This window comes from Balaenoptera physalus (genome assembly GCF_965194825.1).
Source record: "Balaenoptera physalus genome assembly, chromosome: 21".
Lineage (NCBI taxonomy): Eukaryota > Metazoa > Chordata > Mammalia > Artiodactyla > Balaenopteridae > Balaenoptera > Balaenoptera physalus.
In genome coordinates this window covers 502,287-574,375 of record NC_138902.1, presented here as the reverse complement: position 1 = coordinate 574,375, position 72,089 = coordinate 502,287, and the positions used below count along the sequence as shown (strand labels likewise).

Sequence of the window (72,089 nt, the reverse complement as noted above, 5' to 3'; positions counted from 1 at the left end):
AAGAATCATGTCTTCCTTGGCCAAGCCTAATTTCTCCAATTGTATTCTTTTCTCTCCTGCATCCCTGGGAACTTCATGTAATTGATTAGAATTTAAGTATTATTTACCTTGCTATTAAAATACAAATGCTTTAAAACACTAAAAATATCTTCCTTGAATGTTTGATATCATCAAAAAACACCAGTCTTTATGTAAAGTCACACAAATCCCACAGCCTGATGGACTGTTTGTAGGTTAAACCCATTTATATAAAGACTGATCCTCTTGCTGCAAATTCTCTTCCCAGAACTGGCCACAATTCACAAAATAGTGAGATATCTGTCCCAAGGCATCAAGATTGCTTTTGGAGGCTTTTAGAATATTAGCAAATTAAAGGAATCACTTATACTTTCCTTACATGTATCGAAGGGGTTAACCTGTTGAGAAGGAAAAGCTTGTGTTAGGGAAGTTATTCCTGGATTAGATTTATCCTGATTGGCATCCAGATTAAAGGAGTTCTTTCCTCATGATTATAAAATATATGAGGTTATCAGATCTATTAACAGGAGCCCACAGACAATTCTATGCCTGATTCTATAGAAAGAGACTAAAACTTTGAACTCGGGAGTGTGGTAGCTGCATACTTAAGTACAGACACAAACACAGTTTTCCCACACATTTTGTTTCTGGTGATTACTAAAGAAAAATTTCAGCAGGAGGAATCAAAGTCATTTGTTAATCAAGGAATTTTTAATCTAAAGCTGGTTGTTTAATTTGATTAAAGACCTTTGGTCACAGGCCATCTGAGACTAGATTAGGTTACTGTGTACATGGAATTTCTGTGGATTTACAATTCATATGTAATAGTCAAGAGAGACTTGCTTTATGTCTCTACAGTTGACTTTTCTGCAATTAGTCCAGAGAGGAAAACAGGAAAAAAAAAAAAAAAAGATGAGTAGAGATATCGTGAAATATTAGATGTGTAGCCTGTAGGTTCTATTCAAGACAACAGGGAGAGGAGAGTTACTTAGCTAGTAATTTAAAGAAGGAATCTCCGAGGCACTGACATTTAACCTGAAAGTGAAGCAGTGTAAGTGTAGCTGGAACTATGTATGTGGATATCAGGGAGGAGATGAACAGAGACGAGAGCGCTCATTGTAGAGCTAAAATCGATGCTTGGTTCTGTTTGTGTGGTTCTGGGACGTTATGTCAACGACTGAGCCGCAAATAATTAGTGGAGCCGCTATCTGAGACTGAAGATGAGGGAAGTAGTTTTTATTTGGGGAGGAAGTTCCTGGCTTCAGTCTGATATACATTTCATTGTAGGTGCCTGCTTCCCATGCAAGTATGGATGACACCTCAGAAATGAAATCTAGCACTCGTTTTTACGGATTATTATCATAGTGGTAACAGTCGAAGACTGGATAATTATAACGGTTTTCGAAGATGGTGTATATAGTAAAAAGGGAGAAGAAGGCTACAATGGAGTCCTGAGATGTTGAAATAGTATTGTTTGAGGAGAACCGCGCACGGTACACTGGGAGGAACTGACTAGTTTAAAGGCAGTGGGGAGTTTGCGACGTCAGAGGACCTTGGAAATATAAAGATCCTGACGGAGGTCATAGTCCAGTTCTGCTTGGGTCCAAGTAAAATACTGAGAAACATTCATTGGATTTAATTAGGAGAGATAACTATAATGTTATAAAGTTTTATGTATACGCAGGTCAATAGTAACAGGGAGATCAACCCTGGTAAATCAAACTGTGAGAGGGGCGCCCAAAGATTGTCACTAATCCTGTACTGCTCTTTCAGTTTACTTTGGAAGGAGGAAATACATTGGGCAGGAACTAGAGATAAACTGGTTCAGAGATTTTGTTTCTAGAATGAAGAAACTGAAAAAAGATGAAAGGGAATGGAGTGGGAAAAGATGGGTGTTTGTTGGTAGAAGAGCTTCAGTTTCCAATTAATAATAAAACATTCTCCAGAGAGCAGGAGAGAAGGGGATACATTTGGGAAAAATTGGCTTATCCAGGCATAGAAATGACTTTCAGTTTAAATGGAGTGGCATCGCCAATGGGTGAAGATGCAGGAATAGGTGTTGACTTCATGACAGTGAGTTGAAACATTTCTTCAAATTATCTACTTCATCTGCATGGTAGGAGGTGAGCACACTGTTGAAAGTGAGGGAAGGTGAGAATTTCAGGGATTCAAAAAAACAAGGGGAACATTCGAAGTGTATGCAAAGCATGGGAGAATGATTTATGATCACATCCTGGTAGGATGCCAGATATTTATAAAACTGATTGGGAGATACGTATGATAGATGCAGCCATAGGAAGGGCAGATTTTTTTGTCATCTCTGATTGGGGTCTTGATCATCAGCTGTGCTGAGAGGTCAGAGGGACCTGAGAATTGTTCCATAAATCTCAGGAGACATGGGACTGTTCGGGAGGCTGGGTCAGTGCACTGGAGGGTTCCTGTGTTGGGAGAACGTAAGCACGGTAGTCATTGTGTGAACAGACTGGAGGGGAAGTGTTGTGATAACAGGGCGTATTCCAACCACTGATTTGGTAGGTGACATATCCAGGTCAAACTTGAATCTGGGATCCACACCTCAACACCAGCATATTTAGGAAACTGAGATTCAAAAACAGCCTGAGCTATGTTTGAATTCTAGCTCTGTCATTTTCTAGCTGCATGATTTTCTCACATAAGCAACATTTCAGAACCTATCTTATGTTACTTGTTAAAAGGTAACTAATCTATAAGTAACAGGGTTGTACTAAAGATAAATAAGCAAACGTACATAAATCTCAATCACAGGGTCTCAAAAGGAATGTTTTCTCTTTTCAGGATCTCAGGATCAAAGGGTTGTGATCCACCCCTGTTCCTGACACATTATCAGTATTTGTTTACGTGGTAGTTAATGATTAACGTTGACTTAGGTAGCACTTGATAGTTTACACATACTTTCCTATACAAAAATTATGCAATGAAGAATGTTTCTCCCCATGACATTTCGTAAGATAGATCTCCACCTACTATTTCACTAATGTATCTGAAGGTGTCGACTAAATTTCATCCCAAATTAAAGTTTGCTCTATATTTGATAAGCGTGTCTGCCCTGTGTGGATTTTGGTACCCAACAGTGGGCTTATGATGTACATACTCCTGCTGCTTTCCTGTGCAAGGGGTTGTTAGCCCTGATTTGTGTGACAAGACCTTCCAACAAGACATGAGTCCCTGGATTGTTTTCCCCACCATTAAGTAGATCCAAAGCGGCCTGGCCACATGTGCAAGGCCATGGAGGGCAGCAATAGAGTTGAGGCTCTCATGTTGCCTGATTCCCACATAGGGACGAACCAAGGTGACTGAGGGCAAGAGCATCCGGGGGGTGGGGGTAGGGCACAGCAGGGAGGGTGTGGGTTCTGGAGCACTGGGGCTGGTGTTGGAGAAAAAATCCTGGTGCATTTGATCAAGAATTATTTCAGGAAACATTTGAGAGTGGTGCTCTTTCTGTGGAGTCAACATTCCCCAAATGATCATTGTGCGGGTTTCCTGGAGTTTGGTGTAAATCCTAGGAACTGAACATTAATGAAATAACTCTGAAAAAGTAGCTCTAATAAAAGTACAACCCCCAAGGATATTCATTTTTTATTTGTAAATGAAAATATTACTGTCTTGATTATGTGCAGTAGCCTACACTGCCTTATTGTTGATCCTGGAGCGGGGGGGGGGGGTTCACCATATCTACACATGCCTGTGGGTTAGGTGGTAGGGCTCATTCCCAGGTGAGTGGTTGGGCATTCATGCCTGGCGTACCTAACAATGCTTTAAATGCCTGGATTCTCTTGGTTGCTTTGTCTTTCTTCATCTTTATATGCTCAGTTTCTCATCTGACCCTGCATGAGGATGCAGAGGAGGACAAGTGGTGGCTGAGCTCCTGACAATGAAACAACAGGTGAGAAGAGATTTATTTTTATTCTTGAATTGCTCCATCTTTTGCCAAATAGTCCGGTTTCTCCTTTTGGCCTGGATCTTCTAAGTGCACCCATGAAATACTAATGCCAGTTATGTTCACCACCCTGTTAGGGAGACTGATGTGGAAATAATCTCCTTCCATCATTCACACCCACTTGTTCCAGACTCCATTAAGGCTGTGACTTCAGAGAACAGATGGGAGAGCTTTTCACTAAAAACTATAAATACAGCCCTTAGGCTCAGTAGAGAAAAATTCCCTAATTAATATGTGAATGACTACAATGGCCTTAGGTGTGTGGTATACACAGGTGCTAGTGATGAGAGAAACAAGTTTCCAGACCGGGGCGAGCAGATGTGTCATCAGGTGAGTGCAGTGTGAAAGGCGCTGGGGTGGAGGTGGGTGCTGGGCAATAAAGAGTAATGAGGAATTATTTACTATTTCTAATTTTTAAAATACTAAACTTTTTATAGACTATATTTGAACATTTTTATATCTACAAAAGAAGATAAATAAAATTTCCTTCATAAACTTCTTCAAAATAACTCAATTATCCTATGTGCACTTTTCTTTTTAAAGAGTTTTCTATTTATTTATTTATTTATTTATTTATTTATTATTTTTGGCTGTGTTGGGTCTTTGTTGCTGAGCACGGGCTTTCTCTATTTGTGGTGAGCGGGGGCTACTCTTCATTGTGGTGCGCAGGCTTCTCATTGTGGTGTCTTCTTTTATTCCTGAGCACGGGCTCCAGGACCCCAGGCTCAGTAGTTGTGGCTAACAGGGTTGGCCGCTCTGAGGCACGTGGGATCCTCCCAGACCAGGCTTCAAACCCGTGCTTCCTGCATTGGCATGTGGACTGAACCACTGCGCCCCCAGGGAAATCCTTCCCTATGTGTTCTTTACCTTTGTTCAAACTACAAAATTGAATCTAACATATGCAGATTATTATTTTCTTAATTGTAACTGTGTATTGAGGATAAAGTGTATGATAGACAGAATGAAATGTAGGGCACTGGACAGCAAATGACAGATTAGGGAGCTCCAAGCCCTCACTCCCCGCCAGTGAAATCAATACAGCAGCCAGGATGTGTCAGCACAGGGGACCCAAGAAGTGGCAACAATGATCTCTTTTCTGCTCCCACCACTCTCAGACCTGGCAGGAGTATGGATTTACTGCCGATATGTGTGGTGTGTGTGTGTGTGTGTGTGTGTGTGTGTGTGTGTGTGTGTGTTTCTTTTTTCTTCGTGCCACAGCTGGACTTGCTGATTGAGCCTGTGTGTTATAAGAAAGCAATGGCCATGTTGCGCTAACAATACAGTGGACCCTCTGTCGCTCTTGTGCCTTTGGGAGTTGAGTGCACACAAAGTTTGTAGGATGGATCCAGGCGCGAACTTCCAGTTGTCCCCTTGGCTCATACCTGCTATACAAAGGGAATGTTCTTCCCTTGGGATATCAGCTCAAAACTTTTGCAGAGAAAGGCTGCACAGGTGTAGGTTGGGGCCAGCAACCCTCGGCATGGACGACTGGACAAACCAAGTGAATTGTTAGGGGCTCCTGATATGAGGAAACAGGCTGAGGACATAGGGAGCCCAGGCCTGCAGAGTGAAAGTTCTACTTGCCTGTAGGTGGCTCTGGGTGTGGGTGGAGGAGACACATTGAGGGACTGAGATGTCAGCTGCCTGTCCCAGGACTGCAGAAGGAGGGGGCAGAAAAGCAGGAAGTGTGACTCATGTTTGTCTCTGACACACTCATCTTTCTGGCTCTTGACCCCAGGCTATAAGGAGGAATTTATTCTTGTTTTTCAAAGTTGCTTTACCTATTCCAATCCTTTACTTTTCCATTTACTTTTTCCAAAAGGTATATATAAACTTGCTATTTTCATTAAACAGTTTGTCATCAACATTTTTTCCAAGTCAATACCTATAGATCTAGCGCCTTTAAAAATATATCAATAAACCAAAGCACAAAGTGATAGTACTGTATTGTCTGAATGTACTTGAAATTTACTTACCTGGTCCCTCTTAATGGCTGTTTTCTAAATGTTCTGCTCTTAAGTAATACTGACATCAACATTCTTATTACACATGTATTTGCACAAATGTTCTCACCCACCCACTTCTTGCCATTTGACTTTGCTTGTGGAATACGTAAAGATTAATTAGGTGGTCAAGTTATCAATCGTTTCCTTTATGGCTTCTGGGCGCTGGATTTTATGTTTTAGTAACATCTGCACTCTGCAATTACAGAATAAAATGTCAATCGTGTTTTCCATTGGTACTTTCATGGTTTCAGTTTACAGTTCACGCAGTCCATCCCTCTGCAGAATTTTCCTTGTTTACAGCGGCCGGCGGCCCAGGAATAGCGTGAAGAGCGCGTCTCCCTCGCGGCAGCCTCCCGGCAACATCCTCCCAGCTCCTCGTCCCCCGTCTGCTGCCGGGGTCGCGCCGTGTCGTGCCGAGTCGCGAGCTAGCTCCGAGGCGGACGCCCCGAGACGAGCTCGGGCGTTTGGACGGCCCTCGCTGCACCCTAGCCGTTCGGCGATCGGGATCCGGCCCGGGGACGTTCGAGCCGGTTGTCGGGCGCCACCTGGTGGCCGCTTTTATATCGTCCCTTTTCTCCGGAGCTTCGGCGATCTTCGCGAGGGCTGAGACTCGGCCGCCGGGTGCGAGGCAGAGTTCCGGGAGGCCGGCGACGCTGGTGGCGACTGTCCCGGTGGATCCGAGGCGTGGGCGACTCCTATTGTCGCTGGAGCTTGGGCGTGCAGGTTTATGAGGGTGTGATCATTGCCGCACTCCCAGCGGCTGTTTGGAGGTTGCCTGGCTTGGTCGACCAGCATCCGGCCGTGCCCCTCCAGCCGCAGGGACCGACCGGACTCTACCCGACCTGGGACGATCGCCGCGTTGTGAAAGGAGAGAGGTCTTTCGAGCCCTCTGGAGCGCCTGAGGCTTGATGGTCCTTCCTTCTAAGTCACTTTAGGAGCGTTCATTTTCTACCACCTCGGTTCCCCAGTGTCCCACTCCGGGGGTGGGGAAGGGCCCGAGCCCGTGCGTTGAGGCCGTTGAAGGGCGAGACGTGCTTGTTGGCTGGAGCGCTTGGATCCCGGTCTACGGGGCATGGGCGCTTCCTGCTTTCGCGGGATTTGGTCGTGCAGACCTGTGTAGTGTGATGCCCGCGCTGCGCTCCCGAGAAGTCGTCGAGTGGCGTTCTGGGCGGTTCGACCGGCACTCCCTGGTGCCCTCTGCCCGCGGGGAACGCACAGATTGCTGCGCGTGGTCATGAGAGGGTATCCGTGCACGGCGTCGTCCTTCGTGTGTCCTGGTGGTCGTACTTTCGTTTCCAAAGTTTCGCCTGGGGGTGGGTGTAAGTCTCCTATGGACGTGGACGGCGCCAAGTTTCCGCTGGCCTTCCCTCTGGATCTCGTTCGCCCTAATTCCCAAATTTCTTTAGGCAGTGGGTACGGCCCGGATGGCGAAACGAGGAGGCACTGGGAGGGCGACCACGTCCTTCCCGTCTTCCTTCCCAAGGGACCGCAACGCCTGGGCCATTAGGGCGCCCATTGCGGCGTCTCGAACGCCTTGGTGATATGCGCGTCCCGTTCCCTTCGCCATAGCCCCTCCTCGGCGGCCTCTTACTCCGAGATCCGCGAGAAGCGGTCACGAGGCTGCGCAGACAGGATTCCCCGCAGGCCGAAGTGCGTCTACGGGGGAGCGCCTGGCGTCCCCTCTTCTGCTGGCCTCGTCGGCGAAGCGCTTGTGTGTCGACCACACAGAGGTCTCCTCACCGCATGTGGCGACACGGACAGTCGCGGGCGAGCGGTGAGGGCGCTCCAGGCGCAGCCACGCTCCCGCCTGGGGCTTGGTGGTCGGAGAAGCCTAACAAATGGGGAAATGGGGAGCTTCTTGGGGCGTCTGAAGATGGTCGGAGGAGGGCCGAGGCCGGGCGCGGTCGTGGTTGCGCGCGGTTGTCAGAGGCTCCACGTGAGAATCTCGTCCCGGAATGGCCTCTGAACGCGCGTGTGGACGGGAGACAACCCGGAGAGAGAAATGGGACCTGTGGTGGACCCAGAGGGAACGAGTGCAGAGGGATGGAGGCGCACCTTGTCTCGCGTGCCTTCCAGATCTATCCCGGTGGTTTTCCCTCTATTTGGTTGTTATCTGGCCTCCGCTACTGCAAGGCCGACTAGATGGCCATAAAGAGGTGTCGTGGTAAGAAAAAATTTCAGTGACTTGAGAATTTGTTTTGAGATCCATTAGTGTAGACACTGGTGAAATGAGAAGTTCTGAGACCTACAGAACTGAAAAGTACTACTATCGTCGTTACTCAACATTATTGTAATTAATACCATTGTTTGTAATTAGCGATAGAACTGAGTAAAGTTGATTCACACAGTACCTGATTAATTGAAGATGATCAAAGAGGGGTTTCAGTATTTCTGAATCCTCCTAAATGGGCAGAGAGCAAGGTGGAGACAACAGGTATGTGCAAGTAAGTCTGTGATGGGTGTGAGAATAAAGGGCAGTTCTGAGAAGAACGATTATGGAGGGTTTCTGAAGGTAGAGAAGGTTGGAAAGCGTTTTTAAACACATGTGGGGGGATAGAGCTGATAGGTTGCAGTTTAAAGAAAGAGAAAGGCTCCTTGCTAGTGTCTGCAGAAGGAGTCAGCCAACAGAGTATCTTTAACATCAAATGCCAGCTAAAAACACTCCAGGTTGGGCTTCTCTGGTGGTGCAGTGGTTGAGAATCTGCCTGCCAATGCAGGGGACACGGGTTCGAGCCCCGGTCTGGGAAGATCCCACATGCCGCGGGGAGCAATTAGGCCCGTGAGCCACAACTACTGAGCCTGCGTGTCTGGAGCCTGTGCTCTGCAGCAAGAGAGGCCGCGATAATGAGAGGCCCGCGCACTGCGATGAAGAGTGGCCCCCACTTGCCACAACTAGAGAAAGCCCTCGCACAGAAACGAAGACCCAACACAGCCATAAATAAATAAAAAAATAAACCCAAAAAGTTAAAAAAATTAAAAACAAAACAAAAAAAACACTCCAGGTTATAAATCCTTTAGAAACATGTACTACACATTTGCTAGCAGCAGAATAATGCATGCCAAGGTTATGAATTACTGCGCTGTTTGTAATATAGATTATTGAATATAAGCATTCATCCCAACGTGGATTGGCAAAGTGCATTATAGTACGTCATCCATTCAGTGCACTGTCGTGCAGGAAACTATATCTTGATAGAGGATAATTTGCAAGATATTGTCAAATGAAAAAACAAGATATAACAGAACACAGTGCTTAGTATTCTATTTGTGATTTTAATTAGGGTGCCAAGGAGAAATATATATTCATATTTGCTTGTATGCACATAAAGACACCCTGGAAGTATGCATGGGAAACCAGGTACATGGTTATCTGTGGAGGGCAGGGGCTTCTGGGCAAAGAGGGGGGCAGGTGGTGGGGGGCACAACGTAAATGCAAAGTATTTTATATTTTCAGGACCTTCAACCATCTACATATATATTATAACCTCTCTAGAAATTCAAGAAATTGAATTTCTTAAACCTCCAAAGATTAAAATGCATTTACTATTTCCACCAACTGTGAGTACATTTCAAGTTTGTTTTACCATGGAGATTTGCCTTCTCTAAAATGTCTACTCAAGCCTTCCATGGTGATTTTGACTATTTTCCTTTACTGTGGTAGGAGACAAAGAAAAGCAGGGGAATCACTGCTGTGTAGTTAGTTCATTAGTACCCCCGGTGGTGCCACTGCTTTTTTGTCCTTTCAAATACTTTATACACTGTGTGTTTTTTGGAGCTATTTTCATAAATTTTATTTGCAAGAAAGAGGAATATAGGAGAAATAAAGCTGTATTAGGGTTTTGCTAGGGTTGCCAGAACAAGATAACTGCAGACTGGGAGGCTTAGTTAATTTTCTCACAGTTCTGGAGGCTTTGAGTCCAAGATCAAAGTGTCCACAGGTTGTTTCCTCTGAGTCCTCTCTCCCTTGCTTGCAGGTGGCCGCATTCTTGCTTCATCCTCACATGGACTTACCTCTATGAGCTGAGTGTGCGTGGCTGTGTCCTAATCTTCTCTTCTTATAGGGGCACAGCTCTGGATTAGGGCTCACCCATATGACGCATTTTCACTTAATCACCTCTCCTAAGGCCCTATTCCCAAATACAGTCACATTATGAGGTACAAGGGTCTGGACTTCAACATATGAATTTATAGGGTTCCAGTTCAGACCTTAAGGGCAGCTGTTCCCCGTTGGTTGAAGCAGAAATCTCAGAGGAGAGAGGAGTCTTCCCACATTGCCTAGAACTTCTTGACCCAGCCAAGTCATGACCAGAAGTCTGATTCCCTGTTGTATTTACCACATGTCTCTGTGACTGAGAGTGTAGGTCAGGGAATGAATAAGAAATTATGTCCTCAGTACATTGTCATTAAATATTTCAGCGTTTTGGAGGCCAGGTGTTCACAAAAGTAAAGAAGTTTTGTTTTGCTCAGCAAGTTCTTGGACTTGGAAGGTACACAACGCACTGAGGAAGCAACCTAAGTGTCTCCCATATGCTGAGCAGGAGACAGCCATTAGAGGCCACAGCCTCACTGGGAAGCAGCTGCATCACCAGGTTTCAATCTGTGTTCTAGGTGCTGAGCTTGAGGAGAGCATCAGTCCTGGGACACTGTGGACACGATGCAGAAAAATTACCTTAAATCCAGAGTCATACTTAAATAGAAAAAAAGTGAGATATTAAATTTTATTGCCTTCACTGAGCTATAAACTTGGTGAAGGTGGTAATGTTATATATTTCACCTCTTAGTCTCCAGAAAATTTCACATGCTGGAATCCTGGAGACTCTCAATAAATATTTGTTACTTTAATGAGTGGTGTGTGAGAGAGTTAGCTGATGTTTTTTGAAGACTGTTGTCCTATGATAATTTATCTATGAAATCCAGAACACTTGGGAGATATGTTTTCCTTTAATTATCTGATGGATACTGTGGACCTTCCACCTAGTAATGCACATGCACAGACACAAACACATCACTGCAGTCGACCTCAAGTGTTCTATTTCCCTCTTTTCAAGCTCAAAGACCAACCCATTAGCATTCTATATGTATAGGCTTTATAATGGTTTTGTGTGTGTGGGTGTGTGTGCGCATCAGGAAAGAAAAATTAATCGATTTGAAAGGAGAGAACACATTAGCTCCTGCTCTCTCTCAAGCCAACCTGACAGCAGATAAACTTAAGACATAAGCATTCTCCACGGGGCCATCTCTTTTCCCCAGGTCTTTATTTATTTTTAGCATCTTTATTGGTGTATAATTGCTTTACCCTGGTGTGTTAGTTTCTGCTTTATAACAAAGTGAATCAGCTATACCCTGGTCTTTATTGATTAGCACCATTGTCATTGGAGGAAGAATGGAACTAGGGAGGGGGACCAAGTCCCTCTGACTTCCCTGGCTCACGGTGCAGAGGGTGGCAGGGGCGCCCCAGCCCCTGCACCCTGCCCCGGTTACTCCCTGCAAAGTAGGGGTCACAGCCTCAGCAGCAGAAGCAACAGAGCCACTCCTCCCCTCTTTTGCTTAGTGTTCTTATGGAATATCTCTTCCCATATTTTCACTTTCAGCATATGAGTGTCCTTCTAAGTGAGTCTCTTGTAGACAACATAAGTTGGACCCTTTGTATGTCTAGCTTGTTCATCTTTGTTTTTTAACTGATGAGTTTAAGCTATATATATATATATATTTATATATATATATATATATATATATATAAATTACTGATATGGAATGACTTTTAATTGCCAATTTTTCTGTAATGTCAAATAGCTTTTCTGTCCCACATTTCCTCCCATACTGACGTCCTTTGTGCTTACTTTTTGTACTCATTTTTAAACTTAATTTATTTGGTTGTGCCAGGTCTTGGTTGTGGCATGGGAGACCTTTGATCTCATTTGCGGCAGGTGAACTCTTAGTTGTGGCATGTGGGATCTAGTTCCCTGACTAGGGATTGAAACCAGGCCCCCTGCATTGGGAGCGTGGCGTCTTCACCACTGGACCACCAGGGAAGTCCCCTGACTTACTTTTAATTTCCTGCTGTGTATATTCTATAGATATTAAATTTGTGGATACCATGGAGATTACATATAAAATCCTATCACACTAGCTTCAACTGATATCAACATAATTTTAATCACATGCAAAATCTCTATTACATCTCCTATTACATTACACATTAATTATGTTATTAATGTCACAAATCACATATTTATACATTGTTTTCTGTTAATGTAGATGTACGAATTAGTTATTTGGGGATGCTATAACAAAATGCCACAGCTTGGGTAGCTTATAAACAGAAGTTTATTTCTCATGGTTCTGGAGGCTGAAGTGTGAGATCAAGGGGGTTAGGTAAAGGTCTTTTTCTGGGTCATAGACGTTTTATTATGTCATCACCTGGAGGAAGGTGTTAGAGAGCTCTCTGGGATCTCATTTAAAAGCACAGAAGAGACTTCCCTGGTAGGCCAGTGGTTAAGAATCCACCTTCCAATGCAGGGGACACAGGTTCAATCCCAGGTCAGAGAACTAAAATCCCACATGCCACGGGGCAACTAAGCCCAAGTGCTGCAACTACTGAGCCTGTCTGCCACAACTAGAGAGCCTGTGTGCTGCAACTACCGAGTCCCCGTGCCACAGCTAGATAGGAAGCCTGTGTGTCACAACAAATATCCAACGTGCTGCAACTGAGAGCCAATGCAGCCAAATAAGTAAGTAAATAAATACATATTTAAAAATAAATAAAAGCACACAAATCCTATTCATGGTGGCTCTGCTGTCATAACCTCAGCACCCCCCAAAGGCCCTACATCCTAATATCACCACATTTGGTGGTTATATTTTTAACATATGAATTTTAGGGGAAACAATCACACAATACCAATACATTTATAATTATTTTAATATTTTGGTTTTAGAAAATATCCTAGAATAATAAAAAGTGTAGTTACAAGTCTAAATTATAGCTTTTCTTCTATTTGTCCATTTATTTACCTTTATCAGATAAATTTATATTTTCATATGGCCTCAAGTTACTGGTTTACTTCCATTTGAACTCAAAGTACTCCCTTTAGCATTTCTTGAAGGGTAGGTATTATGGTACTGAAATCCTTCAACTTTTGTCTGAGATTGTCTTTCATTTTCCTCATTTTTGAAGAATAATATTGTAAGATATAGAATTGTTGTTAGGTAGTTTCCCCCAGTACTTTAAACGTATCATTTCACTCTCTTCTGGCCTGCAAAATTTCTGATGAGAAAAAGCAACTGATAATCTTACTGACGATCACAATTAAGTGGATCATAATAATTGTCACATATAACTTTGTTTATATATATTTCTTAACAGTAACCTATTTTAAAAAATACTTATTTTTACAAAAATTTTTATTTATCATTCCAAGATTACTTAACAAACTTATATTTTTATTCTACTTATTTATAAAATAATAGGTTATTAGCCAAAATTATGAATTCATAACTGAAATGTGTGGTAAAACAATCTTGATAAGAGTTTTTCCATGTCTGAGAATTTTGATATGAACTCCGGCTTTTCAGTTTGATTTTAGCATTGATAGATCTAGTGTAAGAATTCAATGTTGACTAAGGAATTAAATATCTCTGACTGCTTTCCTTCGTTCATTACAGTCAACTGTTTTCTATGCTGTGAAAACTCATGTGTATGTCAGTCTATTCAATGATAGTCTCCAGTTACAATTATCTCCTTGTCAGTTAACTAATCATAGCACTGTTTGTGCCAACATATCATCCTCCCTGCTGACCCAGGATCACTCAGGACGACATCTTCCAATACCCTTTGTGGGACATTTGCAAACCGAAATGTCTGGACTTTATGGGACCAGGTAGGTACAAATGGCAGGAGCTCAGGCAAGATGCTGATGCTGAGACAGTGCTGGGGGTAAGCATGTATCACAGATGAGGCCTCTGCATGTAGGGTGTGCAGAAAGCTCCTGACTTCCCTGCCTGGAGCCTAGGAACCCTAGCCAACTGGCCAGTCTTTTGAAATCTGGTGGTGGTTATAAGGCAGGCAGGACAAGGTCCATTTACTATGGATCGAGGTACTTATTCTGTTTCCCTTAGTACTCCCCTTCCCTGGTTTGCATATAAGTTCCCAAGTTCGCCCACACCCTCGTCCTCTTTGGTATTCTACTCCCTCCTGCTTATTTTCTCCTCTCAGAACAAATTTCTTTGTGCAAACCTAGGATTCTGACTCTAAAATACTCCAGAGAAAGTCTGATATAGGTACCCTGAAATTTATTTAGAGGATTCTGTATGCAAATCTGCCATCTTTCTAAGTTTATTTTTCTCTTTAACAGTAGTAATGGTAATATCATCATAATTCTCACTATTATTGTTTTTAGTCCATTTCATTACCTTTATTAATATGCATTATCTTTGTGGTTGTTTTTACATAACATTGAGTAGATCTGCTCTATGCTAAAGATTGTCTGATTTACTGAAGATCATTATGGAGGGTTTCCCAACATACAAAATACATACCCCTAGTTACTGCTGAGCTCCCACGGTACTTAGCTGGGTGCCCTTGACTCAAGGTCTCTATGAAGCTGGGGCTGAGGTCTCAGCTGTCACTCCACAGGGGAGGATTTGCTCCCAGACTCACTGAGATGGGTACTGGCAGGATGCAGTCTGAGCTGAGAGCCTACTGCCTCTGTCTGGAGGCCTGGGACCTCCCTGTGTTCTCTCCTATGTGGGCCTCTCCATACGGCAGCTACTAACACCTTTGCAGGCTTCCCCAGGTCCAGAGATAGGAGAGAGATACAGACAGAAACAGAGAACACAGGATGCAGCAAGTGAGAGAGAAGTGACAGAGGTTCTGTCAATGAATCTTAACACTGACCTCCCCTGACTTGCTATATTCTGTTGGTCAGAAGCCAGTCACTAGCTACATAGTAGTTGCACAAAGAGTGGAGTTTCCTCGCTGGATGTGGATCACAGCCTGTGGCTGGGAACACCCAGGAAGGCATATTCAGTGGTCTCCCCCAGAACTGGGAAAAGGGGCTGCATTCTGGAAATAACTGAAAGTGATGAAATTCCAGCCTCAATCATCAGAAGAGAAGTGGAAAGAAGACAATGGGTTACGTGTCATTTCTCATCCACTAAAACAGCAAAACAAAAGCTCCCCAAACTCCTGAAACTGGAACCCTTGTTGTGAATGAGGCACAGGGCCATTCATTCCTCTGGGGTAGGAGGGGCACCGACTCTTCCTGGAGGGTGATGGCTGCCGCATCCCCAGACGCCACCCACTTGATTCAGGATGTTACTTCTAGAAAGCAAAGGCAGTGGTCAGAGGTGTGTACAAAGAGTACACGTGGGTGGTGTTGTCTGTCTTATTTCTAAGAGCCCTGCATGGACACCTGCTTCCAGAGGGAAGCTGGTTCCACTGACAGTGAGAACAAGCTGCAGTTGTTTAAAATGACAGTGTCCATACTACCCAAAGCAACTACCTGTTGAATGTGATCACTATCAAATTACACATGACATTTTTTCACAGAATTAGAACAAATAACCCTAAAATGTATATGGAACCATAAAAGACCCAGAATTGCCAAAGCAATCCTGAGAAAAAAGAACAAAGCAGGAGGCATAACCTTCCCAGACTTCAGACAATGCTACAATGCTAATCAAAACAGCCTGGTATTGGAACAAAAGCAGACATATGGATCAAGGGAACAGAATAGAGAGCCCAGAAATAAACCCACAGACCCTTGGTCAATTCGTCTCTGATGAAGGAGGCAAGAATAGACAATGGGGGAAAAGACAATCTCCTCAGCAAGAGGTGTTGGAAAAGTTGGTTCATGCAAATCAATAAAGTGAGAACACACTCTCCCACCATACACAAAAATAAACTCAAAATGGCTTAAAGACTTAAATATAACACATAACACCATAAAACTCCTAAAAGGGAACATAGGAAAAACGTTCTCTGACATAAATTGTACCAGTGTTTTCTTAGGTCAGTGTCCCAAGACAATAGAAATAAAAGCAAAAACAAACAAATGGGACCCACTCAAACTTATAAATTTTCTCACAGCAAAAGAAACCATAAACAAAATGAAAAGACAACATACAGACTAGGAGAAAATATTTCCAAATGATGCGACCAACAAGGACTTAATTTCCAAAATATACAAACAGCTCATACAACTCAATAACAAAAAAACAAACAAACCAATCAAAAAATGGGCAGAAGACTTAAACAGACATTTCTCCAAAGAAGACATACAGATGGCCAATAGGCACATGAAAGGATGCCCATCATCACTAATTATTAGAGAAATGCAAATTAAAACTACAATGAGGTACCTCCTCACAACAGTCAGAATGGACATCATCAAAAAGTCTGCAAATAACAAACGCAGGAGGGGCTGTGGAGAAAAGGGAACCCTTCTACACTGTTGGTGGGAATGTAAATTGACACAGCCACTATGGAGAACAGTATGGAGGTTCCTCAAAAAAACTAAAAATAGAGTTGCCATATGATCCTACAATCCCACTCCTGGGCATATATCGGGAGAAAACCGTACTTCGAATAGATACATGCCCCCAGTGTTCATAGAAGCACTATTTACAATAGCTAAGACATGGAAGCAACTTAAATTTCCATCAACAGATGAATGGATATAGAAGATGTGGTATATATATACAATGGAATATTACTCAGCCATAGAAGGAATGAAATAATGCCATTTGCAGCAACATGGATGTGACTAGAGATTAGCATACTAAGTGAAGTAAGCCATAAAGAGAAGGACAAATACTATATGGTATTACTTATATGTGAATTCTAAAATATGGCACAAATGAACCTATCTATGAGACAAAACAGACTCACAGACATGGAGAACAGACTTGTGGTTACCAAGGGGGAGGGGCTTGGGGAAGGATGGACTGGGAGTTTGGGGTTAGTAGTTGCAAATTATTACATATAGAATGGATAAAAAACAATGTCCTACTGTATAGCACAGGGAACAGGATATTCAATATCCTGAGATAAACCATAATGGAAAAGAATATGCAACAGATGTATATATGTGTATAACTGAGACACTTTGCTATACGGCAAAAATTAATACAACATTTTAACTCAACTATATTTCAATTAAAAAAAAAAGAATCAGTTGATGTGAACTACACTAAAGGCCAAATGATCCTAAGAGTCATATACAGAACATTCTATCTAACAAACGCTGAATACACGGACTTCGCAGTGCAGAAAAAATACTTTCTAGAAAAGACCACATGATCGACCACATATCAAATTTTAGTAAACTCAGGAAGACTTAAATTATACCATGTATATTGTCTGACCATATTATTAAACTAGAAATCAATAAGAGGAGGAAAACTGGAACACTAATGAATACAAAAAGTTTATCAACACTCTCCTGACCAACTAACTTATCAAAGAGTAAATTTAAGAAGAAATAAGACAGTATTTTGAGAAAAACTGAAATGGAAACACAGTATACTAAAAGCTATGGGATGAAGCAAAAGGAGCGTTAAGAGGGAGGTTTATTGCAACAAATGCCTACCTTACGAATTGAGAAAGATCTCAAATTAAAAACCTACCTCTTCTCTTCAAGGATCTGGAAAAAGACAAAACTGAGCCCAAAATTAGCAGAAGGAAGAAAATTATAAAGATTACAGCAGAAATCAATGTGATAGAAAGGAGGAAAACAACAGAAAAGATTAGCAATACTAAGAGTTGGTTCATTAAAAGATAAAATTTCAAACCTTTATCTAGACTAACCAAGGAAAAGGAGAAAAGACCCAAATCAACAAAATTATAAATAAAAGAGAAGACATTACAACTCTACTACAGAGATAAGAAGGATAACATGCTACTTTGAACAACTACATGCTAACAAACTGGGCAACCTAGATAAATGGAAAAATTCTTAGAAACATACAACTTACCAAAAGTGAACTAGGAAGAAAGAGAAAATCTAAATGAAGCAACTAGTATAGTATGGAAATTAAATCAGTAATCAAAACTCTTTAAATGAAGGAAAACTCAAGATCAAGTGGCTTCACTGGTAAATTTTACCAAATATTTAATGCATTAATGCTAATCCTCAAAGTCTTCAAAAAAGAAAGAGAAAAAACGGATGAGGAGGGAGAACTCTCAAACTCATTTTACAAGACCAACATTACTTTGATATTATAATCTGAAATGGACACTGCCAATTACAGGCCAATAACACTGATGAATAAAGGTTAAAAAATTCTGAATAAATACTAGCATATCAAATGAATGTGATGCATCATATCAACAGAACAAAGGAAAAATATAATATCAATAGGCACAGAAAAAGCATTTAATAAGTTAGGTATAAAATGAATGTAACTCAACATAATAAAGGCCAAATATCGGGGCTTCCCTGGTGGCACAGTGGTTAAGAGTCCACCAGCCAATGCAGGGGACATGGGTTCAAGCCCTGGTCCGGGAAGATCCCACAGGCCAAGGAGCAACTAAGCCCGTGCACCACAGCTACTGAGCCTGTGCTCTGGAGCCCGTGAGCCACAACTACTGAAGCCAACATGCCTAGCGCCCATGCTCCGCAAAAAGAGAAGCCACTGCAATGAGATGCCCACGCACCACAACAAAGAGTAGCCCCCGCTCACCGCAACTAGAGAAAACCCACATGCAGCAACAAAGACTCAATGCAGCCAAAAATAAATAAAATTTTTTTAAAAGGCCAAATATGACAAGGTCACAGTTCAAAGCACACTCAAGAGTGAAAGTCTGAAATTTTTTCTCTAATATCAGAAACAAGACAAGGGAGTCCACTCTCACCACTCATTCAGCATAGTAAAGGAAGTGCTAGCCAGGGCAATCAGTCAAGGAAGAGAAATAAAAGGCATCAAAATTGGAAATTAAGAAGTAAAAATGTGTCTATTTTAAGATAACATGATTTAATATACAGAAACTCGGAAAAACTTCACCAAAAACCTCTTAAAACTAATCAACGTAATCAGGAAAGTTACAGAGTAAAAATTTAAAATGCAAAAATCAGTCATATTTCTATATACTAAAAATGATCTGAAAAAAGAAAACCATTCTATTTATAACAGCATCAAAACTAATAAAATAATAAGGAATAAATTTATCTAAGGAGATGAAAGATAGCTACAATACAAGCTATAATACACTGATGAAAAAAATTGGAAAGGACAGAAATAAAGGTCAAGTTATCCCTTGTTCATAATTGGAAGAATTAATATTTTTTGAATGTTCATACTATCCAAAGTCATCTATGGATTTAATGCAATTCCTATCAAAACCCAATGGCATTTTTTAAAGTAGAAAAAAAAAACCAGAAATGTATGAGGAACCACAAAAGAACTTGTATATGCAATGCGATCATGAGAAAGAACAACAAACCTGGAGGTATCACATTCCATGATATCAAACTGTATTATAAATATATAGTAAGGTAAATAGTATGGTACTGTCATGTAAAAAGGCATACACAACAGTGAAATAGAACTGAGAATCCAGATATAAACCCATGCATATAAGGTCAACAAATATTTGATAAGGCAGTCAGGAACACTCGGTGGAGAGACAGTCTCTTCATTAAACAGTGCTTGGAAAACTGCATACTTACATGCAAAAGAATAAAACTAGACTCCTGTCTAACACCACTCATGACAATTAAAGAGAAATAAGATAAGGTAAAGACAACTGTAAGACGGGAGGTCATAAAACTCCTAGAAGAAAACAGTAAAAATCTTTTTAACACAGGTCTTAAATATTATTTTTGATGATACCTTAAGCACAAGCAACAATTTAAAAAATTAACAAGTGGAACTATATCAAACAAAAATCAGCTACACAGCAAAATAAATAATCAACAAGATGAAAAGAGCCTATGTAATCAAAAATAATATTTGCAAACCTTATAACTAATAAGGGGTTGATATCCAAAATACATCATAGAACTCAATAGCACAAAAAAAAATTAAGCCAATTAAAAGTTGTGCCAAAGACCCCAATAGACATGTTTCCAAAGAAGATATGTGAATGTACAACAAATACATGAAAATGTGTTCAACGTCACTACACATCAGGGAAATTAAATCAAAACCACAATGAGAGATCACCTCAGGACTGTTAGAATGGAAATCATCAAAGAGACAAGAGATTTGCTAGCAAATGCTAGCAAAGATGTGGAGAAAAGGGTTGATTTGTGTGCGTTTGTTTGTCTTATAAATTGGTTCAGCCTCTATGGAAAACACTAGAGAAGGCCCTCAAAATTTAATAGGACTACCATATGGTCCAGCATTTTCATCTATGGGAATATATTGAAAGAATTAAAAACACTATGTTGAAGAGATATCTGCACCTCCATGTTCATAGCAGCAGTATTTACAATAGCCAAGACGTGGGAAAAAAAAGTGTGCCTATCAACAGATGAGTGGATATAAACCTTGTGGTATATTTAGAAAATGGAGTATTATTCAGCCATAAGAAAGAAGGAGAGCCTGCCATTGGTGACAATATGGATGGACCTTGAGGGCATTATGCTAAGTGAGAGACCTCAGAACAAGCTTATATGTGAAAAAAAAAAAAAAAAAAGTCCACAAAAATCTCATAGAAAAAGATCAGATTTTTTGGTTACCAGAGGAGGGAGGTGGGAAGAGGGAGAATTTGATGAAGTCCAAAAGTACCAACTTGCAGTTATAGGATAAATAAGTATTAAGAATGTTATGTACTACATGATGAATAGAGTTAACACTGCCATATGGTATATTTGAAAGCTGTTAAGCAAGTAGATCTTAAGAGTTCTCATCACAGGAAACTATATTTTCTTTTTCTTTTTTTTTCTTTTCTTGCATCTATATAAGATGATGTATGTTAACTAATCTTACTGCAATAACAATTTCACAATATAGGGAAGTCAAATCATTATAATGTGCATTTTAAACTTAAATAGTACTGTGTTCAATTATATCTCAAGAAAACTGGGGGGAAATTACAACAGCTTTACAATAATGTCTTTGAAATTTTAAAAAAATCTTAAAAGGAAATGGAAGCACAACTTGCTAAAACTTCTGGGCTGCAAGAAACACAGTTATAAGAGTGTTTATTGCAACAAGTGCCTACAATAAGAAAAAAGATCACAAATAAACCACCTTACTTCTCAAGGGACTAGCCAACAAACGAACAAACCTCTAAGCTCACAAGTAGCAAAGCAATGAAATAAGAAATATGAGAACATAAATAAACAGAGACCATGTAAACAATAGAAAACATCAATGCAAGAGGTGGTTTTTGAAATGAAAACAAAATTAACCTTTTAGCTCTACTAATGAAGAATAAAAGGGAATACTCAAATAAAATCAGAAATGAAAAAGGAGACATGACAACTGATGCAACAAAAATACAACAGCTCATGAGAGGTGACCATCAACAAATATATACCATCAAATTTGATACCCTAGAAGAAATGAATTCCTCGCAACATAAAAAATACCAAAAGTGAATCATGAGGAAATAGACAAACCAAACCAACCAACGATGAGTGAAAAGATTATATCAGTAATAAAAAATTTACAAAAAAAAAAAAAAAGAAAAGAAAAAAAATGGTAAGACCAGATAGTTTCACTGGGAAATTCAACGAAACATTTAAGTCGAATCAAAACAAATTCATGTCAAACTTTTCTATAAAACTTTGAGGTACATTCCCAAACTCATTTGATGAGTCCAACATTATTTTGATACCAAAGCTAGATAAGAACATTACAAGAAAAAAAAATTGTCAAGTATTACTGATATAGATGCAAAAATACTCAGTGAAATACTAGCAAACAAAATTCAACAGTATATTGAAAGGATCATACACAATGATCAAGTGGAATTTATCCCTAGAATGCAAGTGTAATTCAACGTATGTAAATCAAACATGTGATGCACCACATTAAGAGAATGAAATATGAAAATCATATGGCTATCTCAATAGATACAGAAAGAGCATGTGAAATAATTAAAGAACATTCCATGGTAAAGAATACTGAACAAATTGTTATACGTAGAATGTACCTCAACACAATAAAGGTCATATTGAACAAATTCACAGCAGACACCATACTCAATGGTGAAAGTTTGAAAGTTTTTCTGCTAAAAATATAAACAAAATAAGTTTGTGCACTCTCACCACTCCTTTTCAGCATAATACTGGAAGTCATATACAGAGCAATTAGGCAAGAAAAAGAAATAAAAGAAATCCAAATTGAAAAGGATAAAGTAAAGCTATTTCTGTTTGCATTTAATATAATCTTATATAGAGAAAATCCCAAAGATTCCACAAAAAAATGTATTACAAGTTATAGACAAATTCAGTCAAGTTGCAAGATACAAAATCAACATGTGAAGACAAATTGTACTTCTACATACTAACAATTTGAAAAAGAAATGTAAAAAGCAATCATATTTAAAATGGTACCAGAAATAAATAAAGCATTTAGGAATAAATTAAACCAAGTAGGTAAAATATCCACACACTGAAAGTGACAAAACACTGATGAGAAAACTGAAGATACAAATAAATGAAAAAAGTTTAATTTCATGGTTATGAACCAGAAGAATATTGTAAAAATATTTATACTACCCAAAGCTGTCTATAAATTCAGTGCAATCCCTATCAATATTCCAATGATTTTTACACAGAAAGAGAAAACAACCCTAAAATTTGTATGGAACCACAAAACACCACTAATAGCCAAATCAACCTGGTCAAAGAAGAACAAATCCAGGGACATCACAATTCCGAACTTCAAACTTTATTACAAAGCTATAGTAATCAAAACACTAGATTCTGGCAAAAAATAGAGACCTAGTCCAATGAAACAGAATCAAGAGCACAGAAATAAAACCAGTCATTTACTGTTAACAAATATTTGACAAGGGGGCCAAGGAGATGCAGTAGGGGAAATGCAGTCTCTTCAATAAATGGTGCTGGAAAAAAACTGGATAACAACCTACAGAAGAATACAATTGGACCCCTTTCTTGTACCACTCACAAAAATTAACTCAAAGTGGACTGAAGGCTTAAATATAAGACCTAAAGCTGTAAAACTACTTGAAAACAGCATAAAAAACAAGTTCCTCAATATAGTTTTGGCAAATATTTTTCAGATATAGCACCAAATGTGGAAGCCGCAAAAGCAAACAAAACAAAACAAAACAAAAAAGTGGAACTACAGCAAACAAACAAAGGAAAAACTTTACATAGCAAAATGAACAATCAGCAACCAAAAAACAACTATAGAACAGAAGAACATATGTGCAACCCATTTTTTATGAGTTTAATATTCAAAATATATAAGTAACATAAAATAATAGCAGTCAAAAATTAAATAAAAAATGGGCTAAAGGACTTGAAAAGACATTTTTCCCCCTAAAAGGCATACAGATGGCCAACAGGTACATGAACAGATGCTCAACATCACTAATCATCAGAGAAATGCAAATCAAAACCACAATGATACATCAGCTCACACCTGTTAGAATGGCTATTATAAAAATCACAAGTAAAAACAAATGTTAGAATGTGAAGAAACGGCAACTCGTGTGCAATTTTGGTGGAAATGTAAACTGGTACAGTCTAATGAATGTAAAAGAATTAAATTGGGGCTTTCCTGGTGGCGCAGTGGTTGAGAATCTGCCTGCCAATGCAGGGGACATGGGTTTGAGCCCTGGTCTGGGAAGATCCCACATGCCACGGAGCAACTAGGCCCGTGAGCCACAACTACTGAGCCTGTGCGTCTGGAGCCTGTGCTCTGCAACAAGAGAGGCTGCGATAGTGAGAGTCCCGCACATCGTGATGAAGAGTGGCCCTCTCTTGCTGCAACTAGAGAAAGCCCTCACACAGAAAAGAAGACCCAACACAGCCAAAAATAAATAATAAATAAATAATAAATAAATTAAACAAAAAAAGAATTAAATTGGACGCCTATCTCACACTTCTCAAAAAAATTAACTCAAAAGAGATTAAATACACAAATGTATGACTTGAAACCATAAAACTCTTAAAAAATTCTGGGGGAAAATCTCCTTGACCTTGGTCTTGGGAAGAGTGATTTTTTGGTTATGACCCCAAAGGACAGGCAACAAAGCAAAAGCAAAAATAAACAAGTAGGACTAAGTCAGCCTAAAAAACCTTCTGCACAGAAAAAAAACAGACACACACAAAAAAACGACACACAAAAGAAAATCAAAACAAAAAACAACTAATTAAAAAGGGATAAAGGATCTGAATAGATAGTTTTTCCAAAGAAGACATACAAATGTCCAACAGATATATGAAAAAAATGTTCAACGTCTTTAATCATCAGGGAAATGAAAATCAAAACCACAAGATCATGTCACTCCTGTTAGAATGGCTACAGCCAAATGACAAGAGATTACAAGTGTTTGAAAGAACATGGAGAAAAGAAAATCCTTGTGCATTGTTGGTAAAGATGTAAATTAACAGAAGCACTATGAAAAACAGTATGGAGGCTCCCCCCAAAACTATAAGTAGTATCCAGTTGTCCCAGTACCATTTGTTGAAGAGACTATCCTGCCTACTGAGTGTGCTTTACTCCCATCTCAAATATTAGTTGCTTATACACAGGGGTTTACTTCTGGGCTGTCTATTCTGTTCCTTTAGTCTATGTGTGTATTTTAATGTCAGTAACATAGTGTCGCATAACTACAGCACTGTAATATGGTTTTTTTGTTGTTTAAAATAAATTTATTTATTTATTTACTTATTTTTGGCTGCGCTGGGTCTTCGTTGTTGTGAGTGGGCTTTCTCTAGTTTCTTCGAGCGGGGGTTACTCTTCGTTGCAGTGTAAGGGCTTCCCATTGTGGTGGCTTCTCTTGTTGCAGAGCACGGGCTCTAGGCACACGGGCTTCAGTAGTTGTGGCACGTGGGTTCAGAAGTTGTGGTTCACGGTGTCTAGAGCGCAGTCTCATTAATTGTGGTGCACTGGCTTAGTTGCTCTGCGTCATGTGGGATCCTCCCAGATAATGGCTTGAACTCGTGTCCCCTGCATTGGCAGGCGGATTCCTAACCACTGCAACACCAGGGAAGCCCCTGTAATACAGTTTTAAATCAGGGAGTGTGATGCCTCCAAATTTGTTCTTTCTCAGCATTGCTTTGGCTATTTGGGGTCTCCTGTGGTCATGCACAAAATTTTAAAACTGATTTCTCTATATCTGTAAAAGATGCTGTTAGAATTTTGATAGAGGTTGCATTTAACCTATACATGCCTTTGGGTAGTATGGACGTTTTAACAACAATAATTCTTCTGATCCATGAACACAGTACTGTATATCTTTCCACTTCTTTTGTCTTCTTCAATTTTTTTGATCAAAGTCTTGTAGTTTTCAAAGTACAAATTTTTCACTTCCTTCATTAAATTTATTCTTAAATATTGATTGGTTTTAATGCAATTTTGAATGGGGAAAGGATAGTGTCTTCAACAAGTGCTGTTGGGAAAAGTGGAAAACCACATGCAGAAAAATGAAAATGGACACCTATTTATACCACTCACAAATATTAATTTGAAATGGATTGAAGACTGAAACATAAGACCAGATACTATAAAACTGCTAGAAGACAACATAAAGAAGAATCTACTTAACACTGGTTTGGGCAATAATTTGGGGATATGATCCCAACAGCATAAGCCAGAAAAGTAAAAACCAACAGATAGGATTATATCAAACTAAAAACCTTTTTATATATATAAAAAATATAAAGTCTACATACAGAGTAGGAGAGAATATCTGCAAATCATATGTTGCATCAAAGAGTATAAACATTCAGCATTAAGATGAGTAAGTTCTGGGAACTTTAATGTACAACATGGTGACTATAGCTAACAATGCTGTATTATATATTTGAAAGTTGCTAAGAGAGCAGATCTCAAAAATTTTACCACAAAAAAAAGTTAATGATGTGAGTTTATGGAAGAATCTTTATTGTGGTAATCATTTCACACTATATATCTGTATCAAATCACCACACTGTACATCTTAAACTTACACAATGCTTTATATCAATTGTTCCTCAATAAGTCTGAAGGAAAAAAAAAAAAAAGGATTTCAAGATGGATACAAGAGCATGAATTCAAGCATGGACATTTCTGAGTGAAGAATCTTGTGTCATATCCATGTAGTTGGCCCCAGTTCTACCTGCAAAACCACAATGAAAATCTGACCACTGGTCCCCATCACCAGGGCTAACAACCTGCCTGAGCTCCCACCTTGGTTACTGCAGCAGTCCCCTAATTGGTGCCGCAATTCTGCTTTTTCCCCCTCAGTCAGTTGGTAGGACAACAACCAGAAGAAGTCAGATGATAGCCCTCATCTGTTTAAAACCATTCACCCAGAGTAAAAGCCAATGTCCTTTAAATGGCCAACAATCTGTTGACACCCCCAAGGGCTCAATCCATTGCTCACTTAACTTCAACCACCCAGCATTCCCAACTTTTCTCAAACAAGCCAGCCATGTTCCTTCTTTACAGCATTTTACCTTGCTCTCCCCTCTGCCTGGAATCTGCTTTTGCCACCTATGCACACTATGTATGCCCTGCCTCATATCTTTTAAGCCTTATTCACAGGTATTTACTGAGCAAGACTATGTGCCAGACACTATTCAAGGCACAGCGGTTTGGACCCAGCATCTCTCTGATCTTACTGAGGTGGAGCCTCATTTCATAAACTTACTGGCTATTTTTTCTGGAAAAAACAGATACATAAATATGGGAGTGTAGGAATCGCTCAGGCATAATCCCAATTAATAGATACAGAGGTTTAACTCTCAGAAAGGTGGAACATAACTTCCCAACTCCTTAAATGTGTCCTGCACGCAGTGACATCCTTCCACAAAGTACACACTGAATGGACGGGGGAAAAGATGGATGTTACAGTGAGGAACTTGACAAACCCCACCTCAGCCAGGTGATCAAGGGCAACATCAACAGTAATAAGTCATCTGCAGAGCATGAACCCTTGATATGAAGTGTGAATTCCATTTGTTCTTCTCCAGAAACACATAACCATAGGCTAATCACGAGGGAAACAACAGATAAATCCCAAATGGAGACTGTCAAGGTCATCAAAAACAAGAAATGTCTCAGAAACTCGAACAACTAACAGTGTCCTAAAGAGAAATGGCAGCTAAATGGAATGAGGGTGAGATATCCTGAATGCAATCCTAGAAGAGAAAAAGGGGAGTCTAAGAAAATTTGAAAACAGAGTGGGTTGTAGTTAAGAATCAGGTGTCAACACTAGCTGATTAACTGTAAAAATGTACCCTAATGACATGAAACTGTAATAAGATAGGAAACTGAGTCTGGGCTACTTGTGAAATCCTGCACTATTCTTGTAAATTTTCTATAAATCTAAAACAATTTTAAAATGAAAATGGATTAAACAAAATTTTTATTTTTTTCTAACACATATTATTTTTAAATTGTCCTACTAGTAATTACTATTAATTTCCCCTATCACCTAGTTGTACTGTTACATTTTGTTAAATAGGATTTATAACAGAGAGAAGTAAATAACCCATGATAGTAGAAAATTTCCAATAACACCAATTTTACATATTTTATGTTAAATTATTAATGCACATGTGTATAATTATTTATTATATATTATGTTATTTGGGAGTTTTTTTTTTTTTTTTTCTTTTGGCTGTTGTCATTTTACTGGTATGGCTGTGTCCTGGGTCACTTTCTAAGAAGTTACTCACCAGAGATGTCTGTCAGGACTCAGAAGTGACTCTACATGTCACTTCTTGGCTGAATATATTCAAACAGCCCATATATAAAATAAAAATAAAATAACTAATAATTCATTGTGACTGGCTCATTTATTCCAAGAATGCTTTTTTAAAAATTCTGTTTCCATGTTTACATTTCATACTAATGGAACAAAATCAAATTATCTGCCAACTCAAATATCACATTAGAATAATGAGGACAGAGTTGTGACCACAAAAATTCAATGTTTCATCCTGATATTTTCTAATCAGAAGTGTTTTTTAAAATATTCAAAGTCAGTTCCTAGGGGATAGCTGAAAGTGGCAAAATCAGAAACCCCAAGCGGCAGACAAACTTGAAAGTGATTTTACATGTTGCCATATAATGTGCCAGAAATAAATTACCTCTTAGAAGATTACATAAAATTACTTGAAGCTCAAACCCTGGAATGCTTCCCAAGTTTGTTAGACTTACATGTTATTATAATGTCTATATCCATTTAGCTAATGAGGTAGGTAAAGATAAAAATGATCTGTTCTTCTGTGTTTAATACAGTTTAAAAAAGTATATAATGCTCCTAAGAAATCAGGTTAGATCTGGAATACAGATGAAAATATGAAATGAAAGTACTTTTCCTTGCTTTGTACAAGAGCAGTAGCCCATCTTGTATAAATATGTCAGATGACAAGGTACCTTCATGTTAAAAACAATGCCATCACTGCAAAAGAAAGCTTTATTGATTGTACTGTAGTAAAAGGAAAAAAAAATATGATATACCTCAGGTAATTATGAGTATATTGGAAACAGATAATGTTGACATAAAAATGCTCACGGTCACAGATATTATACAGGTGCAACTGTGGCAGATGTACGAAGACATAGAAGCCATGTTCCTCCACTCAACATGATGATGCCAAATTTGTGACCTGATTCATTTCTTAACCTTCATGGACAAAATTTCTGCTCCCACAATTTAAAATATGACCTTTAAAATACTGTATAATGAGAGGATGTGATATTTTAATGTCTGCTCTAAGTAGTACTTTAAACATACATAAGACTATCCAATTGTCAATCAGAAAGATCAGATGCAATCGCCTATCATTCCATGCAAATGAATGGCATGTAGCAAATATTCATATATGTGTGCACCTACATCAAACATGTTAGCATATATGAATAAAATCAACTCTATTATATTAATATTTAATGTAAAATCATATTAGCAAATGTACTGTGGTGAAATCAGAAGCATCTAGGTATAAATAGATTACAAATTTTTATGCAGTTGTCACAATGGGATAATATTGTGGCCAAAGAGGAAATTGTAAAGAAAGTTATCCAAGAAAAAAATCTTGACTATAGGAAAGAAAACATGCTTATTACAAGGCTTCTCCCCTTGTTTACAACCAATGCCAGAAAGTAACTTTGAACTAGGTTAGAAGAATAAAAACTTTAACAAGATATAAGAATACTCTTCCTGTTGTAGAAAATAAACCAAAAGAAAAAGTAAATGAATAAACTATGAAGATTCTACAGATAGAAATATCAATTCTTATGGGAAACAGGCTTAAAATAAATAATAAGGAGATTATAGAAATCCTAATTTCACCTTTTGAATGGAGATATACAAAGTTAAGCTAAAAACCTTCATATCCTGTATTAGGAGAAAATTTATTTGCTATGAATGTATTTAATTTACAAAAAGCAGCCCCTGTCTTACCATTTAAGTATTCTGTTGAAGTTTTAATATATTTCATCTTAAATGGTCTTATGAAGTATGCAATAGTTGGTATTTTAAAAATCGTCACTGTGCCTGGAACTTCTAAAAGTGATACACAATGTTTTAAATTACATTCTTATAAAAATTTGGTATTGACCTGAATATTATGATTTTTAATAATACTAGTCACATTGGAATATTGCAGAAGATTTGTCAATGAGCTTATGTGTATAAATATTTAAGACTGTCACTGTATTGTGAGAACATTTCAAACACAGCAATATTTTGACTTGAAAATGAGAAAAATGCTAAGAAGTACCTTTTAAATATTGCTGACTGTGGGGCTTCCCTGGTGGTGCAGTGGCTAAGAATCCACCCGCCAATGCAGAGGACACGGGTTCAAGCCCTGGTCCAGGAAGATCCCACATGCCGTGGGACAGCTAAGCCCGTGAGCCACAACTACTGAGCCTGAGCTCTGGAGCCTGCGACCCACAACTACTGAAGCTCATGCACCTACAGCCCTTGCTCTGCAATAAGAGAAGCCACCGCAATGAGAAGCCCGCTCACCATAACAAAGAGTAGCCTCCACTCTCCACAACTAGAGAAAGCCCATGCAACAATGAAGACCCAATGCAGCCAAAAATAAAATAAATAAAATAAATAAATTAAAAACAGAATGATTTGTAAAAAAAATAATAATAAATAGTGCTGAGGTTTAAAAAAAAATGCACAACATGAGAGTTGTGAGTTAAATTTTATTTGGGGCAAAATAAAGACTATATCCTGGGAGACAGAATCTCAGATAGCTCCAAGAAACTGCTCCAAAGAGGCAGGGGGAAGGTCAGTATATATGTCATTTTGGTGAAGGGGGAGTACAGGCAATCGAGCACATATATTTTTTGCAGAAGGTTTCTGCTCGTCTCATGCAGGCTACGGCTAGTCACGCGGAGCAGACGTCACCATGAAGGATTTCAGTGCTTCTCTAGACACGAGGAGATACAAGAACTGGGCTCATAAAATCAGCTCCTGCAAGTATCCAACTCTCTGAAGAGCTGTACTGCCAGCTTCCCCCGAGCACAGAGCGCCTCATTTCTGCTCTCCACCCTGAACTCCTTTCAGGGGGTGTTGAAGGTCAGCGGCTGCAGCAGCTGCGCCAGCACCTGATTTAATCCTTGTCGAGGTAGATGGCAAGTGCCGATCCATAGCTGACAATACGCTCCAAATAATTTTATTCCTTTAAGACAGGAAAGTAAAAGTACACTAAATTCTGATTCTGACATGTTTAAACTATAAAACTTAACACAGTGTGTTTTACTACACATTTTCACTTTTTCAATATTTTTTCAACTACATCCACGTTACCTGCACATCATCCGTGTATAGTCTGTTAGTTAAGGTCTTTGAACAAAGGAATAAGTGGATAATTCCGTGCTGTTGAGGACAAGGGGCGGAAACATTTCTCTTGGCCACTAAGGAAAAGGGACATTTTTACAACCTTCCGGGGGCGTCTGAGGAAACGCAGCAGAGTCTGTCCGCGACGGTGAACTCTCCCCGTCGCCTGCGCCCCCGCTCCTTCCCCGCCGCCCGAGGGTCCGGGGCGCGGCCGCGCCGCCCGCGAGGACACGCGCTTCCCGCGCTCCGCCCCGGGCGGGGCTCCTCCCGCCAAACGCCCCGCGTCCGGAACAGACGCCCCGCCGGGAACAGCCTCCACGCCCCCGGCCCCTCGGAGACCGGATCCGAGGGACAACAAGCGACATCGAACGTTACCTGAGAAGGTGGGGATACACCGGGCGGGGCGGCGGGAAAGGAAGGCGCGGAGCCGCGAGGAGCGGGCACAGCCCCTTTTCACCGGCCGAGGCGCGGGCGGGGAACGTCTTCCTCCCGCAGACCAGCCAGCCCCACGCGCGGGCCCGCAGCCGCCATGGCGCCTCTTCTCCGTCCTCAGGGAAGACCGCCCATCAAGTCCGGGTGCAGTTGCGCATGCGCCGCATCTCCTGTGACATAGTGGCTGCGCGCCCCCCCTGCAGGCCCTTGGGGGCAGTGCAGGATGCTCAGAACTCACTGGAGAACATGTGCCCCCTCCCAGCCAGGATACTAAGTTACTCAAATCACAGTGCCCCAGCCTCTCTGCTGATGGCACTCGTGATGCTATGACCCAGCCATGCCTGCTCTCTTGCCTGGGATGTGCCCCACTCTTTGGAGCCATGTCATCTGGTTTTTAGGTCATCAAAAAAAAAAAAAAATGATAATAGACTCTATTCTATGGCACAATGACAGTATCCATTTCAGGTCCCTAGAAAAGAGCCACCAATTTCCACCATCAGATTCTCCACTGGATCTTCACCCTGTTAGACACAGAGGACAGCTGCTCTGCTTGGAATAAAATTCTCTAAAGTAATATACAGACTTGGTCACAATCACAAGTAACTGAAACAGAAGATGAGAGTGGAAAATCTATGGACTTTTCCTCATTTGAGGATAGGAGTCCACAGTTAATTCCCAGAAATCATTAGCTATCTGAAGCAGTGGAATACAGCTGGCATACCTTGGAGCTTGTCAGGGAGGGAATCAAACTGTGTTTTCCCTCATTTAGCAAATCCTCTCAAAAAATAAGGAAACAAGAAAAAACATTCTGCTTATGACCATCTTTATTCAATTATATTTTTATGCACAAGAAAGTAATGTAAAATACGTTAAATATAAAATATCAGAAAACAAAATGATAATGTACTTAAGATACACATTTCTAATATCCAAAAGGATTTACAAAATTCAAACTCAGTTTCTTAAATAAACAAACTCATGAATTACGTTTTAAAACTTATCCTTTCAGAACTTCACGTGGGATTTGCTGTTTTCAGACTTTGGAATGTAATTTTTCTTGAAAAAATTTCTTCAGAACATACTTTTGTTACAGCCTTTTAAAGTTAGCTGCTTAACAGATATACATGAAAATATCAGTTGTTTGAACCATTCATAAACTTACAATCAAATCATATAACAGCTTAACAAAGGCTTTGAAATAGCAAATGATTCTGCTTGTTGATTTTCTTCTAATAAGCGATTGAGGGACCCAGCAACCTTTGATTTGTGGATTTTCCATCATCAACATGTGCTTTCAACTACGGGTATGTTCCTTCGGTTTATTCCACTCAGTTGTAAAGGGGAAATGTATGACACATCATGGAGCGTGTTTTCAGGGCCTGAACCTATACACAGCAAATATCACTTCCACCCCCAATTTACTTGCTGGGAACCAGTTCATTGTGAATGATCTTCGCCCTTAGGGCTCCAGAGGATGTGAGCCTTTTAGAGGCTGCAGGTGGGAGCATCAGAAAGAGCTCACCTTTGAGCAGAACCCTTCTTCCTGTATTCATGCTGGTGCAGGGGGTGGGGTACAGGTGCCCTAACTGTCTCTTGTTTGTGCTAAGACATCAACAGGTTTCCTGGCCACTCCTGCTACATGTCCGCCTGCATCTGCCCATGTTAGGAGGTCTGTACACCTCTGCCTGCCTGAGCTCACTCACGCCAACAACCCATCTACTGTTGCTGGAGCCTGAGAACCAGTCTGGCTGTGCATGCGCCTATGCATCTCTGCATCGAAGCCCTCTTTATATAATTTGAAAATTGAAGCCCAGAAAGAGGCAGGGACTTGTCTAGGACACCATATGTGAGCAGAGGCCAGAAGAAAAGTGAAGAATCCAGCTCCCTAAGCCAGTACTCAGTCCCTCCCATCATGTTTGGTTTTGAAATAAAAGCCCCTAAGATCCTGGTGAACTCCTGCCAACCCGGCGCAGTTTGGGCCATTACTCTCTCCGCATCTGCATGCAGACACAAGTATGTACAAATAGAAATAGGGTTCACAGCTGGGGATGATGCAAGGATGGTCACGGAAGAGAAAACACAATGTAAGTGCTGAGGCGAGCAGGAAAAGGTTGGAGACAGCTCTGCCATGGAGCAGGGGCGTCTACCCCCCTGGCAGTGTGTCCAGAGGTCCAAAGCATGAGGGGGATTCTCCAAGTTCCCAGAGTCCTGCCTGGGCGTGGGCCATCTCCCTAGTGTTCTCCAGGGGACAGGGCCTGGGGTCATACAGTTCACCATTCTGATCTTCTAGAACCTGGCTGAGCACACACCCCACTTCCCAGTGTAGACAGTGGTGCAGGGGAGAAGGGTTTTCCGTCTCTACAAATTGTGTGCTTGCCGTGGCAGATCGCAAGTGTTCTGCATGCTTGGAAAGTCTGTTGAGAACCTTGGTTCTCCACCACTGACCACTGTGTTCTGAGAGTTTGGCAAAATGCTTTCCAATTCACGGAGGTCCCTCAGAGGAGGGATGAGCTGGGGAAACGAGGCCTTGTGAGCAGAAGTGGGCAGAGCCTCAAACCCAGAGCCAGGATTCTAGAAAGAAGATCAGTCCTAGTTGGGGCCTCGTGGTCCTCATTTGGATGTGGTGATATCATTGTTCGGGCTGAGGTCATCCCTCAGCAGGAAAGAGACACCACAGTGATGCACAGAAAGGTGTGGAAAAGGAAGCTTCTGAGACCCCTTTCACTGCACTGCCCTGGAGCCTGTATGTTCTACTCTATGCCCCTGTGACTCTGAAGAGCCTCTGTGTTGAGGACACCCAAATAAAGGTACCAGTTTTTTGGGGGTGTGCAGGCCCGGGGCCACATTTGTAGTGTTGGCCACCTAGGAGCAGACAGGCTTTTGCATCACTGATGCCCACTGAAGGTCACACAGAGGACTTTATGGTCCCCCCTGCTCAACATACAACTTTAAACTCTTGTTAGTAGCATTCACCTCCACAGTCCAGTTGGTTAAAAGGGAGGAGGGCTCCAAGAGAGTCACATATATTCCTTCAGCAACTATGCAACAAGCACTCCCTCTCTGCCAGGTGCCCATGTGTGGGGCCCACAATGACCAAGAGTTCCCTAGTTTCCAGGACCGCACAGCCTGGAACAGAGATGGCCAAAAGCACAAGAGCAAGACATATGAAAGAAAAGAGCAAGTGCTAGACTGGAAATAAAGACTGTGCTCTGAGGGAGGTCTGGGGAGTCCCTGGGTAGGAGGGTCTCAGAGGCCACACTGGAGTGACAGTTACTGGGACCATAATGACAACAGCGGGCCAGCCCTACACACATCTGGGAGCAGCATGTCAGGGAGAAGTCGCCACTGCTGCAGACACCTGTGGGCAGAAGTGAGTGGGCCAGAGAAGCTGGAAAGTGATGAGTGGGACTGCCTGCACAAAAACCTGCGGAGGTTAGGGGGAGTCAGGAAGTCAGGGCCATATCCTGGGGTCTGGTAGACTGTTAGGTATCTGTTTCTTTCTAACAATATTTACCCCAAACCTTGCATCTTAAAATTACATACATCTAATAGCTCACAATTTTTGTGTGTAAGAAATATAGGCACAGCTTAATGGATTCCTCTGCATCAAGGTGTCTCACAGGCTGGGGCTGCAGCCTCAACTGAGACTCAAGTGACAGAGGATTTGGTCCCAACTTTACTCACAGGGTTCAGGATGCAGGTTGGATTTGGAGTTTGAGTTCCTTTCTGTGTGTTTACTTGGGCAATGCCTCCATTCTCTCCTTTGTGGGGCCACTTATATGACAGCTCAAAACATCTGTGCTTGATTCCTCAATCAGGGATAAGAGAGCGAGAAGTGGAAAATTAGAGAGGGAATAAAAGGGAGGTGAGCGATGTTTTAAATTAAAGCGTTCACATGACATTCCATCACTTTGGGTAAAATCTACTTATTGGGGTATTTGCTAACCACTTAGTAGTTACACAGGGGTATGTATAGCAAAGGTGGGGTCACTGGGTGCCATGTGGAGGCTGCCCACCACACAGGCCGATTTGAGTCACTTGGGTCTCATTCAAATTAAAACAGGAAACAATTGAACAGTTTTACTCCAAAGGGTGACAATGTGTGAATTTCCATTGATTTAAACCCCTCATGCTGCTGACCTAAAAGTGAGACAAAGAGGGGAAGTGACAGTTCCAATATCACCTTACTGAAACTCAGACCTCTTTTGAGTTATTTTATGCTGTGTCCCACCCCTTCTTGTAATTTTTCAGTCTCTCCTTTGTGCCTTAGACACACGTGACACCAGCCACAGCTGTTATAGATATTATCTCAATGCACATGGTGATGCTCCCAGAAAGGACATTCTAGCCCGATGTCCACTGTGCAGGTTGGAAGACTGAGGAACAGCAGAGAGGAGCAGGGTGTTTTCCAGGACACAGAACTGGTGAGAAAATGGACTGATTTCAGCTCTGTCTCCTGAAAGTTAGGACCCTAATTACATTTCCAGACAGCTGTGGCCAGGGCTGTGTCACCTCATCGTGTACAAAAAAGAGGATATGGGGGTGGGGGGAGCAGTTAACAGCCTAGAAGCGGATTTGGGTAGATTTGATTGAAGGGAGGATCCCAGGTAATAAAATCTTGAATAAGTGACTTCAGTTCCTTGGTGAGAGGTCCCAGCAGAACTTAAACACTGGTAACGAGGCACCCACATTATAGGGAGAGCCCCCCAACAGCTAACTCCACTGGAGACTCTCAAGAGAACAATCTATTCTCCTGTTGTGCCCCACTTTTCAGAGGCTCTGGGCTGAGGGACTTTTCTGTCGCTGTGGACATTGCTCAGCCCTCATCACCGATACCTCTGGCCATTTGGCAGGAGGCACCAAAAGGTAACAGAGGGCAGCCCAGTGCAGGCCAGCTCCATACCGCAGCCCAGCATTGTTTGTGTGTGAAGGGGGTGGCGGGGGCAGGGGATGAGGGGTACGTCCTTCCAGGGCAGAAGTGGGTTGTTAGATGTCGGCAGCCTGGGGCGTCTGTCATGCCCACAACCCAGGTCGTGGCTGGCAGGATGAGAGGTGAGCGCTCGAGACCAAGATCATCTGCGCACATGTTCAGCCTGAGCCCTAGAGCTTTCATCTGCTTTCCCCCCTGGCTGGGGGACTTGACAGATGCCTCTCTGTACCTGAACTGAGGAAGAGAAATTCTCATGGGGACTCTCCCTGTGGCAATGTTGTTAACACACTATGTTAAATGAGGCGCTCTGTGCTCGGGGGAAGCTGGCAGGAAGGCTCTTCGGAGAGTTAGATACTTGCAGGAGCTGATTTTATGAGCCCAGTTCTTGTATCTCCTCGTGTCTAGAGAAGCACTGAAGTCCTTCATGGTGACGTCTGCTCCTCGTGACTAGCCGTAGCCTGTATGAGACGAGCAGAAACCTTCTGCAAAAAATATATGTGCTCGATTGCGTGTATTCCCACTTCACCAAAATGACATATATACTGACCTTCCCCCTGCCTCTTTGGAGCAGTTTCTTGGAGCTATCTGAGATTCTGTCTCCCAGGATATAGTCTTTATTTTGCCCCAAATAAAACTTAACTCACAACTCTCATGTTGTGGTTTTTTTTTTTTTACCTCAGCACTATTTATTATTTATTTTTTTTTTACAAATCATTCTGTTTTTAATTTATTTATTTTATTTATTTTATTTTTGGCTGCATTGGGTCTTCGTTGTTGAATGGGCTTTCTCTAGTTGTGGTGAGCAGGGGCTACTCTTTGTTATGGTGCACGGGCTTCTCATTGCGGTGGCTTCTCTTGTTGCAGAGCACGGGCTGTAGGTGCGTGGGCTTTAGTAGTTGTGGGTCGCAGGCTCTAGAGCTCAGGCTCAGTAGTTGTGGCTCACGGGCTTAGCTGTTCCACGGAATGTGGGATTTTCCTGGACCAGGGCTCGAACCCGTGTCCTCTGCATTGGCGGGTGGATTCTTAGCCACTGCACCACCAGGGAAGCCCCACAGTCAGCAATATTTAAAAGGTACTTCTTAGCTTTTTTCTCATTTTCAAGTCAAAATATTGCTGTGTTTGAAATGTTCTCACAATACAGTGAGAGTCTTAAATATTTATACACATAAGCTCATTGACAAATCTTCTGCAATATTCCAATGTGACTAGTATTATTAAACATCATAATATTCAGGTCAACACCAAATTTTTATAAGAATGTAATTTTAAAAATTGGGAATCACTTTTAGAAGTTCCAGGCACAATGACGTTTTTTCACTACCAACCATTGCATACTTCATAAGACCATTTAAGATGAAATATATTAAAACTTCAAACTTGAACAGAATACTTAAAAGGTAAGACAGGGGCTGCTTTTTGTAAATTAAATACATTCATAGCAAATAAATTTTCTCCTAATACAGAATATGAAGATTTTTACCTTAATTTTGTATATCTCCATTCAAAAGTTGAAATTAGGATATCTATAATCTCCTTATTATTTATTTTAAGGCTCTTTCCCGTAAGAATTGATATTTCTATCAGTAGAATCTTCATAGTTTATTCATTTACTTTTTCTTTTGGTTTATTTTCTACAACAGAAGGAGTATTCCTATGTCTTGTTAAAGTTTTTATTCTCCTAACCTAGTTCAAGGTTACTTTCTGACATTGGTTGTAAACAGGGGAGAGGACTTATAATAAACATGCATTTTTTCCAATAGCCAAGATTTATTTCTTGGACAACTCTCTTTACAATTTCCACTTTTGTCGTAATATTATCCCATTGTGACAACTGCATAATAATTTGTAATCTATTTACACCTAGATGCTTCTGATTTCACCACAGGGCAATTGCTAATATGATTTTACATTAAATATTAACATAATATAGTTGATTTTATTCATATATGCTAACATGTTTTATATAGGTGCACATATATATGAATATTTGCTCCATGCCATTCATTTGCATGGAATGATAGCTGATTGCATCTGATCTTTCTGACTGACAATTGGCTGATCTTATGTGTGTTTAAAGTAGTACTTAGAACAGACATTAAAATATCACATCCTCTGATTATACAGTATTTTCAAGGTCATATTTTAAATTGTGGGAGCAGAAATTTTGTCCATGAAGGTTAAGACATGATCAGGTCACAAATTGGGCATCGTCATGTTCAGTGGAGGAACATGGCTTCTATGTCTTCGTACATCTGCCACAGTTGCACCTGTATAATATCTGTGACCATGAGCATTTTTATGTCAACATTATCTGTTTCCAATATACTCATAATTACCTGAGGTATATCATATCTATTTTTTCCTTTTACTTCAGTACAATCAATAAAGCTTTCTTTTGCAGTGATGGCATTGTTTTTAACATGAAGGTACCTTGTCATCTGACATATTTGTACATGATGGGCTACTGCTCTTGTACAAAGCAAGGAAGAGTACTTTCATTTCATATTTTCATCTGTATTCCAGATCTAACCTGATTTCTTAGGAGCATTATATACTTTTTTAAACTGTATTAAACACATAAGAACAGATCACTTTTTATCTTTACCTACCTCATTAGCTAAATGGATATAGGCATTATAATAACATGTAAGTCTGACAAAATTGGGAAGCATTCCAGAGATTGAGCTTCAAGTAATTTTATGGAATCTTCTAAGAGGTAATTTATTTCTGGCACATTATATGGCAACATGTAAAATCACTTTCAAGTTTGTCTGACGTTGGGGGTTTCTGATTTTGTCACTTTCAGCTATCCCCTAGGAACTGAGTTTGAATATTTTAAAAACACTTCTAATTAGAAAATATCAGGATGAAACATTGAATTTTTGTGGTCATAACTCGGTTCTCATTATTCTAATGTGATATTTGAGTTGGTAGATAATTTGATTTTGTTCCATTAGAATGAAATGTAAGCATGGAAACAAAATTTTTTAAAAAGCATTCTTGGAATATATGAGCCAGTCACAATGAATTATTAGTTATTTTATCTTTATTTTATTAATGGGCTGTTTGAATATGTTCAGCCATGATGTGACATGTAGAGTCACTTCTGAGTCCTGACAGACATCTCTGTTGAGTAACTTCTTAGAAAGTGACCCAGGACACAGCCATACCAGTAAAATGACAACAGCCAAAAAAAAAAAAAAAAAAAAAACTCCCAAATAACATAATATATAATAAATAATTATACACATGTGCATTAATAATTTAACATAAAATATGTAAAATTGGTGTTATTGGAAATTTTTTACTATCATGGGTTATTTATTTCTCTCTGTTATAAATCTTATTTAACAAACTGAAACAGTACAACTAGGTGACAGGGGAAATTAATAGTAATTACTGGTAGGACAATTTAAATATAATATGTTAGAAAAAAAATAAAAATTTTGTTTAATCCATTTTCATTTTAAAATTGTTTTAAATTTATAGAAAATTTGCAAGAATAGTGCAGGATTTCACAAGTAGCCCAGACTCAGTTTCCTATCTTATTACAGTCTCATGTCATTAGGGTACATTTTTACAGTTAATGAATTAGTGTTGACACCTGATTCTTAACTACAACCCACTCTGTTTTCAAATTTTCTTAGACTTCCCTTTTTCTCTTCTAGGATTGCATTCAGGGTATCTCACCCTCATTCCATTTAGCTGCTATTTCTCTTTAGGACACTGTTAGTTGTTCGAGTTTCTGAGACATTTCTTGTTTTTGATGACCTTCACAGTCTCCAATTGGGATTTACCTGTTGTTTCCCTTGTGATTAGCCTGGGGTTATGTGTTTCTGGAGAAGAAAAATGGAATTCACACTTCATATCAAGGGCACATGCTCTGCAGATGACATTACTGTTGATGTTGCCCTTGATCACCTGGCTGAGGTCGGTTTGTCAAGTTCCTCACTGTAACATCCATTTTTTCCCCCATCCATTCAGGGTGTACGTTGTGGAAGGATGTCACTGCGTGCAGGACATATTTAAGGAGTTGGGAAGTTATGCTCCACCTTTCTGAGAGTTAAAAATCTGTATCTATTATTTGGGATTATGCCTGAGCCATTCCTACACTCCCATATTTGTGTATCTGTTTTTTTCCAGAAAAAATAGCCAGTAGGTTTATGAAATGAGGCTCCACCTCATTAAGATCAGAGAGATGCTGGGTCCAAACATCTGTGCCTGGAACATAGTCTTGCTCAGTAAATACCTGTGAATAAGAGTTAAAAGGTATGAGGCAGGGCATACATAGTGTGCATAGGTGGCAATAACAGATTCCAGGCAGAGGGGAGAGCAAGGTAAAATGCTGTATAGAAGGAACATAGCTGGCTTGTTTGAGGAAAGTTGGGAATGCTGGCTGGTTGAAGTTAAGTGAGCAAGGGACAGAGCCCTTGGGGGTGTCAACAGATTGTCGGCCATTTAAACGATATTGGCTTTTACTCTGAGTGAAATAAAGGACCAGTGAATGGTTTTAAGCAGAGGAAGGCTATCATTTGACTTCCTCTGGCTGCTGTCCTACAAACTGACTGATGGGGCAAAAGCAGAACTGGGGCGCCAATTAGGAGACTGCTGTAGTAACCAAGGTGGGCGCTCAGGCAGGTTGTTAGCCCTGGTGATGGGGACCAGTGGTCAGATTTTCGTTGTGGTTTTGCAGGTAGACCTGTGGCCAGCTACATGCATATGACACAAGGTTCTTCACTCAGAAATGCCCATGCTTGGTTTCATGCTCTTGTATCCATCTTGAAATTCTTTTTTTTTTTTTCCTCCAGACTTACTGAGACACAATTGATATACAGCATTGTGTAAATTTAAGATGTACAGTGTGGTTATTTGATACAGATATATAGTGTGAAATGATTACCACAATAAAGATTCTTCCATAAACTCACATCATTAACTTTTCTTTGTGGTAAAATTTTTGAGATCTGCTCTCTTAGCAACTTTCAAATATATAATACAGCATTGTTAGCTATAGTCACCATGCTGTACATTAAATTTCCCAGAACTTACTCATCTTAAAACTGAAAGTTTATACTCTTTGATGCAACATAGGATTTGAAGATATTCTCTCCTACTCTGTATGTAGACTTCATATATTTACATATATAAAAAGCTTTTTAGTTTGATATAATACCATCTGTTGGTTTTTACTTTTCTGGCTTATGCTGTTGGGATCATATCCCCAAATTATTGCCCAAACCAGTGTTAAGTAGATTCTTCTTTATGTTGTCTTCTAGCAGTTTTATAGTATCTGGTCTTATGTTTCAGTCTTCAATCCACTTCAAATTAATATTTGTGGGTGGTATAAGATAGGTATCCAGTTTCATTTTTCTGCATGTGGTTTTCCAGTTTTCCCAACAGCATTTGTTGAAGACACTATCCTTTCCCCATTCAAAATTTCATTAAAACCAATAAATATTTAGGAATAAACTTAACGAAGGAAGTGAAAAATTTGTACTTTGAAAACTACAAGACTTTGATCAAAAATATTGAAGAAGACAAAAGAAGTGGAAAGATATACAGTACTGTGTTCATGGATCAGAAGAATTATTGTTGTTAAAACGTCCATACTACCCAAAGGCATCTATAGGTTCAATGAAATCTCTATCAAAATTCCAACAGCATCTTTTACAGATATAGGGAAATCAATTTTAAAATGTTGTACGTGACCACAGGAGACCCCAAATAGCCAAAGCAATCCTGAGAAAGAACAAATTGGGAGTCATCACACTTCCTGATTTAGAACTATATTACAGGGGCTTCCCTTGTGGTGCAGTGGTTAGGAATCCGCCTGCCAATGCAGGAGACACGAGTTCAAGCCCTGATATGGGAGGATCCCACATGCCACAGAGCAACTAAGCCAGTGCACCACAACTACTGAGACTGCGCTGTAGACACCGTGAACCACAACTACTGAACCCACGTGCCACAACTATTGAAGCCCGCATGCCTAGAGCCCTTGCTCTGCAACAAGAGAAGCCACCACAATGAGAAGCCCGTATACTGCAATGAAGAGTAGCTCCTGCTCGAAGAAACTAGAGAAATCCCGCGTGCAACAACGAAGACCCAGCGCAGCCAAAAATAAGTAAATAAATAAATAAATTTATTTTAAACAACAAAAAAACTATATTACAATGCTGTAGTTATGGGAAACTATGATACTAGCACTAAAATACACACATAGACTAAAGGAACAGAGTAGAGAGCCCAGAAGTAAACCCCTGTGTATAAGCAACTAATATTTGAGATGGGAGTAAAGCACACTCAGTGGGCAGGATAGTCTCTTCAACAAATGGTACTGGGACAACTGGATACTACTTATAATTTTGGGGGGAACCTCCATACTGTTTTTCATAGTGCTTCTGTTAATTTACATCTTTACCAACAATGCACAAGGATTTTCTTTTCTCCATGTTCTTTCAAACAATTGTAATCTTTTGTCTTTTGGCTATAGCCATTCTAACAGGAGTGACATGATCTCGTGGTTTTGATTTTCATTTCCCTGATGATTAAAGACTTTGAACATTTTTTTCATATATCTGTTGGACATTTGTATGTCTTCTTTGGAAAAATTATCTATTCAGATCCTTTATCCATTTTTAATTAGTTGTTTTTTGTTTTGTTTTGCTTTTGTGTGTCTTTTTTTGTGTGTGTGTGTGTTTTCTGTGCAGAAGGTTTTTTAGGTTGACTTAGTCTTACTTGTTTATTTTTGCTTTTGTTTTGTTGCCTGTCCTTTGGGGTCATAACCAAAAAATCAGTATTCCCAAGACCAAGGTCAAGGAGATTTTCCCCCAGAATTTTTTTAGGAGTTTTATGGTTTCAAGTCATACATTTGTGTCTTTAATCTCTTTTGATTTAATTTTTGTTAGTAGTGTGAGATAGGGGTCCAATTTAATTATTTTACATTCATTAGACTGTACCAGTTTACATTTCCACCAAAAATGCACGAGTTGCCTTTCTACACATTCTCACAAATATTTTTTTTTCTTGTCATTTTTATAATAGCCATTCTAAAAGGTGTGAGCTGATGTATCATTGTGTTTTTGATTTGCATTTCTCTGATGATTAGTGATGTTGAACATCTGTTTATGTACCTGTTGGCCATCTGTATGTCTTTTGGGGGGAAAAATATCTTTTCTAGTCCTTTAGCCCATTTTTTATTTAATTTTTGACAGCTATTATTTTGTTACTTATATATTTTGAATACTAAGCCCTTATCAAAAAAAAATGGTTTGCACATATGTTCTCCAGTTCTATAGTTGCATTTTAGTTTGCTGATTGCTCATTGTGCTATGCAAAATTTTTCGTTTCTTTGTTTGCTGTAGTTCCACTTTTTTCTTTTTTTTTTTTTTTTGCACTTGTGGCTTCCACATTTGGTGTTATAGGTGAAAAATATTTGCCATAACTATATTGAGGAACTTGTTCTTTATGCTTTCTTCAAGTAGTTTTACAGCTTTAGGTCTTATATTTAAGCCTTCACTCCACTTTGAGTTAATTTTTGTGAGTGGTACAAGAAAGGGGTCCAATTGTATTCTTCTGTAGGTTGTTATCCAGTTTTTTTCCAGCACCATTTATTGAAGAGACTGTATTTCCCCTACTTCATCTCCTTGGCTCCCTTGTCAAATATTGGTTAACAGTAAATGACTGGTTTTATTTCTGTGCTCTTGATTCTGTTTCATTGGACCAGGCCTCTATTTTTTGCCAGAATCTAGTGTTTTGATTACTATAGCTTTGTAATAAAGTTTGAAGTTAGGAATTGTGAGGCCTCTAGATTTGTTCTTCTTTGACGAGGTTGATTTCGCTATTAGTGGTATTTTGTGGTTCCATACAAATTTTAGGGTTGTTTTCTCTTTCTGTGTAAAAATCATTGGAATATTGATAGGGATTGCATTGAATTTATAGACAGCTTTGTGTAGTATAGATATTTTTACAATATTCTTCTGGTTCATAACCATGGAAATTTTTTCATTTTTTGTATCTTAATTTTTTTCATCAGTGTTTTGTCATTTTCCGTGTGTGGATATTTTACCTGCTTGGTTTAATTTATTCCTAAATGTTTTATTTATTTCTGATGCCAGTTTAAATATGATTGCTTTTCACATTTCTTTTTCAAATTGTTAGTATATAGAAGTACAATTGCTCTTCACATGTTGATTTTGTATCTTGCAACTTGACTGAATTTGTCTATAACTTGTAATACATTTTTTGTGGAATCTTTGGGATTTTCTCTATATAAGATTATATTAAATGCAAACAGAAATAGCTTTACTTTATCCTTTTCAATTTGGATTTCTTTTATTTCTTTTCCTTGCCTAATTGCTCTGTATATGACTTCCAGTATTATGCTGAAAAAGAGTGGTGAGAGTGCACAAACTTATTTTGTTTATATTTTTAGCAGAAAAACTTTCAAACTTTCACCATTGAGTATGATGTCTGCTGTGAATTTGTGCAATATGACCTTTCCTGTGTTGAGGTACATTCTACTTATAGCAATTTTTTTAGTATATTTATCATGGAAGATTCTTTAATTATTTCACATGCTCTTTCTGTATCTGTTGAGATAACCATATGATTTTCATATTTCATTCTCTTAATGTAGTGCACCACATGTTTGATTTACATAAGTTGAATTACCCTTGCATTCTAGGGATAAATTCCACTTGATGATGGTGTATGATCCTTTCAATATACTGTTGAATTTTGTTTGCTAGTATTTCACTGAGAACTTTTGCATCTATATCAGTAATACTTGACAATTTTTTTTTCATGTAGTGTTCTTATCTAGCTTTGGTATCAGGATAATGCTGGACTCATCAAATGAGTTTGGGAATGTACCTCGAAGTTTTTTTAGAAAAGTTTGACATAGATTTGTTTTGATTCGATTTAAATGATTGGTTGAATTTCCCAGTGAAACTATCTGGTCCTAGCCATGGTCTGTACGGTTTGTGTATTTCCTCATGATTCAGTTTTGGTAGTTTTTATGTTGCTAGGAATTCATTTCTTCTAGGGTATCAAATTTGATGGTATGTATTTGTTGATGGTCACCTCTCATGAGCTGTTGTATTTCTGTTGTATCAGTTGTAATGCCTCCTTTTTCATTTCTGATTTTACTTGAGTATTCTCGTTTATTCTTCATTAGTAGAGCTAAAAGGTTAATTTTGTTTTCATTTCAAAAACCACCTCTTGCATTGATGTTTTCTATTGTTTGCATGGTCTCTGTTTTATTTCTGTTCTCATATTTCTTATTTCATTGCTTTGCTACTTGTGAGTCTAGTGGTTTATTCGTTTGTTTCCTAGTCCCTTGAGAAGTAAGGGTGTTTATTTGTGACCTTTCTTTTTTCTTATTGTAGGCATTTGTTGCAAGAAACTCTCTTATAATTGTTTTTCTTGCAGCCCATAAGTTTTAGCATGTTGTGTTTCCATTTCCTTTTAAGATTTTTTTAAATTTCAAAGACATTATTGTAAAGCTGTTGTAATTTCCCCCCAGTTTTATTGAGGTATAATTGAACACAGTACCATTTAAGTTTAAAATGCACATTATAATGATTTGAATTACGTATATTGTGAAATCGTTATTGCAGTAAGATTAGTTAATATACATCACCTTATATAGATGCAAAAAAAAAAAAAAAAGAAAATATAGTTTCCTGTGATGAGAACTCTTAAGATCTACTTGCTTAACAGCTTTCAAATATACCATATGGCTGTGTTAACTCTATTCATCATGTTGTGCATAACATTCTCAAAACTTATTTATCCTACAACTGCAAGTTGGTACTTCTGGACTTCATCAAACTCTCCCTCTTCACACCTCCCTCCTCTGGTAACCAAAAATCTGATCTTTTTCTATGAGTCTTTTGTGAGGTTTTTTTTTTTTTTTTTGACATATAAGCTTGGTCTGACTTCTCTCACTTAGCATAACGCCCTCAGGGTCCATCCTTATTGTCACCCATGGCAGGATTTCCTTCTTTCTTATGGCTGAATAATACTCCATTTTCTAAATATACCACAAGGTTTATATCCACTCATCTGTTGATAGGCACACTTTTTTTTCCCATGTCTTGGCTATTGTAAATACTGCTGCTATGAACATGGAGGTGCAGATATTTCTTCAACATAGTGTTTTTAATTCTTTCAATATATTCCCATAGATGAAAATGCTGGACCATCTGGTAGCCCTATTAAATTTTGAGGGCCTTCTCTAGTGTTTTCCATAGAGGCTGAACCAATTTATAAGACAAACAAAAGTACACAAATCAACCCTTTTCTCCACATCTTTGCTAGCATTTGCTAGCAAATCTCTTGTCTCTTTGATGAGTTCCATTCTAACAGTCCTGAGGTGATCTCTCATTGTGGTTTTGATTTAATTTCCCTGATGTGTAGTGACGTTGAACACATTTTCATGTATTTGTTGTACATTCACATATCTTCTTTGGAAACATGTCTATTGGGGTCTATGGCACAACTTTTAATTGGCTTAATTTTTTTTGTGCTATTGAGTTCTATGATGTATTTTGGATATCAACTCCTTATTAGTTATAAGGTTTGCAAATATTATTTTTGATTACATAAGCTCTTTTCATCTTGTTGATTATTTATTTTGCTGTGTAGCTGATTTTTGTTTGATATAGTTCCACTTGTTAATTTTTTAAATTGTTGCTTGTGCTTAAGGTATCATCAAAAATAATATTTAAGACCTGTGTTAAAAAGATTTTTACTGTTTTCTTCTAGGAGTTTTATGACCTCCCGTCTTACAGTTGTCTTTACCTTATCTTATTTCTCTTTAATTGTCATGAGTGGTGTTAGACAGGAGTCTAGTTTTATTCTTTTGCATGTAAGTATGCAGTTTTCCAAGCACTGTTTAATGAAGAGACTGTCTCTCCACCGAGTGTTCCTGACTGCCTTATCAAATATTTGTTGACCTTATATGCAGGGCTTTATATCTGGGTTCTCAGTTCTATTTCATTGTTGTGTATGCCTTTTTACGTGACAGTACCATACTATTTACATTACTATATATTTATAATACAGTTTGATATCATGGAATGTGATACCTCCAGGTTTGTTGTTCTCACTCATGATCACATTGCATATACAAGTTCTTTTGTGGTTCCTCATACATTTCTGTTTTGTTTTTTCTACTTTAAAAAATGCCATTGGGTTTTGATAGGAATTGCATTAAATCCATAAATGGCTTTGAGTAGTATGAACATTCAAAAAATATTAATTCTTCCAATTATGAACAAGGGATAACTTTACTTTTATTTTTGTCTTTTCCAATTGTTTTCATCAGTGTATTGTAGCTTCTATTGTAGCTATCTTTCATCTCCTTAGATAAATTTATTCCTTATTATTTTATTAGTTTTGATGCTGTTATAAATAGAATGGTTTTCTTTTTTCAGATCATTGTTAGTATATAGAAATATGACTGATTTTTGCATTTTAAGTTTTTACTCTGTAACTTTACTGATTATGTTGATTAGTTTTAACAGGTTTTTGGTGAAGTTTTTTGAGTTTCTATCTATAAAACCATGTTATCTTAAAATAGACAGATTTTTACTTCTTAATTTCCGATTTTGATGCCTTTTATTTCTCTTCCTTGACTGATTGCCCTGGCTAGGACTTCCATTACTATGCTGAATGAGTGGTGAGAGTGGACTCCCTTGTCTTGTTTCTGATATTAGAGAAAAAGTTTCACACTTTCACTCTTGAGTGTGCTTTGAACTGTGACCTTGTCATATTTGGCCTTTTTAAAAGAAAATTATTTATTTTTGGCTGCATTGGGTCTTTGTTGCTGCACGTGGGCTTTCTCTAATTACGGTGAGCGGGGGCTACTCTTCGTTGTGGTGGGTGGGCTTCTCATTGCAGTGGCTTCTCTTTTTGTGGAGCATGGGGCTCTAGGCATGTGGCCTTAAGTAGTTGTGGCACACAGGCTCAATAGTTGACACTCACGGGCTCTAGAGCGCAGGCTCAGTTGTTGTGGTGCACGGGTTTAGTTGCTCCTTGGCATGCGGGATCTTCCTGGACCAGGGCTTGAACCCATGTCCCCTGCATAGGCTGGCAGATTCTTAGCCACTGTGCCACCAGGGAAGCCCCGATATTTGGCCTTTATTATGTTGAGTTACATTCATTTTATACCTAACTTATTAAATGCCTTTTCTGTGCCTATTGATATTATATTTTTCCCTTGTTCTGTTGATATGATGCATCACATTCATTTGATTTGCTAGTATTTATTCAGAATTTTTAAAACTTTATTCATCAGTGTTATTGGCCTCTAATTGGCATTGTCCATTTCAGAGTATAATATCAAAGTAATGTTGGCCTTGTAAAATGAGTTTGAGAGTTCTCCCTCCTCATCTATTTTTTCTCTCTCTTTTTTGAAGACTTTGAGGATTGGCATTAATGCATGAAATATTTGGTAAAATTTACCAGTGAAGCCACTTGATCTTGAGTTTTTATTCATTTGAAGAGTTTTGATTACTGTTTTAATTTCCATACTATACTAGTTGCTTCATTTAGATTTTCTCTTTCTTCCTAGTTCACTTTTGGTAGGTTGTATGTTTCTAAGAATTTTTCCATTTTTCTAGGTTGCCCAGTTTGTTAGCATGTAGTTGTTCAAAGTAGCATGTTATCCTTCTTATCTCTGTAGTAGAGTTGTAATGTCTTCTCTTTTATTTATAATTTTATTGATTTGGGTCTTTTCTCCTTTTCCTTGGTTAGTCTAGCTAAAGGTTTGAAATTTTATCTTTTAATGAACCAACTCTTAGTATTGCTAATCTTTTCTGTTGTTTTTCTCTTTTCTATCACATTGATTTCTGCTGTAATCTTTATAATTTTCTTCCTTCTGCTAATTTTTGGCTCAGTTTTGTCTTTTTCCAGGTCCTTGAAGAGAAGAGGTACGTTTTTTATGTGAGATCTTTCTCAATTCGTAAGGTAGGCATTTGTTGCAATAAACCTCCCTCTTAACGCTCCTTTTGCTTCATCCCATAGCTTTTAGTATACTGTGTTTCCATTTCAGTTTTTCTCAAAATACTGTCTTATTTCTTCTTAAATTTACTCTTTGATAAGTTAGTTGGTCAGGAGAGTGTTGATAAATTTTTTGTATTCATTAGTGTTCCAGTTTTCCTCCTCTTATTGATTTCTAGTTTAATAAGATGGTCAGACAAAATACTTGGTATAATTTTAGTCTTCCTGAGTTTACTAAGATTTGATATGTGGTAGATCATGTGGTCTTTTCTAGAAAGCATTTTTTCTGCACTGAGAAGACTGTGTATTCAGCGTTTGTTAGATAGAATGTTCTGTATATGACTCTTAGGATCATTTGGCCTTTAGTGTAGTTCAAATCAACTGATTCTTTTTTTTTTTAATTGAAATATAGTTGAGTTAAAATGTTGTATTAATTTTTGCCGTATAGCAAAGTGTCTCAGTTATACACATATATATATCTGTTGTATATTCTTTTCCATTATGGTTTATCTCAGGATATTGAATATCCTGTTCCCTGTGCTATACAGTAGGACATTGTTTTTTATCCATTCTATATGTAATAGTTTGCAACTACTAACCCCAAACTCTCAGTCCATCCTTCACCAACCCCCTCCCCCTTGGTAACCACAAGTCTGTTCTCTATGTCTGTGAGTCTGTTTTGTTTCATAGATAGGTTCATTTGTTCCATATTTTAGATTTCACATATAAGTAATACCATATAGTATTTGTTCTTCTCTTTATGGCTTACTTCACTTAGTATGCTAATCTCTAGTTGCATCCATGTTACTGCAAATGGCATTATTTCATTCCTTCTATGGCTGAGTAATATTCCATTGTATATATATACCACATCTTCTGTATCCATTCATCTGTTGATGGAAATTTAAGTTGCTTCCATGTCTTAGCTATTGTAAATAGTGCTTCTATGAACATTGGGGTGCATGTATCTTTTCAGATTATGGTTTTCTCTGGATATATGCTCAGGTGTGGGATTGCAGGATCATATGGCAACTCTATTTCTAGTTTTTTTGAGGAACTTCCATACTGTTCTCCATAGTGGCTGTTTCAATTTACGTTCCGACCAACAGTTTAGGAGCATTCCCTTTTCTCCACACCCCCTCCTGCGTTTGTTATTTGCAGACTTTTTCATGATGGCCATGCTGACTGGTGTGACGTGGTACCTCATTGTACTTTTAATTTGCATTTCTCCAATAATTAGTGATGATGGGCATCCTTTCTTGTGCCTATTGGTCATCTCTATGTCTTCTTTGGAGAAATGTCTGTTTAAGTCTTCTGCCCATTTTTTGATTGTTTTTTTTCTGTTATTGAGTTGTATGAGCTGTTTGTATATTTTGGAAATTAAGCCCTTGTTGGTCACATCATTTGGAAATATTTTCTCCTAGTCTGTATGTTGTCTTTTCATTTTGTTTATGGTTTCTTTTGCTGTGAGAAAACCTATAAGGTTGAGTGGGTCCCGTTTGTTTACTGTTGCTTTTATTTCTATTGCCTTGGGAGACTGATCTAAGAAAACACTGGTACAATTTATGTCAGAGAATGTTTTGCCTATGTTCCCTTTTAGGAGTTTTATGGTGTTATGTGTTATATTTAAGTCTTTAAGCCATTTTGAATTTATTTTTGTGTATGGTGGGAGAGTGTGTTTTAACTTTAATGATTTGCATGAACCACCTTTTCCAACACCTCTGGCTGAAGAAACTGTCTTTTCCCCCATTGTCTATTCTTGCCTCCTTCATCAGAGATGAATTGACCATGGATCTGTGGGTTTATTTCTGGGCTCTCTATTCTGTTCCCTTGATCCATATGTGTGTTTTTGTTCCAATTCCAGGCTGTTGGATTACCATTGTAGCATTGTCTGACGTCTGGGAGTGTTATGCCTCCTGCTTTGTTCTTTTCCTCAGTATTGCTTTGGGAATTCTGGGTCTTTTATGGTTCCATATACATTTTAGGGTTATTTGCTCTAGTTCTGTGAAAAAATGTCATGTGTAATTTGATAGTGATCACATTAAATCTGCACACTGCTTTGGGTAGTATGGACACTGTCATTTTAAAGAGCTGCAGCCTGTTCTCACTGTCAGTGGAACTAGCTCCCCTCTGGAAGCGGGTGTCCATACAGGGTTCTTAGAAATAAGACAGACAACACCACCCACGTGGACTCTTCGTACACACGTCTGACCACTGTCTTTCCTTTCTAGAAGTAACCTCCTTAATCGAGTGGGTGGCGTCTGGAGATGTGGCAGCCATCACCCTCCAGGAAGAGTCAGTGCCCCTCCTACCACTGGGGAATGAGTGGCCCTGTGCCTCATTCCCACCAAGGGTTCCAGTTTCAGGAGTTTGTTGAGCTTTTATTTTGCTGCTTTAGTGGATGAGAAATGACACATAACCCATTGTCTTTTTTTCACTTCTCTTCTGATGATTGAGGCTGGAATTTCATCACTTTCAGTTATTTCCAGAATGCAGCCAATTTTCCCAGTTCTGGGGGAGACCACTGAACATGCCTTCCTGGGTGTTCCCAGCCACAGACTGTGATCCACATCTAGCGAGGAATCTCCACCCTTTGTGCAACTACTATGTAGCTAGTGACTGGCTTCTGACCAACAGAATATAGCAAGTCATGGGAGGTTAGTGTTAAGATTCATTGACAGAACCTCTGTCACTTCTCTCTCACTTGCTGCATCCTGTGTTCTCTCTCTGTTTTTGTCTGTCTCTCCTATCCCTGGAAATGGGGAAGCCTGCAAGGGTGTTAGTAGCTGTCGTATGGAGAGGCTCACATAGGAGAGAACACAGACAGGTCGGAGGTCTCCAGACAGACGCACTAGGCTCTCAGCTCAGACTGCATCCTGACAGTACCCATCTCAGTGAGTCTGGGAGCAAATCCTCCCCTGTGGAGCCACAGCTGGGACCTCAGCCCCAGCTTCATAGAGACCTTGAGTCGAGGTCACCCAGCTAAGTACCGTGGGAGCTCAGGAGTAACTAGGTATATGTATTTTGTATGTTGGGAAACCCTCCATAATGATCTTCAGTAAATCAGACAATCTTTAGCATAGAGCAGATCTACTCAATGTTATGTAAAAACAACCACAAAGATAATGCATGTTAAAAAGGTAATAAAATGGACTAAAAACAATAATAGAATTATGTTGATATTACCATTACTACTGTTAAAGAGAAAAGTAAACTTAGAAAGATGGTAGATTCGCGTACAGACTCCTCTAAGTAAATTTCAGGGTACCTATATGAGACGTTCTCTGGGGTATTTTAGAGTCAGAATCCTAGGTTTGCAGAAAGAAATTTGTTCTGAGAGGAGAAAACAAGCAGGAGGGAGTAGAATACCAAAGAGGAGGAGGGTGTGGGTGAACTTGGAAAGTTATTTGCAAACCAGGGAAGGGGAGTCCTAAGGGACATAGAATAAGTACCCCGGTCCATAGTAAAGGGACCTTGTCCTGCCTACCTCATAACCACCACCAGATTTCAGAAGACTGGCCAGTTGCCTTGGGGGCCTAGGCTCCAGGCAAGGAAGTCAGGAGCTTTCTGCACACCCTACATGCACAGGCCTCGTCTGTGATACATCCTTACCCCCAGCACTGTCTCAGTATCAGCACCTTGACTGAATTCCTGCCATTTGTACCTACCCGATCCCATAAAGTCCAGACACTTCGGTTTGCATATGTCACACCAAGGCTATTGGAAGATGTCATCCTAGGTGATCCTGGGTCAGCAGGGAAGATGTTATGTTGGCACAAACAGTGCAGGGGCTCCCTGGGGGACTTAGAAAAATAAATGGTTACTTGAGCAGGCATGTCACCAACCCTACGTCTGCCAGTGCCACACCGGCTTTTCCTGGACACCTGAGTGAATTTAGAACATGTCCCCAGGTTCAGGCATGCCAAGGATACTCTCCTTACTCCTCACTTGTCACAATATCAGTTCTTTGGCTGAGTTTTAAAATTCGGAGACTGGACTCTAGGAGGGACACCCTCTCCAGCCTTACCAGGAGATGTGAGAGTGGTTCCTGGCCCAGCGTTGAGGTGGAAAATCCTGTGCTGAGTCTGGCAGGCCAAAAGTGTCTTCCAGGGCTCTTGCACTGGCACCACTTTCTGATCCCTTAAGAGGACTTAAACATTGTTCTAGAGGCTCAAGAGAGTCAAGAGTGTCCTCCCTGGGGCTCACTTACCAGTAGCAACTGTCCCTTCCTCCAGTGGTTAAGTCTGAATATCTCAGGAGGCTCTCTGACCAACAAGTACCCATAAGTACAGCAGGAACCAGGAAGCACCATGAGTATGTAAGTCTGTTGAAAACCTTCCACACTACTCTTCAGTAAATTGGATACATTCATGAGGAGAGAAACTTAATAAGAAATGCAATAACAACAGTAGTGATAAATAATATCAATAGTGATTACAATCATAAAGATATTAATTGTACTACTACCAATAATAATACTAATAAACTTAAGGACTGAAGGATTACAGAGTTCCCTAATTGAATACCAAGTTTCTTGGGGTATTTTGGGATCAGAGTCCTAGGTTAGCACCGGCTTGGAGCCACAGTCGTAGGTTTGCATAGTGACGGTATAAAATAAGCAGCAAAAAGAGCAAAAATAAACAGCAGCAGGTAAAAGAAATCCATGGGATGGCGTGGGCTGACTTAAGTCTCATATTCCAACCCCAGAGGAGAGAACTATGTAGAAGAGAAAAGTTGAGCCAGCGCTTTCCTGACACATGGAGCCAGCAAATCTCATGAGTTCTGACGACTGGTGTCTGCGGCTCTAACCCGGGAAACAAGAGCAGAACTCCAGATACACCTTCAAATACGTGAAAAAAACACGTAAAATGTACGTGGAGCTTCAGCTCTATCTCTAACCCCACTGCCTGGCAATTGACATAGTGGCAGATCAGGGCTATTGATTGCCTTTAGATGCATGTATAGACTTACTTGAAATTAGGAGGAGAATATTAGTTATGAATTTGCATGTAAAATTTTTATAATAACCAATCTGGAAGTTGAATTACCACTTTCTTGGGAAATTGATAGTTTATTTTACACAACACCTCATATGTTTCCTTTAGTAACATTTGTTCACAGTATATATATTTCTAAATATGTATGAAAGGCACATGCCATATCGGCCCAGAGAAGCCATTGACGGGGCTTTAGAAATCAGTGACCTTTGAGGACGTGTTTGTAGAACTCACTCATGAAGAGTCGGACCTGCTGGACACATTGCAGAGAAAGATGTACACAGATGTGATGTTGGAGGACGTGCACTGTCTCATCTTCTGGGTGAGTCTCTCAATATTTATTTACTTCCTTATGCATGTCTTATTGAGATAGGCTCTGCAGCTTCCACATATGCCGCTGCAGTCTTGGCCCTGACTCAAGCTTCTGTAGCACTTAGAGAAACCTGGAACGAATGTGTTCCTTTACTTACCACAGCACATGTGTCCCTGCATGGAGATACAGTCTCCATTACCACAATCGCACGTATTCCTTACTAGTCTGCCACCAACACGCAGAATAATGCTGAACACAGATAAGGGCTATTTTATCTAACAAACAAGTGACTTTATGTTGCTAAGTAATTCTACTGCTCGGGGGACTATTATGAGGTTTGAACACAGCAAAAATACATAACAGCTTGCATCCCCCTTTCTACATGAACTCCACATAATAATCTCATGGGTCTTATGTTTATTGGATTCTGTTAGAAAACAGTTTTAACCACATTATGAAAACGTTGCTTCCTTCCTGGCTGAGACGTCTAGGCAGCCTGCAGTCTGTCTTTCCTCTTGGGCAAGAACAACAGCAGCCAGAGGCTTTTACTGTCTTTGAGTGAAGTGTCGGGTGACAACCTTCAGTGTTTTCCCCTTCAGGGTGCTCAAACCTGGGCTGCCATTGATGCCTTCACACTTGAGCCTTGGTGTCTTTTCCTGCATTTGCATTGCATGCCCTGTTCTCAGCACAGAACTTTAAATCCATCTAGCATTTCCCACATGTATCAGGGCATCAGCTCTACAAACCAGATGTAATTTCCCAGTTGGAGCAAGAAGAATAGGTGTGGAGGGACGAGGAGGGTTTCCCCAGGCTGGGGTCCAAGTCAGCTCCAGACACATGTGCTCAGTGTGGGGAGGGAGCAGGACACTTGGAATCTCAACTGGAGATTTGCTCGACTAAAGGATATTTTTAGAAATGTATGTGAAGCCATTGAGTCAAATTATCCAGATTCTGTCATTACGCATCACACATTAATTTCTCTTCACGTTTTCCCCTCCACTTTTCATCTCAGAGAAGCAAAATTCCTGTCCTCGTGGGAGTTAAAATTTCATGTTTTTGTCTTTGCCGTGGTCTCTTTAATAATTTTTCCTCTCATATTCCCTGTAGCGCCTGAATTTATTTTATTTTTCTTTTACCTAAACACTGAACATTTTATTAACATTTTTCTAAACCATGTTTCTATCCACTGGTGTATTCCTCAAATTCATGTTCTTTCCCCATGTAATGTACTTTTCAACAACTTAATGACCCTAATGTCACATGTGTCATTTCTTATTAATTTAATTTAATTATTATTTTTGTCTTATTTCAAGCAAAAATTGTGACCATTAAAAGCAAGAAATGATATCCAGGCAAGTTTTTTTTTCCTGGTGGACCAATGTAGCTGGAAGAAAATAGTAAATTTCTTCAGGTGTGAACCCTGGCCATCCACATGTGAAACCCAGGAATGAGGTCAGTTAGGAATTCAGCAGACTCATATAACTCAGTTACAGTGTAGTGTAAACAGTAGCCCAGCATAAAGTGTTCACTTTATGGACTAAATTAGACTGAATTTTGATGATAGCTAGTAGAAATGCTACAAAGGGGGGATGTCCCTGCAGAAGATTTCCATACTATGTGTATGTAACTGACATGGAGATAATTTTAACTGGAGACTATCATTGAATAGACTTACATACACATGAGTTTTCACAGCATAGAAAACACTTTTACTGTAATCAATGAAGGAAAGCCCTCAGGGATTTTTAATTCCTTATTCAATATTGAATTCTCACACTGGATCTATCAATGCTAAAATCACACTGAAAAGCCAGAGCTCATATCAAAATTCTCAGACATGGAAAAACTCTTATCAAGAATGTTTTACCACACATTTCAGCTATGAGTTCATAATTTTGGCTAATAACCTATTATTTTATAAATAAGTGGAATAAAAATATAGATTTGTTAAGTAATCTTGGAATGATAAATAAAAATTTTTGTAACAATGAGTACTTTTTTAATAGATTAGTGTTAAGAAATATATATAAACAAAGTTATATGTGACAATTATTATGATCCACTTAATTGTGATCGTCAGTAAGATTATCAGTTGCTTTTTCTCATCAGAAATATTGCAGGCCAGAAGAGAGTGAAACGATATGTTTAAAATACTGGGGGAAACTACCTAACAACAATTCTATATCTTACAATATTATTCTTCAAAAATGAGGAAGAAGAAAGACAGTCTCAGACAAAAGCTGAAGGAGTTCAGTACCATAATACCTACCCTTCAAGAAATGCTAAAGGGAGTACTTCAAGTTCAAATGGAAGGACACCAGTAACTTGAGGCCATATGAAAATATAAAGTTATCTGATAAAGGTAAATAAATGGACAAACAGAAAACAAAGCTATAATTTTGACTTGTAACTACACTTTTTATTATTCTAGGATATTTTCTAAAACCAAAATATTAAAATAATTATAAATGTGTTGGTATTGTGTGATTGTTTCCCCTAAAATTCATGTTAAAAATATAACCTCCAAATGTGGTGATATTAGGACTTAGGGTCTTTGGGGGGGTGCTTAGGTTATGATGGCAGAGCCACAATGAATAGGATTTCTGTGCTTTTATTTATTTTTAAATATGTATTTATTTACTTACTTATTTGGCTGCATTGGCTCTTAGTTGCAGCACGTGGGATATTTGTTGTGACACACAGGCTTCATATCTGTGGCACGGGGACTCGGTAGTTGCAGCACACAGGCTCTCTAGTTGTGGCAGGTAGGCTCAGTAGTTGCAGCACATAGGCTTAGTTGTCCCGTGGCATGTGGGATCTTAGTTCTCTGACCTGGGATTGAACATGTGTCCCCTGCATTGGAAGGCAGATTCTTAACCACTGGCCTACTAGGGAAGTCTCTTCTGTGCTCTTAAAAGAGATCCCAGAGAGCTCTCTAAACCCTTCCTCCTGGTGATGATATCATGAAAAGTCTATGACTCAGAAAAAGACCTTTACCTAACCCCCTTGATCTCACACTTCAGCCTCCAGAACCATGAGAAATAAACTTCTGTTTATAAGCTACCCAAGCTGTGGCATTTTGTTATAGCATCCCCAAATAACTAATTTGTACATCTACATTAACAGAAAACAATGTATAAATATGTGATTTGTGACATTAATAACATGTAATTAATGTGTAATGTAATAGGAGATGTAATAGAGATTTTGCATGTGATTACAATTATGTTGATACCAGTTTAAGCTAGTTTGATAGGATTTTATATGTAATCTCCATGGTACCCACAAATTTATACCTATAGAATATACACAGAAGGAAATTAAAAGTAAGTCAGTCAGTGGACTTCCCTGGTAGTCCAGTGGCAAAGACTCCATGCTCCCAATGCAGGGGACCTGGGTTCAATCCCTGGTCAAGGAACTAAATCCCACATGCCACAACTAAGTGTTCGCATGCTGCAAAGAAGATCAAAGGTCCCCCATGCCACAACTAAGACCTGGCACAGCCAAATAAATACATTTTTAAAATGAGTACAGAAAGTAAGCACAAAGGACGTCAGTATGGGAGAAAATGTGGGACAGAAAAGCTATATGACATTACAGAAAAATTGGCAATTAAAAGTCATTCCATATCAGTAATTTATATATATATATATATATATATATATATATATATATATATATATATATATATATATATATATAGCTTAAACACATCAGTTAAAAAACAAAGATGGACCAGCTAGACATAAAAAGGGTCCAACTTATGTTGTCTACAAGAGACTCACTTAGAAGTAAGGACACTCATATGCTGAAAGTGAAAATATGGGGAAAGATATTCCATGAGAACAGTAAGCAAAAGAGGAGAGGAGTGGCTCTGCTGCTTCTGCTGCTGAGGCTGTGGCCCCTACTTTGCAGGGAGTAACCAGGGGCGGGTGCAGGGGCTGGGGTGCCCCTCCCACCCTCTGCACCTTGAACCAGGGAAGTCAGAGGGACTTGGTCCCCCTCCCGAGTTCCATTCTTCCTCCAATGAGAATGGTGCTAATCAATAAAGACCAGGGTATAGCTGATTCACTTTGTTATAAAGCAGAAACTAACACACCAGTGTAAAGCAATTATCCTGCAATAAAGATGTTAAAAATAAATAAGTAAATAAAGACCTGGGGAAAAGAGATGGCCCCCGTGGAGAATGCCTATGTTGTAAGTTTATCTGCTGTCAGGTTGGCTTGAGAGAGAGCAGGAGCTACATGGTGTGTCCTCTCCCTTCAAATCGATTAATTTTTCTTTCTTGATGTGCACACACACACACAGACACAAAACCATTATAAAGCCCATACATATAGAATGCTAATGGGTTGGTCTATGAGCTTGAAAAGAGGGAAGTAGAACACTTGAGGTCGGTGCAGTGATGTGTTTGTGTCTGTGCATGTGCATTACTAGGTGGAGGGTCCACAGTATCCATCAGATACTTCAAGGAAAACATATCTCCCAAGTGTTCTGGATTTCGTAGATAAATGATCATAGGACAACAGTCTTCAATAAAATTCGGGTAGCTCTCTCACACACCACTCATTAAAGTAACAAATATTCATTGAGAGTCTCCAGGATTCCAGCATATGAAATTTTCTGGAGACTAAGAGGTGAAATGTATAACATTACCACCTTCACCAAGTTTATAGCTCAGTGGAGGCAATAAAATTTAATATCTCACATTTTTTCTATTTAAGTATGACTCTGGGTTTAAAGTAATTTTTCTGCATCGTTTCCACAGTGCCCCAGGACTGACGCCCTCCTCAAGTTCAGCACCTAGAACAGAGATCTGATTGAGCAAAACTAGTGATGCAGCTGCTTCCCAGCGAGGCTGTGGCCTCTAATGGCTGTCTCCTGCTCCTGTGTCTGTGGCCTGCTCAGCATATGGGAGACACTTAGGCTGCTTCCTCAGTGCGTTGTGTACCTTCCAAGGCCAAGAACTTGCTGAGTAAAACATAACTTCTTTACTTTTGTGAACACCTGGCCTCCAAAAGGCTGAAATGTTTAGTGACAATATACTGAGGACGTAATTTCTTATTCATTCCCTGACCTACACTCTCAGTCACAGAGACATGTGGTAAAACAACAGGGACTCAGGCTTATGGTCATGACTTGGCTGGGTGAAGAAGTTCTAGGCCATGTGGGACGATTCCTCTCTCCTCTGAGATTTCTGCTTCAACCAACGGGAAGCAGCTGCCCTTAAGGTCTGAACTGGAACCCTATAAATTCGTATGTTGAAGTCCAGACCCTTGTACCTCATAATGTGACTGTATTTGGGAATAGGGCCTTAGGAGATGTGATTAAGTGAAAATGCGTCATATGGGTGAGCCCTAATCCAGAGCTGTGCCCCTATAAGAAGAGAAGATTAGGACACAGCCACGCACACTCAACTCATAGAGGTAAGTCCATGTGAGGATGAAGCAAGAATGCGGCCACCTGCAAGCAAGGGAGAGAGGCCTCAAAAGAAACAACCTGTGGACACCTTGATCTTGGACTCCCAGAGCTGTGAGAAAATTAATTAAGCCTACCATTCTGCAGTATCTTGTTCTGGTAACCCTAGCAAAACCCTAATACAGCTTTATTTCTCCTATATTCCTCTTTCTTGCAAATAAAAATTATGAAAATAGCACCAAAAGCACACAGTGTATAAAGTATTTGAAATGACAAAAAAGCAGTGGAACCAGCGGGGATACTAATGAACTAACTACACAGCAGTGATTCCCCTGGTTTTGTCTCCTACCACAGTAAAGGAAAATAGTCAAAATCACCATGGAAGGCTTGAGTAGACATTTTAGAGAAGGCAAATCTCCATGGTAAAACAAACTTGAAATGTACTCACAGTTGGTAGAAATAGTAAATGCATTTTAATCTTTGGAGGTTTAAGAATTCAATTTCTTGAATTTCTAGAGAGGTTATAATACATATGTAGATGGTTGAAGGTCCTGAAAATATAAAATATTTTGCATTACATTGTGCCCCCCCACAACCTCCCCCTCCTCTTTGCCCAGGAGCCCCTGCCCGCCACAGGTAACCATGTATCTGGTTTCCCATGCATACTTCCTGGGTGTCTTTATGTGCATACAAGCAAGTATGAATATATATTTCTTCTTGGCACCCTAATTAAAATCACAAATAGAATACTAAGCATGGTGTTTTGTTTTATCTTGCTTTTATTCATTTGACAATATCTTGCAAAGTATCCTCTATCAAGACATAGTTTCCTGCACGACAGTGCACTGAATGGATGATGTACTATAATTCACTTTGGCAATCCACATTGGCATGAATGCTGATATTCAATAATCTATATTACAAACAATGCAGCAATGCATAACCTTGGCGTGCATTATTCTGCTGCTTGCAAATGTGTAGGATATGTTTCTAAAGGATTTATAACGTGGAGTGTTTTTAACTGAGAGAGCATTTGGTAAAATGTTAAAGGTACTCTGTTGCTGAATCCTTCTGCAGAGACTAGCAGTGAGCCTTTCTCTTTCTTTAAACTGCAACCTATCAGATCTATCCCCCACATGTGGTTAAAAATGCTTTCCAACCTCTTCTACCTTCAGAAACCCTCCATAATCTTTATTCTCAGCACTGCCCTTTATTCTTACACCCATCACAGCCTTACCTGGCACATACCTGTTGTCTCCACCTTGCTCTCTGCCCACTTAGGAGGATTTAGAAATACTGAAAACCCTCTTTGATCATCTTCAATTAATCAGCTACTGTGTGAATCAACTTTACTCAGTTTTATTGCTAATTACAAACAGTGGTAATAATTACCATAATGTTGAGTAACGAGGACAGTAGTAAGTTACAGTTCTGTAGGTCTCAGAACTTCTCATTTCACCAGTGTCTACACTAATGGATCTCAAAAACAAATTCTCAAGTCACTGAAATTTTTTCTTGCTACGACACCGCCGTATTGCCATCTAGTCGGCCTTACAGCAGTGGACGCCAGGTAACAACCAAATGCAGGCAAAACCACCGGGATAGATCTGGATGGCACGCCAGAGAAGGTGCGCCTCAATCCCTCTGCACTCCTCCCCTCTGGGTCCACCACAGGTCCCATTTCTCTCTCCGGGTTGTCTCCCCGTCTACACGCGCGTTCAGAGGCTATTCTGGGACGAGATTCTCTCGTGGAGCCTCTGACAACCGCGCCCACCCAGGACCGCGCCCGGCCTTGTGCCTCCTACGACCATCACCAGACGCCCCAGGGAGCTCCCCATTTCCCCATTTGTTAGGCTTCTCCGACCACCAAGCCCCTGGCGTGACCGTAGACGCGCCTGAAGCTCCCCCACGCTCGCCCCCGACTGTCCGTGTCGTCAACTGCGTTGAGGGGACCTGTGTCTGGTCGACACATAAGCGCTTCGCCGACTATGCCAACAGAAGAGGGAACGCCAGGCGCTCCCCCGTAGACGCACCTCGGCCTGCGGGGGAATCCCGTCTGCGCAGCCCCTTGACTGCTTCTCGCGGATCTCGGAGTAAGTGGCCGCCGTGGAGGAGCTACGGCGATGGGAAAGGGACGCACCGGATCCCCAAGGTGGCCGTGGCGTCGCAGTCCCGTGGGAAGGAAGACGGGGAGGCCGGAGTCGCCCTCACAGTGCCTCCTCGTTTCGCCATCCGGCCGTGCCAACTGCGGAGAGAATCATATTTGGGAATTAGGGCGAACGGTATCCAGAGGGGAGGCCGGCGGAAACTTGGCGCCGTCCACGCCCTTAAGAGACTTTCAGCCATCCGCAGGCGGACTTGGGAAACGAAAGTACGACCACTTGGACACACGGAGGACGACGCCGGACACAGATACCCTCCCCTGACCACGCGCAGCAACTTGGGCGTTCCTCGCGCTCAGAGGTCACCAGGGAGTGCCGGTCGGACCGCCCAGACCGCCACTCAACGACTTCTAGGGCGCGCAGAGCGGGCCTCACAGTACAAAGGTCTGCCGGTCCAAAACGCGAGAGCAGGAAGCGCCCATGCACCGGAGAACGGGACCCAAGCGCGACAGCCAAGAAGCACGTCGCGCCCTCCACTGGCCTAAACGCCCGGGCCCGGTCCGTTCCCCACCTCCGGAGTGGGACGCTGGGTGACAGAGGTGGTAGAAAATGAACGGCCCTAAAGTGATTCAAAAAGACGGACCATCAATCCTCAGGCGCTCCGGAGGGCTCGGAAGACGCTCCCCTTCACAACGCGGCGGCGGGCGCAGGTCAAATCGAGTCCGGTCGGTCCACGCGGCTGGACAGGCACTGGCAGATACTGGTCGACCAGCAAGGCAACGTCCCAACCTACCTCGCGAGCGCGGCAACGGTCACAGCCTCATAAACCTGCAAGCCCAATCTCCAGCGACAGCATGACGCGCCCACGCCTCGGAGCCAACGGGACAGTCGCCACCAGCGTCGGCGGCCTCCCGGAACTCTGCCCCGCGCCCGGCGGCCGAGTCTCAGCCCTCGCGAAGATCGCCGAAGCTCCGGAGACAAGGGACGATATAAAAGCGGCCGCCAGGTGGCGCCCGACAACAGGCTCGAACGTCCCCGGGCCGGATCCCGATCGCCGACCGGCGAGGGTGCAGCGCGGGCCGTCCAAACGCCAGAGCTCGTTTCGGGGCGTCCGCCTCGGAGCTAGCTCGCGGCTCGGCACGACACGGCACGACCCCGGCAGCAGACGGGGGACAAGGAGCTGGGAGGATGTTGCCGGGAGGCTGCCGCGAGGGAGACGCGCTCTTCACGCTATTCCTGGGCCGCCGGCCGCTGTAAACAAGGAAAATTCTGCAGGGGGATGGACTGAGTGAACTGTAAGCTGAAACCATGAAAGTACCAATAGAAAACACGGATGACATTTTATTCTGTAGTTGCAGAGTGGAGATGGTACTAAAACATAAAAACCAGGGCCCAGAAGCCATAAAGGAAACTATTGATAACTTGACCACCTAATTGATCTTTACATATTCCACAAGCAAAGTCAAATGGCAAGAAGTGGGTGGGTGGGAACATTTGTGCAAATACATGTGTAATAAGAATATTGATATCAGTATTACTTAAGAACAGAACATTTAGAAAACAGCCATTAAGAGGGACCAGGTAAGTAAATTTCAAGTACATTCACACAATACAGTACTATCACTTTGTGCTTTGGTTTACTGATATATTTTTAAATGAGCTAGATCTATAGGTATTGACTTGGAAAAAATGTTGATGACAAACTGTTTAATGAAAATAGCAAGTTTATACATATCTTTTGAAAAAAGTAAATGGAAAAGTAAAGGATTGGAATAGGTAAAGCAACTTTGGAAAACAAGAATAAATTCCTCCTTGTAGCCTGTGGTCAAGAGCCAGAAAGATGAGTGTGTCAGAAACAAACATGAGCCACACTTTCTGCTTTTCTGCTCCCTCCTTCTGCAGTCCTGGGACAGGCAGCTGGCATCTCAGCCCCTCAATGTGTCTCCTCCAGCCACACCCAGAGCCACCTACAGGCAAGTAGAACTTTCACTCTGCAGGCCTGGGCTCCCTATGTCCTCAGCCTGTTTCCTCATATCAGGAGCCCATAGCAATTCACTTGGTTTGCCCATTCGTCCATGCCGAGGGTTGCTGGCCCCAACCTACACCTGTTTAGCCTTTCTTTCCAAAAGCTTTGAGCTGATATCCCAAGGGAAGAACATTCCCCTTTTATAGCAGGTATGAGCCAAGGGGACAGCTGGAAGTTCGCGCCTGGATCCATCCTACAAACTTTGTGTGCACTCAACTCCCAAAGACACAAGAGCAACAGAGGGTCCACTGTATTGTTAGCGCAACATGGCCATTGCTTTCTTATAACACACAGGCTCAATCAGCAAGTCCAGCTGTGGCATGAAGAAAAAAGAAACACACACACACACACACACATATCGGCAGGAAATCCGTACTCCTCCCAGGCCTGAGAGTGGTGGGAGCAGAAAAGAGATCATTGTTGCCACTTCTTGGGTCCCCTGTGCTGACAAATCCTGGCTGCTGTATTGATGTCACTGGCGGGGAGTGAGGGCTTGGAGCTCCCTAATCTATCATTTGCTGTCCAGTGCCCTACATTTCATTCTATCATACACTTTCTCCTCAATACACAGTTACAATTAAGAAAATAATAATCTGCATATGTTACATTCAATTTTCAAGTTTGAACAAAGGTGAAGAACACATAGGGAGGGACTTACCTGGTGGAGTAGTGGTTCAGAGTCCGCATGCCAATGCAGGAAACATGGGTTTGATCCCTGGTCTGGGAGAATCCCACGTGCCGCGGAGCGGCCAATCCCATGAGCCACAACTACTGAGCCTGCACACCTGGAGCCCGTGCTCAGCAGTAAGAGAAGACACCACAATAAGAAGTCCGCGCAACTCAACGAAGGGTAGCCCACGCTAGCCGCAAGTAAAGAAAGCCCGTCCTCAGCAGCAAAGACCCAACACAGCCAAAAATTAAAAATAAATAAATTGGAAACTCTTTAAAAAGAAAAGTACACATAGGATAACTGAGTTATTGTGAAGAAGTTTAGGAAGGAAATTTTATTTATCTTCTTTTGTAGATATAACAATGTTCAAATATACTCTATAAAAAGTTTAATATTTTAAAAATTAGAAATAGTAAATAATTCCTCATTACTCTTTATTGCCCAGCACACACCTCCACCCCAGCACCTTTCACACTAAACTCACCTGATGTCACATCTGCTCCCCCCCGTCTGGAAAATTGTTTCTCTCATCACTATCACCTGTGTTCACCACACACCTAAGGCCGTTGTAGTCATTCACATGGTAGTTAGGAAATTTTTCTCTACTGAGCCTAAGGGCTGTATTTATTGTTTTTAGTGAAAATCTCTCCCATCTGTTCTGTGAAGTCACAGCCTTAATGGAGTGTGGAACAATTGGGTGTGAATGACGGAAGGAGATTATTTCCACATCCGTCACCCTAACAGGGTGGTGAACATAACTGGCATTAGTATTTCATGGGTGCACTTAGAAGATCCAGGCCAAAAGGAGAAACCTGACTATGTGGCAAAAGATGGAGCAATTCAAGAAAAAAAATAAGTCTCTTCTCACCTGTTGTTTCATTGTCAGGAACTCAGCCACCACTTGTCCTCCTCTGCATCCTTATGCAGGGTCAGATGAAAAACTGAGCAGATAAAGATGAGGAAAGAGAAAGCAAAAAAGAGAATCCAGGCATTTAAAGCATTGTTAGGTACGCCAGGCATGAATGCCCAACCACTCACCTGGGAATGAGCCCTACCACCTAACCCACAGGCATGTGTAGATATGGTGAACCACCCTCTCTCCAGGATCAACAATAAGGCAGTGTAGGCTACTGCACATAATCAAGACAGTAATATTTTCATTTACACATAAAAAATGAAAATCCTTGGGTGTTGTAATTATTATTTTTTTTAATAAATTTATTTATTTATTTATTTTTAGCTGTGTTGGGTCTTCGTTTCTGTGCGAGGGCTTTCGCTAGTTGCGGCGAGCGGGGACCACTCTTCACCACGGTGCCCGGGCCTCTTACTATCGCGGCCTCTCTTGTTGCGGAGCACAAGCTCCAGACGCGCAGGCTCAGTAGTTGTGGCTCACGGAACCAGTTGCTCCGCGGCATGTAGGATCTTCCCAGATCAGGGCTCGAACACGTGTCCCCTGCATAGGCAGGCAGATTCTCAACCACTGCGCCATCAGGAAAGCCACCGGGTGTTGTACTTTTATTAGAGCTACTTTTTCAGAGTTATTTCATTAATGTTCAATTTCTAGGATTTACACCAGACTCCAGGAAACCCGCACAATGATCAGTTGGGGAATGTTGCCTCCACAGAAAGAACACCACTCTCAAATGTTTCCTGAAGTAATTCTTGATCAAATGCACCAGGATTTTTTCTCCAACACCCGCCCCAGTGCTTCAGAGCCCCCACCCTCCCTGCTGTGCCCTGCCCCCACCCCCGCATGCCCTTGCCCGCAGTCACCTTGGTTCCTCCTCATGTGGGAATCAGGCAACATGAGAGCCTCAACCCTACTGCTGAACTCTATGGCCTTGGATATGTGGCCAGGCCACTTTGGATCTACTTAATGGTGGGGAAAACAATCCAGGGACTCATGTCTTGTTGGAAGGTCTTGTCACACAAATCAGGACTAAAAACCCCTTGAACAGGAAAGCAGCAGGAGTATGTACATCATAAGCCCACTGTTGGGTACCAAAATCCACACAGGGCAGACACGCTCATCAAAGATAGAGTGAAGTTTAATTTGCGGTGAAATTTAGTCGACACCTTCAGATGGATTAGTGAAAAAGTAGGTGGAGTTTTGTCCTACTAAACGTCATGGGGAGAAACATTCTTCATTTCATAATTTTTCTATAGGAAAGTATGTGTAAAGTGTCAAGTGCTACCTAAGTCAATGTTAATCATTAACTACTACGTAAACAAATACTGATAATGTGTCAGGAACAGGGGTGGATCACAACCCTTTGATCCTGAGATGCTGACAAGAGAAAACATTCCTTTTGAGACCCAATGATTGAGATTTACCTACGTTTGCTCATTTATCTTTAGTACAACCCTGTTACTTATAGATTAGTTACCTTTTAATAAGTAACATAAGCTAGGTTCCGAAATTTGGCTTATTTGAGAAAATCATGCCGCTAGAAAATGACAGAGCTAGAATTCAAACGTAGCTCAGGCTGTTTCTGAATCTCAAATTCCTACATATGCTGGTGTTGAGGTGTGGATCCCAGATTCAAGTTTGACCTGGATATGTCACCTACCAAATCAGTGGTTGGAACCCTCCCTGTTATCACAACACTTCCCCTCCATTCTGTTCACACAGTGATTACCGTGCTTACGTTCTCCCAACACAGGAATCCTCCAGTGCACTGACCCAGCCTCCCGATAAGTCCCATGTCTCCTGAGTTTTATGGAACAGTTCTCAGGTCCCTCTGACCTCTCTGCACAGCTGATGATCAAGACCCCAATCAGAGATGACAAAAAATCTCCCCTTCCTATGGCTGCATCTATCATACGTATCTCCCAATGAGTTTTATAAATATCTGGCATCCTACCAGGACGTGATCATAAATCATTCTTCCATGCTTTGCACACACTTCGAATGTTCCCCTCGTTTTTTTGAATCCCTGAAATTCTCACTTTCCCTCACTTTCAACAGTGTGCTCACCTCCTCCCATGCACATGCAGTAGATAATTTGAAGAAATGTTTCAGCTCACTGTCATGAAGTCAACACCTACTCCTGCATCTTCACCCATTGGCGATGCAGCTCCTGTTTAAACTGAAAGTCATTTCTACGCCTGGATAAGCCCATTTTTCTCAAATGTATCCCCTTCTCTGCTGCTCTCTGGAGAATGTTTTATTATTAATTGTAAACTGAAGCTCTTCTACCAACAAACACCCATCACTTCCCAGTCCATTCCCTTTCATCTTTTTCAGTTTCTTCATTCTTGAAACAAAATCTCTGAGCCAATTTTTCTCTGGTTCCTGCCCAGTGTATTTCCTCCTTCCAAAGTAAACTGAAAGAGCAGTGCAGGATTAGTGACAATCTCTGGGCGCCCCTCCCACAGTTTGATTTACTAGGGGTGATCTCCCTGTTACTATTGACCTGCGTATGCATAAACCTTTATAACATTATAGTTATCTCTCCGTAATTAAATACAATGAATGTTTCTCAGTATTTTACTTGGACCCAAGCAGAATTGGACTATGAACTCCAACAGGAACTTTATATTTCCAAGGTCCTCTGACATCACAAACTCCCCACTGCCTTTAAACTAGTCAGTTCCTCCTAGAGTACTGCGTGCGGGTCTCCTCAAACAATACTATTTCAACATCTCAAGACTCCATTGTAGCCCTCTTCTCTCTTTTTACTATATACACCATCTTCGAAAACTGTTATAATTATTCAGTCTTCGACTGTTACCACTAGGATAATAATGTGTAAAAACGAATGCTAGATTTCATTTCTGAGGTGTCATCCATACTTGCATGGGAAGCAGGCACCTACAATGAAATGTATATCAGACAAAAGCCAGGAACTTCCTCCCCAAATAAAATCTACTTCTCCTCTCGTCTGCATTCTCAGATAGTGGCTCCACTAATTATTTAGGGCTCAGTCGTTGACATAACGTCCCAGAACCACAAAAACAGAACCAAGCATCGATTTTATTTCTACAATGAGTGCTCTCGTCTCTGTTCATCACCTCCTTGATATCCACATACATAGTTCCAGCTACACTTACACTGCTTCACTTTCAGGTTAAATGTCAGTGCCTCAGAGATTCCTTCTTTAAATTACTAGCTAAGTAACTCTCCTTTCCCTGTTGTCTTGAATAGAACCTACAGGCAACACATCTAATATTTCACGATATCTCTACTCATCTGTTTTTTTTTTCTTTTCTTTTTTTCCTGTTTTCCTTTCTGGACTAATTGCAGAAAAGTCAACTGTAGAGTCATAAAGCAAGTTACTCTTTAATATTACTTATGAATTGTAAATCCACAGAAATTCCATTTACACAGTAACCTAATCTACTCTCAGATGGCCTGTGACCAAAGGTCTTTAATCAAATTAAATAAGCATCTTTAGATTTAAAATTCCTTGAATAATAAATGACTTTGTTTCCTCCTGGGGAAATTTTTCTTTAGTAATCACCAGGAACAAAGTGTGTGGGAAAACTGTGCTTGTGTCTTTACTTAAGTATGTAGCTACCACGCTCCTGAGTTCAAAGTTTTAGTCTCTTTCTATAGAATCAGGCATAAAATTGTCTGTGGGCTCCTGTTAATAGATTTGATAACCTCATATATTTTATAATCATGAAGAAAGAACTACTTTAATCTCGATGCCAATCAGGATAAATCTAATCCAGGAATAACTTCCCTAACACAAGCTTTTTCTTCTCAACAGGTTAACCACTTAGATACATGTAAGGACAGTATAAGTGATTCCTTTAATTTGCTAATATTCTAAAAGCCTCCAAAAGCATTTTTGATGCCTTGGGACAGATGTCTCACTATTTTGTGAATTGTGGCCAGTTCTGGGAAGAGAATTTGCAGCAAGAGGATCAGTCTTTATATAAATGGGTTTAACCTACAAACAGTCCATCAGGCTGTGGGTTTTGTGTGGCCTTACATAAAGACTGGTGTTTTTTGATGATATCAAACATTCAAGGAAGATATTTTTAGTGTTTTAAAGCATTTGTATTTTAATACCAAGGTAAATAATACTTAAATTCTAATCAATTACATGAAGTTTCCAGGGATGCATGAGAGAAAAGAATACAGTTGGAGAAATTGGGCTTGGCCAAAGAAGAGATGATTCTTCAATTCTTCCTATGGGCTTGGGAGTCAACAATGAGGAATATTTGCAGATTTTGTGATAGTGAGCTGAAGAATTTCCTCATATTATCTGATTAATCTGTCTGGTAGAAGCTGATTCCCTTTGTGGAAAGTGAGGAAAGTACTGAGAATGATTAAAAATCAAAAGATATGGAGAAAGTCTGAAATATTTGTGAGGCATAGAATAAGACTTAATTATCTAGATATAGTACAATGACCAGAGATATTTGAAAAATGATGGGAGATTTCTGAACCCCACCAGATTTAATATCCTAGTTAGATTCAGTCATGGATGAAGCAGGTAGTTGGAGCCCTCCAAGATTGGAATCTTGATCAGCAGATGTGATGAATTTGGAAGGAATATGAAAAGAGGAACATGGAAATTGTTGGTCTTCATAACTATATGTTGAAATTACTTAATTTGATTAATTTGGAATAAACATGAAGACAGGTTGGATGTTAGGAGAGTGGGGTCAGTGCAGTGGAGGTTCTCCTAGCATTTGGGGTCAGGGAGGAAACTGAATAATAACTTGGAATATCATTGGTTAATTACCTTTAAAAACTCTTTGATTTTTATACCCTAATAAGTAAATTTGGGATACTAATATTTCCCTTATGAGAAGCAGTAGCCAATGCCTTCCTAGTTTGACCCTGGGAATAAAGATTACTCCCCTTTTCTCATTGACCACTTCACATTTGCAGGTGGGGTGGTTGTTCACTCCCAGGTAAAGGTTTATGGATTCATAACTGTTACGTCTGAAAACTCTAGATAGGATTCAAGTGTCATGGCTTTCTTCTCTTTCCTTCGATTTGTCTGCTTAGAGTAAACAGTGTCTCTGAGAGAGAATACTAGCAGCTGAGTGCTTGGCAACGTGTCCCCAAGTGAGTGGGGACTTGCTCTTTCTCCTGAAATGGTAACTGTTTCCAGTGGATAGAAAGGTGTCACCACTTGGACTGAGTGCTCTACTTGTATCCAGGAGGGAGTCAAGGCTCTGAGCACTAGTCCTGTCATCTGGCATCTCTGTGAGGATCGTGAAGTAGGGCAAGCGCTAATACAGCAACCGTCTCCTTTCCAACATTTACACCGACGTTTTCCAGACTCCATGAAGGCAGTGATGGTAAAGAGGGCACATGAGAGGTTATATTTCTCTCCCCTCAGCCATGGTCTTGACAGGGGTGTGAGTCACTCCATAAGCGAGTCTGCGATGCAGTGAGCTCTGTCATGTGATGGACACAAGTGGAGGGATGAGCAAGAGTAGAAGTTCAAGGCCTGGTAGGGGAGGAGGTGTGTGGATGGGTAAATTCAATACGTCCAGGGTCAGAGGTGCTGGCTAGAGGGCTGTGCAGGGCTGAGGGGGCAGGAGAAAGAGAAGAAGCCCTTCAGCAGGACTGGCCCAGAGGGCAGAGTGGAGCAAATTTTGCTTTTTTTTTTTTTTTTTTCAGTTTTTAATCTGTTTTCTCAGAATACAATTGACAATTTTGAAAACTCTAAAAAGTCAAAACAAAATACTCCCTTTCATTCTTGTTCCAAAACAGCCATTTTCCCCCTGTTTAGGTAACCTTTGTTCAGAAACTGGAAGCACTTTACAGAAAGCATTTTTTCCTTAATTGGTGCGTTGTGGAGGATATAGTAGGTAGAGGAAAACTTAGAAAACTGTGGCCATATTTGAAGCCCTGGAGAGGCCTGAACCATCGAGAGTCTCCTACTAGTCTGTGAGCAGGGAAGACAGGAGGAAGGTACAGGAGACACAAGGACAGTCAAAGCGGTTAGTCCCAGGAAACGAGGAGGGAAAGAGGGACCTCAACCCATAGAAAAGGTCAGTCGGGTATCATCTTACAGTTTGGCAGCCCCGAGACCACTGGATTGTGAAGTTGAGCCCGTCTGTCCTCATATCTGGTCATGAATGCATGGTATGTGTCGAGGTTAGGGAGGCAGCAACTACAGACCCCACGTTGTATATACAGTCTGTTCATTCACACAAAATGGTGGACATTGCATCAAGGCTCTCTGACTTTTTAATGAGTAATTCATCTGTAGCTTTTATTTATTGGGTTTTGTTATGTTCAGACATGTCATGTCAGCTCATTTAATCATTCAACTCTCTTGAGA

General features: G+C 40.4%; 2 long non-coding RNA genes across 2 annotated transcripts; one reads left to right on the top strand and one right to left on the bottom strand.

Moving 5' to 3' along the window:
* Nucleotides 1-30,259: 30,259 nt before the first annotated feature.
* Nucleotides 30,260-36,358, bottom strand: LOC309651674. Its single transcript, XR_014258302.1, has 2 exons — nt 31,313-36,358; nt 30,260-30,779 (listed from the first exon to the last, which is right to left on the bottom strand). It is a non-coding gene; the product is annotated as an uncharacterized lncRNA (long non-coding RNA).
* A 13,535-nt stretch (nt 36,359-49,893) lies between these two features.
* Nucleotides 49,894-57,317, top strand: LOC309651675. Its single transcript, XR_014258303.1, has 3 exons — nt 49,894-51,964; nt 54,413-54,626; nt 56,727-57,317. It is a non-coding gene; the product is annotated as an uncharacterized lncRNA (long non-coding RNA).
* Nucleotides 57,318-72,089: the final 14,772 nt, after the last annotated feature.